The 60,267-nt window shown below is 45.4% G+C and overlaps 2 protein-coding genes and 1 pseudogene across 6 annotated transcripts; 2 read left to right on the top strand and 1 right to left on the bottom strand.

Moving 5' to 3' along the window:
• Nucleotides 1-12,770: 12,770 nt before the first annotated feature.
• On the bottom strand, nt 12,771-22,630 carry TUG1 (taurine up-regulated 1). The gene is made up of 5 exons (XM_059677123.1): nt 22,453-22,630; nt 22,212-22,394; nt 19,685-22,003; nt 19,369-19,490; nt 12,771-18,656 (listed from the first exon to the last, which is right to left on the bottom strand). Exons 1-3 carry the CDS (start codon nt 22,628-22,630, stop codon nt 21,540-21,542), a joined length of 825 nt encoding a protein of 274 aa, XP_059533106.1. The 3' UTR covers nt 12,771-18,656; nt 19,369-19,490; nt 19,685-21,539.
• Nucleotides 22,271-60,061, top strand: MORC2 (MORC family CW-type zinc finger 2). 5 transcript variants are annotated; one of them, XM_059676011.1, is made up of 28 exons: nt 22,271-23,171; nt 23,380-23,480; nt 30,896-30,949; nt 33,465-33,499; nt 37,790-37,858; nt 38,353-38,443; nt 41,355-41,463; nt 45,152-45,311; nt 45,421-45,532; nt 46,039-46,164; nt 46,714-46,793; nt 47,451-47,533; nt 48,010-48,095; nt 49,408-49,548; nt 49,639-49,793; nt 49,909-50,037; nt 50,448-50,553; nt 50,862-50,994; nt 52,081-52,155; nt 52,242-52,613; nt 53,104-53,235; nt 53,637-53,688; nt 54,097-54,238; nt 54,346-54,582; nt 54,670-54,763; nt 58,380-58,568; nt 59,279-59,341; nt 59,793-60,061. In XM_059676011.1, the coding sequence occupies exons 2-28, from the start codon at nt 23,413-23,415 to the stop codon at nt 59,859-59,861; spliced, it is 3,162 nt and encodes a 1,053-aa protein (XP_059531994.1). In that variant the 5' UTR covers nt 22,271-23,171; nt 23,380-23,412; the 3' UTR covers nt 59,862-60,061. The 5 variants fall into 5 exon arrangements, with proteins under 5 accessions (XP_059531994.1, XP_059531995.1, XP_059531993.1 ...); XM_059676012.1 differs by having other exon boundaries at nt 22,271-23,480; nt 58,380-58,559; XM_059676010.1 differs by having other exon boundaries at nt 22,271-23,480.
• LOC132222344 (U2 spliceosomal RNA) lies at nt 31,938-32,036 on the top strand (annotated as a pseudogene).
• Nucleotides 60,062-60,267: the final 206 nt, after the last annotated feature.

Genomic DNA, 60,267 nt, shown 5'->3' with positions numbered 1-60,267 from the left:
GGCCGTCGCTCTATCCACTGAGCCAAACCAGCCAGGGCAAGAAATTAAAATCTTTTATAAAAGCAGGCAACTTGGCACAGGCCCTTTGTCATGCTCAGTAAGTATACACAACTGGCTTCTAGGTTGAAGTAAAAAAGAGAGTCATCATCCATGCAGTCCTGTCAGCAGAGCTTGTGGGCTTTCTAATGTATTAGTTTTCCACTGTTTTGCAACAAATGACCAGTGACTTAGTGGCTTAGGGCAGCAGACATTATCTCACAGTTCCCATGGGCTGGGAGTCCAGGCGTGGCTTAAACTGAGTCCTCTTCTCAGGGACTCACAAGGCTACAGTCAAGGGGTTGGCCAGGTCGTGTTCTCATCCGGAGGCACAAATGGGGAAGAACCAGTTTCCAAGGTCTCTCAGGTTATTGGCAGAATTCAGCGCCTTGTGGCTGAAGGACTGAGGGCCCCAGCTTTTTTTCTGACCTTTGTTTGGAAGCCACCCTCAGCTCTTGGCAGCCACTCACAGTTCCTTGCTATGTGGGCTTTCCCAACATGGCCACTTCAACAAACCATCAAGGGGAACCTCTAGAGCAAGTTTTCGAGCAAGATGGCGTCTTATATAATTAATGTAATATAATGACAGAGTGTCATCCCATCACCTTTGCTAGATGCTATTGGTTAGAAGCAAATCACATGTCCCACCGCAGGATGAAGTCCAACTCAAGGAGAAGGAGTTACGCAAAGGTGTGATGGACTCAACGTTTATGCCCCCACCCCTGAATTCATGTTGAAGCCCTAACTTCTAGTGTGGCTGTATTTGAAGATAGGTGTCTAAGGAAGTAATTCAGGTTAAATGAGGTCACAAAGATGGGGCTCTGATCAGATAGGATTAGTGTTCTTATAAAAATAAAGATCAAAGAGATCACTCTCTCTCTTCCCTCACATACACACTGAGAAAAGGCCATATAAGACAGAGCAAGAAGGTAGCCATCTGCAAGCCAGGAAGAGAGCCCTCATTAGAAGCCAACTGGACTGATCATTTTGATCTCAGACTTCCAGCCTCCAGAACTGTGAGAGAATAAATTGGCGGTGTTTGAGCCCCCCAGGCTGTGTATTCTGTTATGGAAGCCCGAGCTAAGATAGGTGGGAATGCCAGGAGGCACTGATCCCGGTAAGGGCACCTTAGAACTTATCTGCCATACTTAGTATTGTGAGGTTGGCAGGAATTCCACATAGAAATTCCACACAGGAACTCCAGAAGTGTCTAGGTAACATGTGGAATATTAAGCCAATGCCGATTCTCCCCAGAGATTTTCATTCTGTCAGCCAGTGTGGGGTCTGGGAAGTCTCAATGAACTTTCCTGAGATGATTCCAGTGTTGGAGCAGGTGGCCCACATGGGAGGGTTTAAAGTCCAACAGCTTCAAATTCCAACCACTTCTTACCTAGAAGACCTTAGATCAGTGACTCCTCCTTCCAGCCAAAGTTTCTTCATCTGATGCAACATGGCAAATTATTTAAAGAAAATAAAAAACACCCTCTGTTGTTAGCGGCTCCTCTCCCCGGCCCAGCCCCAGCAGGAGGAGACTGGAACTGCTTGCTGCCTCATGTCCCCATCCCCATGCCCTTAGCGTTTGGTATTTCAAGGCCATGGAACAGTTTGAAATCAGAAAGGGATCTGGGAGATATTTAAGCATGGAGGTGACCTGGGTCTTGCTTATACTTATGGATCCTTCAGGGGAGGGGGTGCTGAAATATACCACTGAGGGCTGGAGACAGTGAGGGTCCAGGTGTAGCTCTGAGGTCCCTGGAAACCAGTAAAAAAACAGCAGACCTTGGCCATGGTGTCCATGAGCAGGTGGATCAGCCTCCATGTGGTGACCATCATGGGGTGCTCAGTTTTCTGGAATCACAGAGTCCATGTTTGGGCATGTTGACTCAGAGCAGCATTAAATGACCTATAAAGTATGGGATACTTAAGGCTATGGAATCAAGTTCACACCAGAAATGTGTCAAATGATGCATGTAAATCATAGAGCACAGTGTCTGACACATGCTAAGTGTTTGATAAATAAAAGTTATTATGCCCTAGCCGGTTTGGCTCAGTGGCTAGAGCATCGGCCTGGGGACTGAAGGGTTCCGAGTTCGGTTCTGGCCAAGGGCACGTACCTTGGTTGCAGGCTCCTCACTGGCCCGGGGCCCTGGTCGGTGCGAGTGGGGGAGGCAACCAATCGATGTATAACCAACTGATGCAGTTCTCTCACATCGATATTTCTCTGTCTTTCCCTTTCTCTCCCACTCTCTTTAAGAATCAATGAAAAAATACCCTCGGGTGAGGATTAAAAAAAAAAAGATATTATTCAATTATGTCAAAATCTCCTAGTTTGAGTGCATATAATGCTTCTTTTATTTATCCACTATCACGGTTCCCATTGTTTTTCAAGTTGAAAGAGATCCATGGTTTGGAGCAGGGGTGGGGAACATCAGCCCAAGGGCCATATCAGGCCCGCTAAATCATCTAGTCTGGCCCTGCCAAGGAATTAGGGGCGAGTTAATTAATTTCTCGACCAAATATGGCAGGCTAATTTTTCAGTTGATAATTATGTATGGCCTGCGAATGACGTTATAAATATCCAAATGGCCCTTGGCAGGAAAAAGGTTCCCCACCCCTGGTTTAGAGGCGGGAGCTTTGGTGAGAAATGTGGGTAGAAAATCACCTACAAGCTGAGAGACCCTGGTTTTCCTCCTCTGTAATGACTGGGGTGTAATGAGTAGTAACTGAGTTAGTCAAGGCAGAGTGCTAATTCTACTAAAGTGACAGTTATTACCACTTATTATAATGATGCCAAATGCTGGCCAGAACTGGGAGACTGGGCGTCACGGAAGTTTCAGACTGTTAAACAAAGGATATTTGGATGAAATAGACCACCAGGGCCAGATCCCTGGGCATGAGATCTGTGTAGTCACACAGATCTTAGAAGCGTCACGTGATTAGGAGACCTGTTGCTGTATTGAAATTCTTGGTAACCTTTGAATCTTTTCATTTTGCACTGGACTCTACAAATTTTGTAGCTGGTTCTATAATTGTAAAAACATCTTGACTGTTTTTAGTAGCAAGCTACACATCAAGTTTCCAAGTATGTCACAGCCCTTTATCTTGTACGAGTCTTGATATATCTTTCTTTTTTTAAAAAAAAATATATTTTATTGATTTTTTACAGAGAGGAAGGGAGAGAGATAGTTAGAAACATCGATGAGAGAGAAACATCGATCAGCTGCCTCCTGCACACTCCCCACTGGGGATGTGCCCGCAACCCAGGTACATGCCCTTGACCGGAATCGAACCTGGGACCCCCCAGTCCGCAAGCCAACGCTCTATCCACTGAGCCAAACCGGTTTCGGCAGAGTCTTGATATATCTTGATCACCTTCCTCCATATGAAATTCTACAAGGTAGGGGAAAGAGAAGGCGGACCCTATCCAGTTAGAAAAAGGGGGAGTCAGGGCTGGAGAGAGGTGCACGAGGACCCTCTCCTATAGACCTGGCGCCCACAGATGTGTAAAAGGAAGTGGTTTCCTGTAAGGCGCATGTGTGAGGCACATGGAAGTTTGACTCAAGTTTTCTTAGTGGGAAAAAAAAAAAAGACCAGGGAATGAGAGAAGCAAGGAACAGCAGGTTCTGCCTCTTCTTAGGCTGTTAGGCCCAAGGACAAGTACAGAAAGTGAAGCCAAGAGTATCTAGTTACCATAAAACTGGTCCACATAGGCAAGCCCAGGCTCTGCGAGGCAGAATGCCGCTAGAGCAGGGCTCTTTGCCTTAAAAGAGGAAACTAGGAGAGGTATCCAGGCAAAGAGCCATAAGCACAGCCTGAGCACTTGTTCCCTTTTTGGGTGCCCTGGGCACGAGGAAACAGCAATCCATCTGGCCAAGTGCTAAGAACAACTTGGTATCAATTTGCTCTTCGGCCAAAGTCAAGGGTGCCTGCTATTATAGACCTGAGGTTTCTTGAAACTTTTCTACATTCACTTCTGATTACCGCAACTTTTCCCATCGTTAGAGAGGGAACTGTCTCAAAATGGTGGTGGGGGCTTGCGCTGGGCCAGGAAGTGATGGGAAGAATTCCTGTAACTACTCGTTTTCTCTCTATGACCCTCGAGGAAGTCTGATCCTCTTCTGCCACAGGCGGTTTCATGAAGATCCCAGGTAGGCCCTGCCTCTGAGGCCGGCTTCCTGGGCTGTCTCCGCTCAGTGGTAGTAGAGACAGATGTGTGATTGTGTGTGTGGCCCTGGACTCTGATTTCATGCTTGCTTTGTCATATACTCTTCATACTTCGTGGTATAACTTCAATGATTACATTGGAAAATGGATATTGTAAAATACACAGAGAATATACTTTAGTATAATTGTGCTGGTCAGAAGAGAACGAGAAGATTTATATTATTATTTTTTTATAATTAAAAATTGTAAATTTTTTATTGATTCATAAAGTATACAGTATAGGGAGATTTATTTTTTAATGTTAATTCATAGTGCACTTACTACAAGAGATGTGTTCTGAAGATGGGATGTAAGTTGAATGCCATCTTTAAAAATATATTTTTATTGATTTCAGACAGGAAGAGAGAGGGGGAGAGAGAAACATCAATGATGAGAGAGAATCATGGACCGGCTGCCTCCTGCATGCCCCACCCCTGGGGATCCAGCCTGCAACTCTGGCTTGTGCCCTGACTGAGAATCGAACCGTGACCTCCTGGTTCATAGTTCAATGCTCAACCCCGGAGCTTGAATGCCATTTTGAGGACTGTCATCGTCGTCTTCTGAGCATGTCAGCAAATCTTTGTGACTGGAGTGAAGTCTGGGCTTATTGGCCCCCCATCCTCTCCCCACCCCAACCCTGAAGGCTTTGAAGCCGTGATCTGTGTATGTGTGTGTCTTCTGGAGTTCTGGACCGCCTACAACAGCGTCTGCATTTGAATACTTTCTCTTGGCAAACTCCCTTATCCTCAACTGGAAGCAGTCTCAAGCATCTTCCGAACTGAGACATCAAGAACTTGTCCAAAGAGACTAGCCATCGAATGTTGCAAAAGTGACCCGGATGTTTCTGTTCTGCTGCTATTGCCTCAGTAGAATGACAAGCAGGAGCAGGGGCCTCCCTAAGGTACCGCCCCCCCCCCCCCCCCCCCCGCCCGCCCCCGTGCTTGCCATTTACTGAAATCTGGCTTCAGTTCATTCCCCTGACCTAATGACTGGGTCTGATTTCAGCTATTCTCCCTCCCTAAGCCTTGAAGGTCAGGCAGGTCAGGATGGCAACCTGGGGAAAAGCCCTAAGGTCCTCCGGGATATTTGGAATTCTATGAACAGAAGAAACCATCTTTTGTTCTTGTTGGTGTGAAGGATCAGGATTCTTTTTTTTTTTTTTTTTAATATATTCCATTGACTATTCACAGAGAGGAAGGGACTGGGACAGAAAGCTAGATACATCGATGAGAGAGAAACATCGATCAGCTCTCCTGAACACCCCCAACTGGGGATGTGACCACAACCAAGGGACATGCCCTTGACCGGAATCGAACCTGGGACCCTTCAGTCCACAGGCCGACGCTCTATCCACTGAGCCAAACCAGTTAGGGCAGGACCAGGATTCTTAACTCTGTGACTTAAACCTGTACTTAAAAAAAAAAAAAAAAATCTTGTCATGGCAAGATGGTTGCCAGCAGTGCCAGGCTTACAACCTTACAGGGTCTATAGTCAGTGGATTAAAAACCAAAGAAAATGCCCTTTTCAGTTGTTTAAAACTCCCTGCCCTCCAACCTCTCTGAATTAGCTGTTTGTAGAAGATCGGTTTGCTTTAGATCACATACTCCTGCTACCCTGACCAAGGGGCTGCAGGGCTCTGGTAGGTCAGTCTGGGGTATAGGCTCAGCCTGGAGCTAGGGGTGTTAGCATATGGACAAAAGTGGAGGATGGCTGGAAACCCAGAGGGCAATTGATGTGCAGTTATCAAGATGTGGGGATGGATACTGGGAGGACAAAAACAACAGATGTCGATAGCAGCGGGGGTTCTAGGAGGATACAGGAAGGGCCCCTAGCTAGTAACGCAAGGGGCCAATTTACTAATTTATGATGGGAGAGATATGCTTGATCATGACCCAACCAGTCATCCACCTAGGGCACTGCCCTCCTGCCAGTGAGTCTAGCTAGGGGCACGTTGCTTCAATCATATAAAATCAGAACAGGTGGAATTAGACGTTCCTCAGAAATATTTTCATCAAGCTATTTGTGGGCGAATTAAGTTCCGTTGTGAGGGAGAAAGAAAAAACTTCATGTACCAACTATATAAAGAGGATAGATGTTTATTCGTCTTGTAAATGAAGTCCAGAGGCAAACACTTCAGGCCCGTCTGGTGGCTCAATATTCATCATGGACCTAGGCTCCTCCTCACTGTTGCTCCATCACCATTCACACGCAGCTCCTTCTCTTTCATGGTCCAACTGACATGCTCAAGTTCCAGCCACCAAGCCCATGTTCTGTCAGTGGCAGGAGATGGGCACACACTCTTTTAAGGACAGGTCCCAGAATTTGCTCATGCCCCACTGGCTAAAATTTAGTTTATCTTCAATGGAGGCTGGGAAATGTGGTCTTTATCTTGGGAAGAACAGGTACAGGGAGACAACCAGTCTTTGCCAGAATGTGGCGCCCTAATGGACAGCCCTTTCTCGGCCTTAGAAAGTGGTCTATCTACAGGTTGAGGACCAGTCACCTGGGAATCAATCTTCTTCAAAAGGCAACCCCAGCCCTTTTGGGTTGTGGAGAGAACCAAAGGGTCCCAGGTTCGATTCTGGTCAAGGGCACATACTTCGGTTGCAGGCTTCTCCCAGGCCTTGGTCGGTCGGTTGGGGCATGTGCAGGAGGCAACCAATCGATGTGTTCGTCTCACATCGATATTTCTCTCTGTATGTCCCTCTCTCTTCCACTCTCTCTGAAAACCAATGGAAAAATATTCTTGGGTGGATTAAAAAAATAAAAAAAAAAAAGGCAGCCCTAAATCTGTAAGATGTGTTATTCTTTGTTGCCCTCTGTTTGGATCATCACTCTTCTATTAGCATATTCTAATTTAAAAATGTCTAGTTGTAATTTAATTGCCTCTTAAAAACTTTTCCTTATAAGTAAAATTTCTCTTGAAAAAAAAAGGGGGGGGGCATGTATGTGCTTCCCACAAGCAGTGAGACAGTGCCACTGTATATAAAGTGCTAAGTTCCTCCAAACTCATTTTCCATCGTAACAGCCTGCTGTGTGTCCTTCCATCTTTTTTTCATGATCATTCATTTTGGCACATTTGTAGGTTTCATTTTCACAAAAACGGGTTCTTATGATGTACATTACTTTGTCACTTTTTGTTTTTGCTTAAATACATCACAGGTTCAGAGCTAGAGAGCTGACACACTCTTTTTAGCAGTTGTGGCATACTCGGGAGTATAGCTGTTCTGTAACTCGTCCAACCAATTCCTTTTGATGGACTATCAAGTCATTTCCATTTTCCTGCTATCACAGGCCATGCTGCAGCAAATTTCTTGTACTGATGATTTCGTGTACTTAGTGCTTTTAGTTCTTTGAGAGAGTCTTCGATGTAGACTGCTGGGTTAAAAGGAGCATTTAAAAGTTTTTATTGATACAGCCAGATTACATTCTAAAAAAGATTGGAACAACCCACATTACCACTAACAATGTACTCAATGTTTCATTTACCTTAATTCTTGTCAGCAGTGGAGGTCACTGCTTTTTGAAATTTTGCCATCTGATAGGTATTTTATTGCTTTGAATTACATCTCACTGACCGTGTGTACACTAGATCCTCTTTCATATGTTTATTGAAATGCAGAACATCATAATGGTTCAAAGCAGACTCTGGAGTCAGACCAGCTGAATTTGAGTCATAGCTCAAGATGTGTGACCCCCTATTACATGACGTGGGCAAGTTACTTTCTCTGAGCCTGTTTCCTTAGCTGTAAAATAGGGATATTACCTTTCTCAGAGGGTAAGTTGTGAGGATTAAATGAGATAAAACTTACAAAGTACCTGAAACAATGTCTAGTATGTAGCAAACAAGTGAATGATTAGTGGCTAATACTGCTGCTCTTTTAGATTTCTCCTGAGTTACCTATTGGATGTTCTCTATTAGGGTGGTTGTTTTGGAGTGATCATTTGTAGGAACTCTTTGTATATTAGGAACATTAATCCTCAATCTGTCACTTGAGTTAGAAAAAATGTCCCCAGTCTATCATGTGTCTCTTATGGAACCGACTTCTGTTTTCCCGAATTTTCTGCTTATATAGTCAAATATGTCTATAATTTCCTTTAGGCTACATAGGCTTCTTGTTTTGCTTATGCTCTCCCATCACGATTATAAAGTCTCCTAAAAATCTTCAAATATTTCATTTTAACATTTAAATTTGTAGTTCTGGTATTTGAGTGTGTATGTGACCTTACTGTAGCTCCATTTATATAGTTATATAGTTACACATATCATTTAATTTAGGAACTTCATGGAAAGAAATTTGGAAGAAAATACAAATTACAGTATGCATAGTAACAGGTAATAACGGGGTAGTTCTGAACATCAATGGGTTTGGATTTTTCATAATTGACTTGAGAGTGAAGGAGGGAGGGAAGGGAAGAGAGAGACAGAGAGAGAACATAGATTTGTTTTCCTACTTAAGCATTCTTTGGTTGATTCTTGTATGCACACTGAGCGGGGATTAAACCGGCGACCTTGGCGTATTGGGATGATGTTCTAACCAACTAAGTTACCTGGTCAGGGCCTGAGTTTCAATTTTTTAAAATGGAAACTTCTTTTTAAAACTGTGAAATTCTTTTTTCCAAATGAAATATTACAGAAAACTCCAATATACAAAACTGAGTTATTATGTTTAAAGTGGTGAAAGACGGGGGCTTGAGGAGTAAGATAACAAAGAGTCCTGTAAACAAATTTCGGAATAAAAATTTAGATTATATTCTGAACTGATGGGGGAACTACTAAAAGATCTTAGGCAGGGGAGTGACACAATTAGATCTGTGTAGCAAAGACTATGCTGCTCTGCCAAGAATAGTAAGACAACAGTAGAGGCAGTGAAACCACTAGAGGGGCATCACAATAGTCCTAGCAAGACACTGTTCTCTTGGACAAGGGTGATAAACGTGAAGAAGTATGTCTACATGATACACCAAGAAAATTCAGTGATTATTAGGAATGTCTGGGGTGAGAGAGAAGAAAGGGGAGCATCAAGAATAATGGCAATGTCCTGGTTTGAGAAACAGTGAAGGGCGGTGCCACTTATCAAGAAGAGGGAACACTGGAAGCAGAGCAGATTTTGAGGAGAAAATGATGGGGTCCGTGTGAAGCATTTGTGTTTATCAAATGGGCGGGTAGCCAGTGAAAGGTGGACATTCAGATCTGAAACTCAGAAAATCTATTTGGGCCGAAGATAGGAATCTGGGTGTTATCAACATACAGTTGGAAACTAAAGGCATGGGAATGAAGTTTTGAGTCCATGAGGCAAGAAGGCCAAAGGCATAGAAGAAGACTGATTCCGTTGGGGCTGACTGTAAGCAACAAAAATCAACCCTTGCCACGCGATCTGTGTATGACTGTATGGGGATACCCTCTGCAGCCATATGTAGAAGCCAGCTCAGCCATTGTAATTTATTGGAAGAATATGAGGCAGTTCACAAAAAGTAGAGAAGCTTAACCAGGAACCTGGGCAACTGAAGAAATCTCAGTAAACAGGAACTCCTATGCCTCTTACATATTATCTTCTGGTAGAATCGGAGAGGGGTAACTTCCCAAAGGAAAGGTGAGGAGCTATTCTCAAAGGAGGTGGGGGAAAGATACTAGGTAGGCAAATGCAGCCGTCCATTAGGTTCTATCCCTTGGCTGCCCAGTACATGCATTCTTCATCATGAACAATTTTATAAATGCTTCCATTCAACATCCTGTAGAAAATGGACTCATCTTCTCCCCAAGGGGGATAACCTAATTTCCAGTTATCACACCAAGTGTCAACTCTAAGATTTCCGGGTGACATTCATTCTCCTCTCATTTTTAACCTCATCTTGATAATCTACAATTTGTGGTCTTACTGATATATTTAACCATCACCAACACACCCATATACATGTGAGGTGGACACTGCCAGCAGAATGACTCAGGTCCAATAGAGGGGAAATCTGATTGGTCTAACTTGGATCATGCTCGCATTTCAGCCAGATGTGAGGGGCAAAGTACTGAAATGGAGAAAGAGGAGAGTGGGATAAAAAGACCAGGCAAAGCTAAGAGGGATGGATACAGGCTATTGATTTTATTTCTGCAATACATTACAGGGCTGTAGTTGGTACTTACTGCCTCTTTCACTATAAGCTCTATATATTTTTCTTCAGCTAAAGTGGTTTTTATTTTATTTTACCAATTGGAAGACCCAAACTTTCATTTCTGAGATATACAGGGGTTGGGATTTTCCAAGTCTTTTGATTCCTCCAGATATCAAAACTCTGCAAGTCTCTTTTCCGGTTAATGCCTTAATTCTCACAAAAGAGATCTTAGTAAAGTTGCAAATCCAACATTGTGATTTTGCAATTTGTGGAATCAATCTCCAATTTGTAGTTTTGGAATTAAGCAGAGATTCATTCATTTGGAAACAGAAGGGCCTTGGCTTTTATTCGATGCCTACAGGTAAGTTTCTGGGTTTGAGCTTGTCATCTTAAATTACCCAATGTAATCCAAGTAGCTAACCATCCTAACTCAATGGTCTTGGCCTTCCTTATCGACTTCCAATTGTCTGTCAACAGCTACCTAGTTGTCCAAACACTGCCTGCAATAGACATATGGTTCCAAATGACAAGGGGAAGTATCTTTACTTGCTGTTTTGTCACTATAAATTGCTCACCACCTCCTTCTCCATCCAGGGACACAGAACAAGAACTACTGCCTTTAATTCAGTCTCAGTGCAATAATCAATTCCAGGTCCTTCGTGTTCCTGAGGTTCTGAAGCTTACTATTTAATGGTTATCAATTTCCATAATAGTTGTTATTTGGTTGCAAGCAACAGCAACCCTCTTTGGCTTACAACTAAAAAGGAAACACGCTATGAAGAGGATATATGGTACTCTACACGAGCGGTTCTCAACCTGTGGGTCGCAACCCCTTTGGGGGTCACCTAAATACATCCTGCATATCAGATATTTACATTACGATTCAGAACAGTAGCAAAATTAGTTATGAAGCAGCAACGAAAATAATTTTATGGTTGGGGGTCACCACAACATGAGGAACTGTATTAAAGGGTTGTGGCATTAGGAAGGTTGAGAATCACTGCTCTACACAAAGGAAAATCTGGATAACTAGGCCTCAACAACAGGAATCGGCACCTGTGGGGATGTCTTTGCATGAACCCCAATATGCTTTCCTCGGGACGCTACTATCAGAATGACTCAAGTCCTATCATTTTGTCACTTATCTTAAGACTCAAAGTCCTGGTGGGAGGGGTATTTTGATTGGACAAGTTTGGGGCGCAGGATCTAACCTCAGCCAGGGGTACAAGGCCAGAAAACTGTAATTTATAGTTCCATTAAGGAGTAGCAGTCCAGAGGAAAAGTGTGGATCTATCTCTAAAAGAAAGGGAAAATGATTTGGGGGAGGCAAAAAAAGAAAAATGTCTACTAATATAGGAGAAGAACCTATAGTGGATTAATAGCCAGGAAGAAAATGGAGTCTTCACACCTAAAGGAGGTATGTCAAGATGCTGGGGGAAATTGTGCTGCTGAAAGTTCAGATATGATGTATATGCAACAGACTTAGCAATAAAAAGGTTATTAACCTTGATTGCAATGAGATCAGAATAATCAGATTTCAAAGAAAATGGGACTTTTCCCTCTCTGTTTGGTGTGAAAACTGTGATAGAGGTCTTCATAAGTTAACATTAGTTGAGAACTAAAACAATCTTTTGATGACTGAAACGATGAAGTTCTGATATTCTGAATACACTTGGACATTTAAAGTGATGCGCTGAAAAATTAAGGAACAATAACTGAGCTCAATTTCTCAAACAAGTAAAGATGCAGCAATCTGTCAGTGTGAATAATGGATGATGAATGTTTATCAAAACACTCACGAAGATAAAGGAGGGTTATTTTAAATTATTTGATGAAACAGGCTCAGTTTAAGTAACTTGCCAAGGTCAAACAGTAAGCACTAAGCTTAGTTTTAAAAATGCTTTACTTTTAAATAAAGTTTACAAGTAACCAGAGTAGTGAAAAATACTCAAATATAGAAATGTATCAAGTTTAAAGTCTCATGTAATCTACACTGTTCAAAGAAAGCCATTAATAGACTTTTCTATGTATTATAAACAAAGACAAATTTTAAAATGAGTTCATACTACGTTTTTCTACCAATAGTTTGTTTCACTTAATATAACATGGCCATTTTTCCATGTCCATACACAGTAAGTGTACCTTGCTCATTTTAATCCACATGTAAATTTTCTTAATATGGTTAAATCATGTTATTTAAGCAATCCCTTACTGATAACATTTAGGTTTTCTCCTATATTTTTCTATCATGTAATTTTTTGCTTCTGTCTTAAGCACTGTCAGTTCCTTTTTCACTGACTTCCAGTTTGTAAAGTAACTTCACTGTAACCATGACCAATAGTTTCATACTTGGATCTGTCATTTCAATATTGGTAGGAAGAATATTTGGACTCAATTTCAAGCAATAAAAACCAAACTCAAAGTAACTTAAACAAAAGGGTATTTATTGGTTCACAAAACTGAAAAATCCAGAGGATATACTCGCTTCAGGCACGGATGGATCTAGGAGCACATTGTCATCAGGACTCAAGTCTCTCCATCATTTGGCTCCGCTTTCCTCTGCACTGGCTTCATTCTCTCACTGGCTCATTTTATATGGTGGACCTTGCTGGTTTGAGCTTGTTCATCCTACAAAGGTAAGCAACCTCAGTAAATACAGAGTTTCTGAGCTTTTCCTCTTCCACTGTTCAGTAAACTCCTAGGGTTGAGTATCACTGGATCAACTTGAATCACATGACCATTCCTGAATCGAATCAATCACTATGATCAAGGAGATGAACTATGCCGATTGATCAGGTCTGAACTTCATGTCCACACATGAACCCTAAGGTTAGGTCAGACTGTCTGGACTATGTGGACTGAAAATAGGGAGATATGGTTCCAAGAAACATCAGGGAGTTGTTAGGAAGAGATGGAATAAATGCTGGCCAATTAAAAATAACTGATATCAGTGATAACATTGGATATTGAAAAAGCTTAATCTCTGCTCATAAAGTTGAATTGTAACAGCTGGCGTTATTCTTTCTTGATAAAAGTATTCTGAAAAACACACACATCATGAGTATGTCCTGTCGTCAGGAAGCTTATAATCCATTTGTATGGAATAATCATGTCCAGTAACATACTCTGGATGATACCATAGGGTTCCAATATAAGTATTAAGAGTCCGAGAGCTCAATGATCTAGTTGACATAATGCAAGACGACTAGTCTCCCAATGGAAAGTAGTTCTGTGAGGCTATTCAAGTCAGTGGTAAATTTGAAATTCCTGGAAATCTTTTGTGTTCAAGTCTTTTGCCAAGTTGAACATTTCTCATTTCTGTGCTGTTGATTCAGACTCAATTTCTGTATTACTGCAGGAGAGAAATTGACAGTGCTTTTTATCTGCTATACTCCTTCAGATCTGGTAGAAGGAGCTCCAGGTGCTGAAAATGATCAAATATAGGCTGAGGCTTACTCTGCACTTAAAAAAAAGGACTGATGCTGGTCAAAAAGTATACAGCACGGTCCTTCCTGTTGAGAACATGAACTCCTGGTGGAGTGAGGTGCAGGCTGCTTCAGTTCAAAACTCCTTGGTGGAATTAGGTATAAGGTAGGCTGAGATCAGTTGTAGTCTGTTCCAGGACAGCAAGTTTGATTGCAGCAATGTGTCAAAAAAGGCAGGCAAGGGCTGAGAAAGATAAATAAGTAAGTAGGGTACCTTCAGCAGGGCCAGCTATACCAATGACAAGGGTATAAGGAAGAACATGTAGTTTAATATTGAAGTTCTGTAAATTAGTTTTTACCTGGATTACTCCAGGCTTAATCCATAGTGTTTATTCTGGATACACTTTTCAGATCTTAAATAGCCAGTCGGGTACAGCAGCTTTCACCTTCCTGCTCATTTGCCCAATAAGAATTTTCAGCTCAGGCTATATTCTCAGTCCAGACGTGAGGTTGTTCAGGTGTCTGTTCCTACACCTGGGAATAATAGCGTTCATCAAGATTGGCACTACTTTCTTTGGTAATCAAAATCTCCATCTTCTATAATTCAGCACATCTCTGGCAATCAAACACAAGTCAAGGCCTCAAACTAGTTGAATGGTGCTGCTAGACTTAGATGAGATCTGAGGCATGGAGATAGTAGGTAAGAGCTTAGGTTTGAATTTTAGGTTTTTTTGCTTTTTCAAACATCGATTCTCAAACAATGTTCATTAGACTCTTGAAAGATGATCATCCTCACCTTAAGCCCCTCATTTTGACTGAGTCTGACAGGAATAACGGGAATAACTGGCAGTGTAGATCAATGTCTTTTCCTGTACAGAAGAAAAACCTAGCTATTTGGAAGGTACTAAAAAACGCTGGGTTTGCAGATTTCTTCTTTACAAATAATAGTTGTATATACAAGCAGGATGGTCATTATTTTATCTTTATTTGTTGACGGTAAGCAGTCTAGAGTAACCAGGCTTAGGCCTAGATTGATGATTTGAAGACTGAGTCATGTTCTCATAATTAGTCTAGTGGATAAGAGACATATAAAGAAACCATTCCCAACATTTAACCAGTGCATTCGTTAAAGTAGTTGAGGACATCTGGCCCTTAAGTCAACTGTGAAGTAAATAAGATTTCAAAGTCTACTTGTTTAACATGATTTGGTCTGAAAGTTCACAAACTGAATCCTTCCTGCAGAAACAGGTAAGTTGTCTCAATGCCTGAGGAATGAAGTTGGCCACTCTGAATCAGTGTTTTTAAAACAGTACTGAGACAGGTAAAACTCCATGAACATATCCACAAGGACAAGGGACTGTGGTCTTGTGACATTAGGAAGCACAACAGGAAGCTTGAGTCTACTGACAAAATCCTTAGCTGAAGGATTTGTAGATTTTTTTTCAAGTCAGTCTACATTTCCAGCAAAAAAGATTATACACAATTTGAGATTCTCAGCAAGTGCCTACCTCAAAATATCCCTAATATCTACAGTTGATGGTACTAGACATCAAGACCCATCTTAAAGGAAAAACATTCACTGGCTAAAAGAAAACTTCCCAAATGGCCACATTTTAAATCACATCAGAAAAGATGTTCAAAGATGGTCTCCTGTGGATCAGGTCTTACATGTAGTTAGAGCAGAGTATTTATAATTCTAGAGCAGAATATGCCGAGCAGATATGCCGATGGTGGAGGAATTGTTTTAGCTTATTAAATGTTATTAGCTCCTTTATCCAGGAAACAGCAGTTAAAAGTAAATAAAAACCAAGCAGTAGTATTACTGCCACTGATTGAGTCATAGTGACTTGTAGTTTGAGAATAAGATGAATGATAAGACCAGGTACCCTTTTAGTTAATGTTGCCAGAATTTGAATTCTGCTTTCATAGTTAATTGTTATCCCTTGCACATGAAGTAGAGTACCATGGTTGATGATGGGAGGTCCGATGAACAAGTTGGTCTACTATGGCCTCAGTGAGGCATCAGTTTCAATACCTGGCAATTCAGGTATCCAAGGAGGATCAAGACTTCAGATTCACATATTTCAAGTACCACTAGAGCATCTGGTGTTTGTGAAAGAAGTTGGGTAACGGGGTTTGTCAGTGTAGAGTACATATGGTTTATTGTCTATATCCAAACCCAGGAATTACTGTAAGTCCATATGGGGGTAGAGCATGATTAATTTAGGTTCATTTGATACACTTTTGGCCCATATAACTACTTAGGGGCAAAGTTCTTGCACTTTTCTGAGTTTGTCCATAGTAAGTATTCCTAAGAATGTTCAGCACCAACTGAACATGGACTGCGTTGGGTAGAGGTACAGATCAGAATATCATTCAGGTCGAACATATTGTTGTCTAGGGCACTGTTTTTTCAAAATGTGCTCTGAAGAATTCTAGGTGCTGTAAAGAAGTCTCTCCTTAGTCACCATGGCGATAAAGGAAGATGCTTGTGGCAGATTTCAGGACCCCCACTCTGCTTCGTCCAGAGCAAGTTCACTTTTACTTTGGGCTTCCACAGCTTTCGTCCAAAGGGCTTCATGGCCACAAAGCCTTTGGAAAACCAATGATCTAAGAATAAGTTGTTCACAAAATGCTGAAATACAAAAAACAGGTCACAGAAACCAGAAACTGCGTAAGCAAAGTCTTTGGTAAGCCAAGGTGTTTTCCCATTCATTCTTCCCCTAAGGTGGGCCACATTATAGAATTATGAAAATTAACATTCAAGTCTGTTATAAATTCTCATTTCCTGAAATTGGGCTTATGACTATCAGAGAACAAGGTCTTAAATGACAGCAGTAGCATTTTTGCAGTCAGAATACAGCTGCAAAATGCACTGATTTCTTTGTAAATATTATTCCAAGAAGTCCATGCTAGATGACTTCTTTTCAAGCACTGATAAGATCTCAGTGGGCCACAACTCAGAAATTCTAAGAAAATATCTCCTCATCCCTCCTCTCCATTTTTTCCACCCACTTCCTCTTTTCCCTTCCCAATCTTCTCACCCATGAGATGCAATGACCTTGAACTAGGTTTATAGCACAATTCTAGGGACAGAGAAATACAACACTGTATGTCATAGAACCCATCCAAATTTGGATGAATTAACTTTCCCCCAACCCCTTCCCCAGTATTCCCACAAATCTTCTAGAGGTTTCTTTGACAGAAAATCAAGGTAATGGTCAAGATAAAGAATTCTCAGATGATGGAAACATACTAATTCAAAGCTGTTATTGATAAGAAAAAAGGGATGTGTGTGTCAAAGATGCAGTTTATTCCTGGGTCTCCAGGGCAATCTGTTGGCATTCAAGAAGCACTGGCTATGCCACTCTTAAGCAGTTGCCTCATTCCATTGAAAGGAATGCTGCAAGATGACATTCTGTGTTTGATTAAACTTAGAACATACCAGACTAAACAGCTAAATGATAGTTGTGTGTTTTTTTTTTGCTGCCTCATGATATCCTTTAATACACTACACTGCATTATCAATTAGAGAGGGGACACAGTTTATAGTATTTTTACCACCTTACTGGACTACAAAGCTCTGTATGTATGACATATATGTTGTGTATGCAAATACACATACACGAACAGTATTGATTGAAATGGATGGTACAAATATTAGTTAGGGGATAAAAGAACCATCGATAAGATCTTAAGACTTAACAAAACAAAGGCATGATTTGCACAGGGATTCCCCAATCAATTAGGCCATCTTTGTGAAGACTACAAAGACAGACAAAAAAATCTAACAGTAGCTTTGTTTCATGTTGAGTAGTGTTGTCAGATGAACATGTGTCTTGTTGACTGGACAATCTACCATCATAGAGAGTCTGCTCCTTAACCTCAGGAGTTTCCATGGAATTCTGGTCTAGGACAGCTAGTACAGTATTACATTTATGACATCCTGTTGATGTCACCAGATCAGGAAGCTAGAACACTTTTCTGGGGTTCCCAACCTGCAGTCATTTTAACACTGTGGGTCGAGGCTAAATTAATTCCAAGGAAAGAACTGGACCAGGAGTCAGAAGGTTTGGCCTCTACCACTTGATACCCTTGGATAATCTTTCAAATCCCATTTCCTCATTTACAAAACAGGATTATAGTCTAGTTGTGATTCTGATATTAACACATGTAAAAGTGCTTTGAGACTGTAAAGTGCGATAAAAACATAAGGGATTACCATATAGGTTCTACCTGGATGTCTCAAGTGGCCTTTTCTGGAATCTGATTGAAGCTTTGTGAGATGCTGGGTAAAGGATTCCTTTGTAAAATTCCTTACATTTGTGTGAAAAGTTCTGGTTCCTGAATAATCCCAAAGATGCTATGAGGACTTCACTAGGCCTTTGTTTTAATCTCAATGGGTCAGAATATCTGCTTTCTCATTCAGTAGGATACTACAGATTTGACGTGGAAAAAGAATAGCATCCAGTGACCTGCATGGGATCCTCAAAACTTCATAAACATTTGAGATTGTGGGTTGTGGTCCAATGTTGTTCTCAAGATGTTACCATTCTCCAGACAATGTTGAGAACTAAGAATCCCCTGGGTCCAAATTTATTATGTGTCTCTGAAGGCTTTAACTGAAGAAACAAAATACACACTCATGGAACAAACTGAGCCTCTGTTGTGATGAAACAGTTCCAGCTATTTGGCTTGAGGAGTTTGACTTCACATAAAGGATGGTGCTCAATCTGGGTAGAGAAGGACAGGAATGGAGGTGAAGACCACATCGTGATGGTTGAATGTCCCTTGGGTCACAGTGGTCCACTGGAATGGTATCTTCTTCAGTAGTAAGGTGACAGAAATCACCACGGACAGACATCCAGGTACCAAATCTGTAGGCTGAGTGAACAACACAAGGAAGATGGTCAGAAAGTCCAGGGACAAAATAGTTAAGATAACAAACGCATGGAATTACAAACACAGGACTAACACCGGAGTGGCTCTGCAGTCAGCACATCAGCTGCCGGATGTGTACTAATTCTTGATAAGCCTGACTGAGAAGCTCACAGATAAATGAAAAAAATGAGCTTTATAATCAACAATCAGTGATGAGAAGAACAGAGAGTTCTCTGGCAAAGATTGTTTCCAGACTCTTGAAAATAACCATCTTAGAAACTGCCCTCAGTCTTATACTTTAGGGGAGTAATTTGATTGTATTCAGGCTGCTGGGCAGTGGTTGGTGGGGAGTAAAGAAGGGCTCCACAGGAGCCACAAGAAGAATTGAATTGAAGTTTACATACTAACACCAAGACAAAGGAGATATTGCCCTTCTCCCTTTCCAATGCCTTTCCTAATAAATTGTCTTATTCATTTTGACAAAATCTCGAATGGGAAAGAATAATGTACCTAGGTAATAAGGCCCTAATGCATGCACCCTTCTGTAATGCTCTATGCAATATATTAATTTCTCTCCGTTTGAAGTCTCCTAAAATCTTTTTAAATTCAGAATTTAAAAACATGAAACCAAGGAAGAAACATGGCCCATAACTAGTGATCTTTTTCCTAATCAAGAGTAATCAGGTTGTCACACGATGATTAAGCAAACACTTACTGAACGCTCATTCTGGGATAGCCTGCTCTCTAAATTCCTCTTTTCTATTAAAAGCTTCATCACATGTGGTAGTATGTGTGGGCAAAGATTCGAAGACCCTTTTTATCCAAGGGGCTTGCTATCTGCAAGAAAGCAAACAAAAAAAGCATGCAAATAACTACTTTACAGGGCATCAGATACAAGGATAAAAGATACTGAGAAAATGGCCGAGTTTTGGCAGGTGAAGAACCAGAGGAAGACATTTCAGGGTAGAGAAGAGTATGAACAAAGGTGCAAAGATGGTCAAGAACGAGTCATTTGGGAAAATGGCAAGTACCGTAGTTCACTTGGGATGCAGTGTCATCAGAGTCTGCACTGAGATCTGGCAGAAACTCAGGTCTTCAAATTCCCAGTAACAGCGCTAGTGGCATTGCTTGGTTAGTTGTCGTCTCTCTTCTGAAAGCGAGGTCAATAGTCTCCAAAGTAAACATATCCAGCTCCAGAGTTCCTGTCACATCCTCATAAACGCATCCAGGTCCCAGGTCTTGCAAATCTGGAGTCCATGCCGTGGCTAGTAATGGGCATCGGCTCCAGCTAGTGCGAAACACTGTAGTGAAACCCTTTCAACCCTCTATCCTGGACATCTCGTGTTTTGTCACAGAATTTCAAGCTTTGAGTTCCAGATGTTTGTGTCCCTCTTTTCTGCTGAGAAAAGCATCTTCTCACCACAATCAAGATTCGTTTGCAGTACATCCAGGTTTTATTACAAAAGACCAACACATTTCCCCCCAAATAAGTTATTTCTCTGGAAGTGAGATCATCTGTCTCTGCCCTTTAGGTAAAGGGAACAGTCAACTGATTTTTTTTTCAGACATTTGTATGCAATAGCAGAACCGGGTAACACCTAACCAGACAAAATACACTTAATCGTGTGTGTTCGTTTGCTTAGAGTTGCACCACTCCACAAAACAAAAATGTTTGAAATCCAACTGTTCAAACATTTCTATAGTGTTTGCTGGGTAAAAGCAGCTGATAATTAACAAAGAAGCAAAAAACTGGCATTTTTGGCCACCTTAGCAACACACTTGCAAGCAAATAGAATACAAAGCAGTCCAGGAAAAAGTTAAGCTTGGGGAAACTTCCAAATCTACTGATTCTGAGGTTCAGCACAGGTTCAAACTCAATTTTTCAGAAAATGTTAACCTTCAATTAATAAAGATAACCCCCCAACATCTTCAGGAATTCCATGCCTGGATCAGTCTGTTCCTTAGCCAGCTTCCGAAAAATCCACCTGCACCATTAATTAGCTAGACTTGGCAGCACCATTTAAAAATAAGCCTGCTCACTACCAACCACATAGACTAGGGGTATAAAATAGGAGCAAGTAACAGATGGCAAACGTGGTCGTGAAAAATGGTCAATGAGAGTCAGAAGGGTAGTCAGGCACCAGTATAAGCAGCAACAAAGTTAATGGGCCAAAGATTAAATAGGTTTCTTGATATCAGAGAACACATCCACTCCTAGTTTCAGCTGCTGTATACTGGATGCCACTGTACCATATGCATTAGCCACCCTTCAGGCACCCCCCCACGGGGAAAGGAAAGGACTCAGGAAAAAAGCCAAGCAGTGGAGTGTTGTTACCCCAATATCCATTATGCACAGAAAAGCTCACATATCCCAGGGATTCAAACAGGGGCTTCAAATTGGTTGTGAAGGATCTCAAATGACATCTAGGCCTCAGTTTCCTCCCTGTGGCATAGAGAGATTGTGGTTAACTCTTTGGGGGTGACATCTCCCATTGAAACCTTGTTGGCGATGGATCCTCATCCCCCTAAAATGCACATTCCCACTAATTTCTGCATACAATTTCAGGGAGTTTGGGGATTTCCAACTCCAATCCAAGGTTCCTAGGTTCAAAAAAAATCGATGGATTGGGCAATGGCTGTTTTCTTACAAATCAGAAAATTTTACAAATAATAATGATCCCTTATGTACACTGACGCTTTGTGGTTTTACAAAGCACTTTTAATCCCACAAACATCGACAGAGGAGGAAACTGAGGCGCAGATTACAGAGGGACTTGCCTAAGGTCACTCGGCCAGCTGGTGGCTAGGCCCGGAAGCAAACCCAGCTCTTCCGACTCCGGAGCCCGTTTCCCGGCCCGGAGCTGCCGCCAGGGCTCCCGCCTCTCACTAAGGCGGCATAAGGAGGAAAAGGCAAAGTAGAAAGCCCACCACCAACCATCCCCCAGCCCCTTCCTGTCCCTCCAACTGGGTCCTTGCAGGCCCCGAAGGGTGGCGCCAGGCCTCCAGGCCGGCCCCGGCCGCCCCCGCTTCCCCGGCCGCGCCAAGTCCCGCCGCCGCCTCCCCGGGAGCGGGGCGGAGCAGCTGCCCGCCACCGCCAACCACCCGGACGACTCCTCGTCGGATCGCAAACGCATAGGCCGCCGCCCGAGTTCTGCGGACGAGAAGAAAGACTCGGCGCGAGCGCCAACGGCCACCGGGCGCGCGCCGCGGCGGCCGGGCCTGCGCCCCAAGAGCTGGATGCCAGAGCAGGAGAAAGAGCCGCCAACCGATCGCTCGATCGACCGCGCGCCCGCTCCGTCGCCCTACCAGACCGGGGAGGGGGGGAGGGCGCGCCAGGGCTTCTTCGAGTTAGGGGCCTGACTCCCCGGCGACGAGACAAGATGGCTCCTCCGGTCCGCACCGCAGCTACCGTCCCGGCTGCGTCGCTCGGCCCGCCCCCGGTACTGTTTCTTTAAATGGCGGAGAGGGTCACGAAAGCAGGAAGAGAGGCGCGTTCTGTCACGTGACAGGGGCGGGCCCAGCGTAGAAGATCCGGTCACGTGGACTCATTTTGCCTACCAATCAGGACGCGTCGTTTCAGGGCGGGGGCGGGAGGAGCTGCGGCTCTGTGATTGGCTGAACGCGCCGCGGAGGCCTCGGGGGTTCGGGGCGTCGGGGAGTGCGCGAGGGAGCCCGATTCGTGTGCATAGGCGGAGACAAAGCGGTGGCTGTGGTGGCCGCAGGGGCGGCTGTGAGGCAACCCTGAGGGCCGAATTTCGCGGTGCTGAGTCCGGTCATCATCTCATTCTGCGCGGCGCACGGAAGGCTCGTGTCTGGGCGGTGGCGGCGGCGGCGGCAGCGGCGGCGGACGCGGCGGCAGCACATGGTTCCAAGAACAAGCTGCGGTTGTTGGGTTCCAATTCCGTGGGGAGGGACAAAGGCAGCCGCGAGCGCTGGGCAACGCCCCGTCGGGTGGTGCGCTTGCCATTGCCCTTCATTCGGGCTCTGAAAGCTGGGCCCAACTCCTCTCCTGGAGCAGAGGCCCGGGAAGGGCCTGAGTGGCCGAGGCCGCATTCCGAGGAGAGTGGGGGAGGGGCGTGCCCGTCTGAGGTGACTTGGGCGGCTTCGCTGTGAGGCGCTTTCGCGGGTCATTGTGAGGTAATCGAACTCACTACCCTTAGGAGAGCGGGGTGGGGCTCTGTACGCGGGAGTCCGCCGTCTGCGGTTGAGAGAGATTTCAGTTGGGAGTTCGTGAAGCCCTTACCACACTTTCGCCATCTAAACCCGAATCATGCCCACCAGGCTGGGGCCCATGTAAGGATCCTGGAATCATTGGTGGCGAAGACATGGGCGATTGTCCGGTTTTATAACAGAAGTTGTACATTTCCGGAGTGGGAAGCTCCCCTGGAAGAACACAAAGAAAACGAAGAAGGAGCAGTAATAAAAGCGCCCACTCCAGTACCATTACTTCAAGATTATCCACATCTCGACTCATTGAACTATCTCGCAACTTAACGGGAAAAGCTCCGAAGACTACAGGTGTAGGACAATTCTATTCAAAATATTATGTCATAGTCTGAGAAGATAAAAAAAAAATACTTAAAGGAGGAATCAATTGTAGTTTTAGACATCTCTGGCTATACTTTGGATAGGGTCGCAGTAAACTTGTTTAAGGAGCACAGACTTACCAAACCTTCCTGGAAGAAATCCTGGAAAACCTATTTCATTGTAAGGCTGTGTTTCCCAGTTCGTAGGTAAAGGCCCGAACCTCACCGCAATCATGGCTTTCACAAATTACAGCAGTCTGAATCGAGCTCAGCTAACCTTTGAATATCTGCACACAAATTCGTAAGTATCCTGTAGGTGCCACTATCATCACCGATAACTCATTTCTTGATATTAGTATGGAAACCCTCCCAGGAAATTTCGCTTTTTCACTTTTGGGGATGAGCCTTGAGCTCTATATGGAAGAACAGAGATCAGTGAAACATTTCTTGCTAATCCAGAAGAATATGACCATTTATTGGATCAAAACTTATTTGTTCAAATGCAAACTAGTTATTTGAGGTCACTATATCGAGTTGTTTCTGAAGTGTTTGATAGGAATCCAAGTACTGTTCTTTGGATCACCAAAAGTTGGACTATTCTAGCATATTCGCTTTAGTGACAACAGCAAAAACTGTTGGGCTATAACAAGTTTTTTTTCTTTCTAACAAGGGGGGAAAAAAGAAGACATTCAAGTGACAGCTTGTGAGAAGAAAGTATTAATTTTTTTCCTCCAGCAAACAGTTGGCTTTATATTCCTTGGGCAATTTGTCCCCACAGCCGACATTGTTTTCATATGCTAAGCAGGAAATAGCAACTTGTTTAAACCCATGATTTAAATAGCCACTCTCCAAAATGTGTGCAAATCTCAGAACACATGGTGTTCGATGTTCTTGGGTTCATGAAGAGATTACCATCACTCCAAATTGGTCTGGAATGTTTCAGGGTTAATCCTTATGTTCACTCTCTTGGAAGTGATTCATTAGGCTCATAACTACTTTGTGTTTTAATATGGTAATTTGTCACTTTTGAGATAAAGGTAAGTATTCTAACATTTTAGTATGTGGAGAGGTGATGAGCAGCTAAATGATGGCCCAGAGATCTGAAGAATCACCTTCAAGGCTGAGAATATAGACTTCAGTTATCCATTAATGGTATAATTTTACCCTTTTATGGGAAAGGACTTAGAAACAAAACCAAAACCCTAAATTCCAGAGTCGTCTTTGTGATCATGTCTGTAATTTTTTTGATTGCTATTTTTCCTATCAAAATTTTTCTAAGTGGAGTGAATTGTCAAACTATGAGAAGTTGGTTTTGTTCTATTTAGGAAGCTTATTGAACTAGAGTGTTTTAGAATAGGTACTGTAAAGGTTACCTACGTGAATTCTTATGGTTGGTGAACTTGAAATCCAGTTAGGTAAGGTTGCTGACTAGTTTATAACATAGCCTTGCTGTCCTTTATGTTTGAACTGTCACATTCGGAACCAGCAGTTGAAGGCCACTAGATGTTCACAGATGATCAGGCTTTGCAATGAGGGGCCAAATTTGGAATAGCAGACTGTTTGATAATCTTGGAAGAACATGAATGGGACTTCTAAACTGGGTTCTTGTTCCAGCTTCCCCAGACTTTATTTGATTATAAAATAATAGTAATAATAATTAATTGCTTCATGCCACTACTATTTTAAACATGGCTGAAAGTAATCTTTATAGCAACACTGCTGGGATTATTCCTATTTTGCATCTGAGGAAGCAGGTTAAGTTTCATGCCAAAGGTTACACAGCTGCTAAGTGGCAGATTTTAGGCACTAAGATTTATCTGGCAACAGTGGGTTAGTGCTTTTAACCATTAGGCAATACTGGCTCTAGTCAATTTTACCATTTTTATAAAAAAATATGTTTTTATTTATTTCAGAGAGGCAAGGGGAGAGAGAGAGACAGAGAGAGACAGAGAGAGAGAGAGAAACATCAATGTGAGAGAATTATTGATTGGCTGTCTCCTGCATGCCTCCCACTGGGGTCTGAGTCCACAACCCAGGCATGTGCCCTTGACCGGAATCAAACCCGGACCCTTCCCTCCGCAGGCCAACGCTCTATCCACTGAGCCAAACCGGCTAGGACCAATTTTACCTTTAAGGTCTTCTTTCCTTGTCTATATAGGAAAGGGTTTACTTCTCACTTTAAAAGTCTTCAGTTTTATCTCAGCCTCTAATTTGGAGGATCTGGGATATTTGTCTCTGCTTATTTGGTTTGCTATATTATAACTTAATAACAATAGGTGGACAGAGCCAAAGCAAAGAACTGAACCTCAGTTAAATCACCAAAGCGATATTGGAGAATTTTCTGTGAATTTGATTTACCAGCGTTGAACTGGAACCACCTGCTTGCATGGACATTTGAGGTTGGATGTATCATTTTGGAAGCTCTGGGATATCTGGATTACATTGAATTTGTCTACTTTTGAATATGTCCACTTGTGCCAGAAGAAAATATGAACCTAGAATAACAAGATAAGTTTCTGGTTTGTAACTAATTTAAAGAGATTTCTTTAATGTGGTGACCTGACTGGAAGTTCACTTCTAGAGGAAACAAAATTTTAAAGTAAAAAATTTTGTATTGTTTTACAGAGAGAGAAACAGAGACACAGATATCGATTTGTTCCACTTATTTTATGCATTCATTGGTTGCTGCAGGGATAGAACCCACAACGCTGGCATATTGGGACAACGCTTCTAACCAGCTGAAATACCCAGCCAGAGCTTTAAATTTTCTTAAGCTGTGACTTGATATGTTTTTTTTAAAATATGTATTTATTGATTTCTGAGTGGAAGGGAAAGAGAGATAGAAACATCAGTGATGAGAGAGAATCATTGATTGGCTGTCTCCTGGACACCCCACACTGGGAATTGAGCCCTCAACCCAGGCATGTGTCCTGACTGGGCATGTGTCCTAACCGTGACCTCCTGGTTCATAGGCCGATACTCAACCACTGAGTCAAACTGGCTGGCCTTGATACTCTTAATGGTAGATGTATCTCTGTGTTAAGTGGTGCAGTGTCACCTTCAGATAAGGCGAAATTTGTCCTACCAGTATCGTTTTCTTTGTTTTGTTATAATGTTAAAAAGATCTTAGGTTGCCTGACATCTACATCTACAATACAGTGGGGCCTTGACTTACTCCTTCCGAGACCGAGCTCGTTAAGGAGCCCGTTAACTCAAATTACTCTATCAACTCAATGCAAAAAATCGGCTGAGAGACAGCTGGTATCTTAAAAAACTCGTTAGTCGGGACACGCGTAAGTCAAGGTCCCACTGTATAGCCATATTGTGAATTATGAAATGGCCCTTTCCCTACCTCCTATTTAATGTAGATTTGCAAGCAGAACCCCAACTGGAAGGATGGAAAATCATTGTGATGCAGTGGAAAGATCATGGGCTTGAGAGCCTGCCAAGCCTGGATTTGATTGCTTCTTGGCTATGTCCTTGGGCAGAGGTCAAATTCTCTGAGTCTTCAACTGTAAAATGGGGCTAGTTTGACAGTGTTTTTGAGTATTATGTAAAGTAATGGTTATAAAATAGTTAGTTTATACATGATACATGGTAAACATTGAATGGGTGATTATTATTCTACTTATAGTAGCTTATATAACACCAAAGTTGGTAAGTATGGTAGCAGTTTGCTGTTTGGTACTAGTCATTATGCAGTTAAGTTTTCAGTAAATTCTGGACCATCTGTTAAAGATAGTAAGCATCTGTCTTGATTTTTAATTTTTTTTTAGATCTACGGTAACTACTGATGGTTATTCTCTTGGTTACATTAGCATGAAGGTTTAAGCAGGCATGGAAAATTCTTAGGATACGTGAAAGTCAGGATAATTTGTTTTAATACTGGATATTGCTAGTATGAGATGATAAAAGTTAGGGTTTTTAGATTAAAGGAGTTTCATGCCGTTACTGCTCTTGGTGGTGGTGACTTTGTGACTGATAGTAAAAAGTTCATGAGCAATCTAGGTGTACTGGTTGTAGTAATGTTCCTTTGGCATAAGATGCATAGCTTAAGTCACTGCAGTCCTGCTAAGTGGTCTGATAGAGCAGAATGCTTAAATATAAGATGCCTGCTTTCTGTGTTCCTGTTGGCGCATTTTATAACTTTTTATATTGCCTATATGATATTTTTGGGTTGTTCTATCTATATTGGAAGTGAATATAGAGTAAACTGTCAATTCTAGAATATTTCTTATGATTTATAATTCTGTAAAATGTAGAGTTCTTACTCTAAATATATTAAAGCAATATGAATGTAAAATGGTTGCTCTAGAATTTCTCTAGATTATTTTCTTTCGATTTGGGCAATTAACTATTGTCAACATATCCAAGTATTTACATAGTTTAAATGCAGGACGAATGTGAATAGGCAGAACATTTTCTTACATAATGAGTAGATTTTCCTATGAATTTGTCACTGGAAATGCTGAGCTGCAGAACAATTTCCTTCACAGCACAAATGGTATAAAAGCCTAGATCAGTGAAAGTGAGAGCTTGTTAAAAATCTTTCTTTTTCTAGATGGTTGATTTTTCTTGAATCATATGTAAGGAATTGTTAGGTCTGTGAAGAAAAGGATTTCCTTTGATAGTTAGGTCTGTGAAGAAAAGGATTTTCAAATATCTCTATCTCAGATACTAACTAGAAACTAGTGTATCTCTTTGAATATTTGAAAAAAGGAGAACTTGTGCAGTTGGTATGTTCTTGGTTCTTACCATTTTAAGAGATATTTTGAACTCTGGCTTTAGTATTTGATAGTAGGATCCATCATTAATCAGTTGGAAGGCTGGAGAAAATGCAAGTGTTGTCTCTGAATTTATCAACAACTAGAGGCTCGCTGCATGAAATTCATGCAAGGGGCTTGGCCAGCCGTGGACAAACTACGGCCCGTGGGCCGGATCCGGCCCGTTTGAAATGAATAAAACTAAAAAAAAAAAAAGACTGTACCCTTTTATGTAATGATGTTTACTTTGAATTTATATTAGTTCACACAAACACTCCATCCATGCTTTTGTTCCTGCCCTCCGGTCCAGTTTAAGAACCCATTGTGGCCCTCGAGTCAAAAAGTTTGCCCACCCCTGGGCTTGGCCCTCGCAGCCCCGGCTTCATCCAGAAAGACGTCCAGAAGGTTGTCCAGAAGGTTGTCCGGCTCTCCGGTCTAATTAGCATATTATGCTTTTATTATAGATTGTCACAAAAGGCACCTTTTTTGATGTATCAGTACACATCACAAAAGTATTCCTTAGTTACATTTTAAAGATACTTGTTAACTTACCTGAAATATGGAAGTGTGGAACAGCATTGATAAGTGTGGAACAGCATTGATAAGTGTGGAACAAGGAAGACCATTGGAATGATTTTTTAAAATTCTAAATGTACAAGGCACATTTCTAAACAATATAAAGAAAACAGTGAAAACAGCCAGAGACAGTTTGTGTTTGCTCTTTTGAGATCTTACTATTGAATTCTAAACCTCTCTCATTTTCATGTGAATTGATCAGAAATATGTATTGCTGCCCTAGCCTGTCTGGCTCAGTGGATAGAGCGTTGGACTGTGGACTGAAGGGTCCCAAGTTGGATTTCTGTCAAGGGCATATTTCCCAGGTTGCAGGCTCGATCCCCAGTGTGGGGTGTGCAGGAGGCAGCTGATCAATGATTCTCATCATTGATGTTTCTATTATATCTCTCTTCCTGTCCCTCCCTCTCTGAAATCAACAAAAATATATTAAAAAAAGAAAAAGAAATATGTATTGCTGAGAAGGCAAAAGGGTATTAGAATAAGTTTTCCAGACTATTCATATTCAACATTTTCCCTAAAAGACCAGATACTTCATTCTTTAACTTACAGTACAGAACACTAATTCACTTTGTAAATTCTAAGTTAGGAAAATGACTGTTTGAAAGCTTAAGAGCAAATGTTAGGTTTATTTTTAACTTACGTTACCTTCAACAAATCACTTTAATTTTCTAGCTTATTTTTATCTCTCTTTTTTTAGTGGAGTAATATACAGAATACTTAAAAAAAAAAATTCAGCTGGTAATTTGAAGAATTTAGCCCAACTGGTGTGGGTCAGTTGGTTGAGCATAATCCCGTGTGCCAGGAATGTCACCAGTTCGATTCCCAGTCAGGGCACATGCCCAGGTTGGGGGCTCGATCCTCAGTATGGGGTGTGCAGGAGACAGCTGATTGATGTTTCTCTCATCGATGTTTCTATCTCTCCCTCTTCCTTCCTTTCTCTGAAATCAATAAAAACAGAGAATATTTGAAGAATTTAATATGATTTTAAAGACTTAAGAGTTTTTAATAAAGGTATGGATGTTTTATACATGTTTTTCTCTTAGAAAATGTTTTTTTATGTAAAATAAGAATTGGCTTTTAGAACAATTTGAGCCCTACTTTCTACTTGAATTGGAGATAAATTTTCTACTTTTTGTTAAAACTTATTAACTGCTGTCACTTTTGGATTAGCAGCATATATTCACTGATCTCATGGGGGAAAGTTCTTCCTAAAATTCTCAGAACTGGTAGTTTTAATTCAAAATTTGCATTTGTAAAAATTTGAATATTTACCTGAGGAGGAAAAAAATCAGTGTTTTTAGCAGTTCAGTTTTGGGTATTTATTTTATAAACATTTTAAAATTTGTTTAAACAATATAGTTAGTGATCAGAGATCCTAGATGCTGGTTATTTAATAATGGTTTATTTCATCCTGAAATATTTGAAAATTTTAGTATATCTACTGGCTGAAACTTTGTATACAAAACAAAAAATTAGCTGGGATAATTTGGTTATTTTTGAAAAAAGAAAAAGTGTCTAGGTGGTTCTGAGTGGATATGTCCTACTTTTATATCTAATATCTAATGAATACTATTATGGGAAATTATAGAGAGTGTATTTGGAGGAATAAGTTTAAGGATAAATCTTATCTTTTTTCCCCCATAAATATAATCTCTATTCAGTTTTGAATAACATGGTAATTGTATGCTTACCAGCCCAAACTTTGAGCAGCCTCCAAGGAGTAGACCGTAAACTTCTCTCCTCTGAAGGGGTTAACTTTAATAAGGGCCCTAAGAAACCATACCATGCTTTTGTCCTAGAAGGAATTGTCCTTAGAGGGTCTTGCATTCCTTTAATGTGTAGAAAGTTCTGTTTTTTTTAGCCAGAGTAAGAGAAAGGAAGTGGATTTTTCTCTTCTTTCTCCTCCACTTTCAAATGGAATATTTGTGCTCATAAATTGCACAACATTGAATGGATTTTCTTCTTTCACTAGTAGATCATACACAAGTATTAGTAAAAGCAAAATGCTAACAAGATGTCCATTGAGCATGCTTAGAGATATGCAGAAACAGCTGGTTAAAGCAATGAAAAATAAATTACATGTATTTTTCTAGGCGGAATATGAGTAGTAAAAACACTGCTTTTAGCAATAGTATACATAGGAATATTTTAATGCTTTGGGGTGGGTTTCTCAACATAGTAAGAATAAACATTTCTGTGTAGATATCAGGACTTGATTAATACTTGAAGGAGATTAGGGAGATAATGATGAAGTTTAAATTTCAGGAGTATAAATTGACAATGCTCATCGTGATTTTAGATTGTTTCCTACAAACTTAATATTTTTAACCTTGATTTTTTTCCACAATTCTTTTGCTAATTCTGTTTATCATTTTAGAACTACTCATGAATTCTTGTTCGGTGCTCTTGCTGAACTGGTTGATAATGCAAGGTACGTAGTCTTCTGCAGGCATGTAGTATGTGCTTGAAAACATTTGGGGCCATTGTGACCTTTGCTCTCTGAAGACATTGGAGGAAGGCAATTCTGTAACAGCCATGACTCACTCCTAAGAGGCTTGCTACCCAAAAAGAGTATTTTTAATTGCACATTAGTGATAACTCCACTTTATTTGATTAACTTTAATCCATTCATTCCTCGGTGTTCTAGCATAAAAATAATGAACTTCTAACCTCCAAAGCTACCTTCCCATGTGTGTTAGAGCAAGATAATTGTAGTGAAACACAGGGAATTAAGATTGAAATTTAGGAATCAAATTAATGAGACAGATAAGCTTTGATTTAATTGGTGCTATCAGGAGAGTACACTATCTAATGTCTTTAAAATTATTCCAGAGCTTTGTGTCTTCCCAAAGTGTTTATTTTATTGTCAGATGACTCCAGTTGATCAAAGCATCTTTCAATTGTGAGCAGCTGTGCTTGGAAGAAATTATTCTTTAGCACTGTGTTATATGGACTTCTTAGTGATGAAAGCCTATCAATGTTACTGTATAAGACTGAAAAGTTTTAAGTTGGTTCAAAGATAAGCAAATAAAAATGCAAAACAGCATTCTGTTTCTATTATGAATATATTGTTTCAGTCTTGTTTCTGAATGCAAATATAAAATTCAGACATTTTTTATTGACTAGGTGTTGATGACTAACAAAGGAAGAAGAGGATAAGAGTTAATAAATAGTAGAAGTACTAGTACTTTTAAACAGATCCCCAGTTAATGAGCTTGCTGATAATCTTCTATGTCTACCTATGTCTATACTATAAACCTATACTATTATTACTTTCATTGTTATTTTCCACCGGACTATTCATAGAAGTGTGCCAGCTAACAAGTTATTTTACAAAAAACAAAACAAAACACCAAACTCCTATTTTGTTTCAATCCTGGTTGACTCATAATTTTTATGTTCTTTTTAAAAATATTGTAATCGCTTCTTGGCCTTTTGGCTAAGAAAAAGTGTAGTATCTGTTCTTATCAGTTTAAAAATATTGTAGTTTAATGGAACTATGCTTGAATTTACCACTTGTTAGCTTAGTGAGACCATGGTGTGTTGTGGCTAACTTTTTTTATATATCATGGTGAACTGGAGATTCTTGGGGGTATGTGTTCTTGCTTATACATTTTGCCAATTTCTCTCATATTTGAAAATGTTTTTATGTATTTGGGAATAGGTACGTGTGGAGTTATATGGTTTTGAGTTGAATTTTTGCATTTAAAATCAATGAGACTGCATGATTTCCTTGCTTGCAGTTGCCAAATTGGGCTAGATTACTTCCAAACCTTTATGGAAGCCTTCATTGATGACTGAACTTGCATATCAGCTGATGGATAGAATATAGTGGGTACCTCAACTTCCTTTACTAGTTAGGGAGGATAAGGTTATGGGCTTGTGACTCAGTCTGCTGCCTGTAGTGTGTATACCATAGGACTTGATTTTTTTCATAGGCCTTACAGCAGCTTATTTTCTTTTTTTTTCTCAATGTCTTGGTGAGAAGGGGAAATGCACAAGTTATTGGCACATTTTTAGTTTTAGTTTTTAGAGATTTTAGAGAGGGAGGGAGAAGGAAAGAGAGAGAAACATTGATGTGAGAGAGAAACATCGATTGGTTGCCTCCCACATGCACCTCAACTTGGAATCGAACCCGAAACCTGGGCATGTGCCATGACCGGGAATTTAACTGGTGACCTCTTTGGTGCACAGGACCATGCTCAACCAACAGCCACACCAGACAGGGCTGGAACGTTGTTGTTGTTAATCGTCACCTGAGGACATTTTCCCATTGATTTTTTTAAAAGTTTTATTTTATTGTTTAAAGTATTACATATGTCTCCTTTTCCCCCTATTGACCTCCCCTCAGCCAACCTCCCTTCCCTGTTGATTTTTAGAGAGAGTTGGGAGGGAGAGGGAGAAACAGAGAGAGAGAAACATCGATGTGAGAGAGGCACACATCAATTGGTTGCCTCCTGCATGCTGGGGCTGGGGATCAAGACTGAAACTGAGGTACATGCCCTTGACAGGAATCGAACCTGTGACCCTTCAGTGTTCAGGCTGACACCTTGTGGACTGAGCCAAACCAGCTAGGACTGGAACATTTTTTATGATTGTAATTGATTGAGAGAAACACGGATTTGTGTCAGTTCTTAGTATCTAAAGGGGAATGTTTTTACTTCTAGATGTTTTCACTATGAAATTTGTATTTAAAATATATATCCAGGCTCTGTCTGTCATGTGATTATTTAAAATAATTTGGAGCTGCTCTAGGTGTTTTACAGTCAGAAAAGGAAAATAGTGTTATCAGGTATAAAAAGTATAGCTTTAATGTATGTAGAATGACCGTATGAATTCCTGAAAATAGATTCAAAATAGTACCCATTTCATAATATTATGCATAGGTGGCATTTCAAATTCTCACTTGAATCTTGATTTTTTTTTCCTTCCTTTTAATTTTGCAGAGATGCTGATGCCACCAGAATGGATATTTATGCAGGTAAGACACACATCAGTCTTTTCTTCTAATGCCCAGTTCCTTTTAAATCACTTATTGTTATGCCTAAGAAGAAATGAGTGTGAAATAACTGATTTCTGCAGCCCGAGGATATGGCACAATTACTCTAGGTCTTAGGTAGAAACAGGCACCCTGGTTAGGCATGTAATAGAAACCAAGAATTAGTTTACACTAAGAAACTATAACACAGGGTGACCAGATCTAGATCTATTCAAAAAGCCACCAGGAGGTTTATAGGGCTGATGGAACAGGGTAGTGGGGTGTGTAATAACAACCACTAGTGGTTTTATTGGTTGGAGTTAGCAGGTGACCAGGTTTATAGCACACCTGGGAGCATGCTAGAAATGCAGATTCTCAGGTACCACTTTAGACCCACACAATTAGACACTCTAGGGCAGAGCCCAGAATCTTTATTTTCACAAGTTATTCATGTGATTTGTATACACACTACATTTTGCTCTAGCTGATACTTTCCTTAGTCTCCTGCTTACCTGATCTGCTACAGAGTAGAGTCCATCTACACTAATAAAAGAGAAACATGGTAATTAGTGTCACTCTGCTACCCTTCCCATTGGCTAATCCCCCTGTCACTCGCAGAGTAGGGCCGAGATATGCAAATTAACTGGCAGCCAAGATGGCGGCCGGCAGCCAGGCAGCTGATGCGAACAGGGAGGCTTGCTTGCTTCAGTGACGGAGAACTCCAACGTTCCCCGCCTGACTTGCTGGCCTCTCAGCTGCAACTCTAAGCAACTATGTTGCGAATAAAGAAGCTAAAAAAACCCCAGAAACCTGCTTTACTCAGCGGAGCTTCAGCCAGCCGGACTGCAACATTGTATCAAATACAGACGGTAAACAAAGGCCAGCAACCTGTTTTCAGCAGCCGAGGCCTCAGAGCTAAAGCTGGCCCAGAATAAAAAAGAAAAAAAGGAGCGGTTGAGAGCTTCAGTCCCAGCCTGAAAACAGCCCTCAGTCCCTCAGCCATACTGGCCAGGCACCCCAGTGGGGACCCCCCCACCCTGAAGGGTGTGTGACCAGCTGCAAACAGCCATCATCCCCTCACCCAGACTGGCCAGGCACCCCAGTGGGGACCTCCACACTGATCCAGGACACCCTTCAGGGCAAACCAGCCAGCCCCACCCATGCACCAGGCCTTTACCCTATATAGTAAAAGGGTAATATGCCTCCCAGCTCCGGGATCAGCGGAGCTGAGAGGCCTCCCGGAACCGGGATCAGCCTGACAGGGGGCAGCGCCCAAACCCCCTGATTGCACTGCAGCTCTGTGTGTGACAGGGTGTGGCGCCCCAACCTCCCCACCCCCCACGGGCCCTGCTCTGTGTGTGACAGGGTAGAGCCATAACCTCCCCATTGGCCCTGCCCTGAGTGTGACAGTGGCGGCGCCCTAACCACCTGATCGGCCCTGCTCTGTGGGTGATAGAGGGCAGCGTGCCAACCCCCCCTCCCCCCCCCCCCCACACACACACACGGGCCCTGCTCTGTGTGTGATGGGGTAGAGTCATAACCTCCCCATCTGCCCTGCCCTGAGTGTGATAGTGGCGGCGCCCCAACCCCCTGATCCACCCTGCCCTGAGTGTGACAGGGGGTGGTGCCCCAACTCCCCTATCGGCCCTACTCTGTGAGTGTCAGGGGGGAGCTCCTCAACCCCCTGATCAGCCCTGCTCTGTGCATGACAGCGGGGAGCTCCCCAACTCCCTGATTGACCCTGCTCTGTGCATGACAGGGTATGGAGCCCCAACCCCCCTGATGGGCCCTGCTCTGTGCGTGACCGGGTGGCGCCGCAACCTCCCCATCGACCCTGCCTTGAGTGTGACAGGGGGCGGTGCCCAAACCCCCCAATCGGCCCTACCCTGAGCGTGACTGAGGGTGGCATCGCAACCTCCCAATCTGCCCTGCTCTGTGCATGACAGGGGAAGGCGCCCCAACTCCCCAATCAGCCCTGCTCTGAGCCCGACCAGGGGCTGCACCTAGGGATTGGGCCTGCCCTCTGCCACCCGGGAGTAGGCCTAAGCCAGCAGGTCGTTATCTCCTGAGGGGTCCCACACTGCAAGAGGGCACAGGCTGGTCTGAGGGACCCCCCCTTCCTCTGAGTGCACGAATTTTTGTGCACCGGGCCTCTAGTTGGACTATAAGCTTCATGGAGGCAGTGATCACATCTGCATTGTTCACTGCAGTTATCTCCATCACAGAGTCAGGCACAAAGGAAGTGCTCAGTAAATATTCACCGAGTAAACAAACGATTGGGATAAGCATTGTAGCTAGGTAAAGATGCCACACTGCCTGCTTACAGGGTTGAAGAGGTTACTGCTGTGTTGGCTAGTCTCTTGGCCCTGAAGTAGTGTTGCACAGGACCATGGTTCTGGACACTATGAGCTGCTTACACAGTGTCGGTCACTGTGTGGCCAGGAGGACCCTCCACATGTGGGTTTCTTACCCTCATAAATCAAATGAAAAATCTTTGAAATGAAGTCCTTGAGCCAGAAAGGGATCTCAGACCCACTGTTAAGGGTTGATTGTGTGTTAAAACAGCCTGCAAGTCCTATTGTAAGAAACACAAGGGCCTAAAAGTAACTTCCTAGGTAGCATTCGAGAAATGCCACCAGTGACCTTTGGGGACTTTTGGAATGCACTTGGCTCCAGCCAGGTTCTAGGTCCCAAAGCAGTCTTCACGTGCAGCTCATGGCCGAAGTGCACAGCCAATGGCCCGTGGCCACTTTTAGCACATTGTTACCATGGTCTGTACCTGGCCTGTTCGCGTCTTCATGACACTTGTCTCCTAGAATAAACTTGGAAGCCTTTTTGCACGTTACCTGCACTTGCTCCTGCTTGCTAGGTCTCATTTGGATTCTCTAGAGACCTTGATGAGAGGCTCTGCCACGAGGAGAAATTTTCTTATCTACCAATAGTACTTCCAGGAAGGTCCTTGCTCTTGAACTTTCAAGAAGCACTTGTTATTAATGTTTCAGCAAAGTTTAGCTTCCTGAACACTGAGTGATACTTGACAATCTGTGGTTTATAGTACTTCTGAAATAGCATTTTAAATTGCACTAACTAGTCCATTTAATGGAAGGCGGTCATGACTCACTTGAATCTTTAGCCTGAGGGGAGGACACGCATTTTAAACAGATTCCTCAGCTTAGATCATTTTATAAAGTTGGTGAACTGCAGCTTAGGGGAGAAAAAGATGTATTCACTTAGAACTAAGCTCAGCAGTGCTGGGCTTGTTCCTGTGGTGCCTTACATAGACCTTCCTTTTAGTAGAAGTTCTCTCCTGATTCAGTGCCTGAACTGGTCCTCCTTTGCCCACCTCGTCCTTGCTGGGTCAGAGGGCAAACTCTTGGAAATTCTAGAATGGGCCCTTTCCCTATTTGGGGATTCCTTCTCCAGTGTTTACTAGTATCACATGACCCAGACTCAGTAACCACTTGCCACTGCAGAAGACAGCTCCCGAAAGAAGAGCGTCTTCTACTCACTGGAATGGCAGTCATAGTCTGTTGCATTCCCTTCCTGTTAGCCGAGAGGCTCTCCCATGGCTGCTCTGTCACTTACCCTCAAAGGACTCTTCCTCCTTGCAGTCAGGCCTATCCAGCTGGGAACCAGGCACTTTCGCGGCACCTGTACTATTTCGCTCTTGGGTTGAGGAGTCATTTCAAGGACCCACAGCAAACAGAGGATGCGATGGTGAATACAGATAGCCCAGAAACTGGAGTTAGCCTGGGGATAGTCGCATAGAGACGTAGGAATTCACCTTCTAGATAGCAGCTGCCACCACTATACCCACAGCATGACTGGCTTGATCACTTTGAACTTAACCCACAAAGGATGTGCCGTGTTGGGTTTGAGCAGTGTTGATAAGGTTTAGCATGCCGTAATGGGAGTACTTCAGTGTCTTGAGATTCACAGCAGAAGGTAGCGTGGAAATAATCCAGATGGAGACAAGCAAAGGGATGATTGAGCTATGTGTGAAATACATGTGTAGTCAGTGGTCCTGGGTTTGGTTGGATACTGGGCCAGGTATTCTGTGTCCTCCATTTCGAGTCTCTCAAGCTTTGTCATGAACTAGAAGGAATTGGAGAAGCTTTGGGATTTCCACTCCCAAGGGCCCTAACTTATACTAGCTAGGTCTGTTACAAGGAGAAGCTAGGTTTGACCTGACCTTTTTGGATTAACCTTCACATTGATCCCCCTTCTTACCCTACCCATGTTGCCGTTCTTTGGAGGGTAATCACCCAGTAATGACGGCCTCTGCTTTTACAGAAAGGCGAGAGGATCTTCGAGGGGGATTTATGCTTTGCTTTTTGGATGATGGAGCAGGAATGGATCCAAGTAAGTAACCATTTTTATAAATACCGGCTGTGTTAACTTGTTTTTTTATGGCCTCACTTTTGTGACTCAAAAATCCAGCAGGAGAGAGAGGAGTGTGTTGCAACATCTCAGGCATAATTCCACATGTGGATTTGCTGGGTCTTGTCCTAGCATGGGAGATAGCATCTGAATGGCAGCCTGAAGTCAGTCAGATTACCTGTCTCTTGACATTATATTTATCAGCTTGCACAATATCCCAGAGCTGAAACTAAAGGACACACACACACACACCTTATTACCATGTTTGGGTAACAAAACAAGGTCATAGTGTGGCTAAACTGAAACTGACAGGCCAGTTAGGTGTTGTGTCCAATTGCCTTATGGTTGTGAATTTCCTTGGACAGAGGTTTTCAGTAGACACACAGCCCTACTTGGGGTTAGCAAGGCTCAAACCTTTGATTTTTGAGGAGCCTGGAAAAGAAATGCAGACTTTTCACTTATGCTTGCCATTTCAGACGATGCTGCCAGTGTGATCCAGTTTGGGAAGTCAGCCAAACGAACGCCTGAGTCCACCCAGATTGGGCAGTATGGGAATGGGTTAAAATCGTAAGTATCCTGGAAGCCTGTCACAGGACTCAAAACAAAATCAAGCAATGCTCCTGCTTCTGTCTCATGAGAGCTTTCTTGTCTCCATCACTGTAACTCTGTAACAGAAGGAAAGTCAGAAAGGAGTGGATTGGGGACTTACTGTTGTTCAGCCTTGTGTACTTTACAGAGCAAAAGTATGGATGCCCAAAACCAGTTGCAGGAGAAGCTGTAGGTTTCTCTTGGCACTGTGCTCTGGTACTGTACCTCTCTTCCTGTAGTTGAGGTACGGCGTGATAGTTTTGTGGGATTGGGATATATCTGAGATAGGGAGGAAGTTGCTTCATGGCGCAGCAGTAGTCCCTGAGCACCTGCCATATGTCATGCGTTGTGCTAGGCATTGGGGATCCAGGGTGAGTCACATCCAGATCTCCATCCTAAAGGACATGGCCTCCACTTGCATGCCCCGCTAGGTCCTGTGGCAGGGACCTACCTAATGTCTTCAGATCCCTTGGGACTTCTTTCTCAGACCTTGGTTCCCACTTGTTTGGTGTTTGGAATGTGTTGTTCTGGCTTTGAGTGAAGCCCCAAGAGAAAGGTTTCTATTTCTGAAGTGCTCACTACCAGCTGTACGTATCCTTGGATCGAATAAGACGCAGTGGAATTGGAGTTTGTACAAATGGAATTCTGTGTCATGTTTTCAGTCTTGCTGTGGAGACGTGTTGTTTTCTTTGAGAGAGTGGTGGTTTGGCCAGTCAACAGCATTAGTTGTCCCTCACATGCAGTGTGCTTTGGGTGTGTGGGGAAGAACGAAAGTGCTTCCAAAGACATGGTACCTGGACTTTTTGATTTGTCTCTTAGGACAGGAACCAGATGGTATCCACAGGCACTTACCATGTGCCAGCACTGTGCTAAAAGCTTAACTGATCTTGTTCAACCCTCCCTATAGTCCTGTGAGGTGTCGGTACTGTTATGCTCATTTTCAGATGCGGAAATTGAGGTTTATAGGGGTGAAATGATTTGCCCAAAAATATAAAGGTGCCCAAGTGTAGAGCAAAGACATAAGCCAGAATTTCTGACTGCAAATTGTGCCTGTTTCACTTAAGTCAGACAAACTAAAATCCAAATCTTACCTCACTTAATTAGTTATTTGAGCCTCAAATAATCACCATACATACCAGTGTGACCGTCAGTGTGATGGTAACGAAACCCTGACTTGCCCCCTGGATTGGAGGCCCGGTTTCTCCTACCTGTTTTATCAGTTCCCTGGCCTCAGATAAACACTTCACCGCTCTGAATATCTATTTCCTAATCTAGGATATAGGATTCTAATCTCTGACATTCTCCCTTATGGAGCAAGTTTTAGGAGCAAATGAAATATGACTCTAAAAGCGCCTAGAAGACCGGAAAGGAGAGAGTACCGAAGTTGAGGGATGTCGTTAGCATATTTTTAGTAGAACAATTGTAAAGGACCCATTGAGATGGAGCCATCTAGTGTTCAGAGTGAATTCATTCTGATACCAATTCAGAAGTTGAAAAGGTTTTCGGAGGAAGTGATTTGTGGTGAGAATAGGGCTGAGAAGCAGGGAAGCCGAGAGGAAGTGGCATTTTGGGATTATTGCTATCCGGTTCAAAGACAGCGGGAAGAACGAGGCACAAATTGGGAGTTTTTGCCAATTTAGGGCAAGAATAAGTTCTGACAGAGGCAAGGTACTGTGCCTCATTTTGCCACCCAAAAGCTTTAGGGAAGGAGGACTGTGAAATTGCCGGGGAAGGAGCATTGCCAGAACTTCGGGAACTGGAACAGGAGAAACAGAACTTGGCATCCCCCAGGGTGTCCTGGGAGTTGTCCGGAGCATTTAGGATAATGGGACATGGCATTCATTTGGGTGTTTAGCATACCAGTCTGGTTTGTATTTGTACATAGATGAGAGTAATAAGGCTCCTTATTGCCATCACTTCCCTCGGGCATGACGAGGACTAATGAGATAATAGCCATAAAGTCCCAGAAGCTGCTCAGAAGAAAGGAACTAAATAGCCCCATTGTTCAGTGGGGAGTCCTCCCATGGGTGCTCATGCTTCTGCTGGACAACTGTTCCATGCTGCCTGGGAAGGCCTGTCCTGGCCTGTTCCTCAGATGGTTTCACATGGCCAGACAGGAAGGAAGCAGTCGATTCCTGGAGGCACATTGCCCAGGAACTAGTTGCATCCAGAAGCAGGGACCTGCCTGTGTCATAATGAGCTTGAGGTGGTCAAACAGTTCTGAGACAGAAGATGGCTGTACTTACCGGACCTGAGTCAATTATAGGCCCCCTCGACAACTGTGATCAAGAATTATATTTTACATGGTTAACCTTGGGATTGTACTGTTTTTTGTTTGTTTTTTTATTTTTATTTTCATTTTTTGAGGACTTGTGAGCGTAGGTAGTGGGCTGTTCCCTAGATGGTGCTGCGATTCGATGAGTAGATGCTAGGGGAGTTTGTGTCAATGAAGGAAGGACAGGATGGGAATTGGTTGTGGTTAGCATGGACGCTGATGTGTTAAAGGTATCTGTTACTGGAGTGAAATCTGGAGGGGATAGCAGCCCTTATGTGGCTGGGATGAACCTGGCGCATGGGCAGCAGGGTTACATTGTGGCAACACCTGGGGGTGAGACTAACTAGAACTGATGATCAGCAGTGAATGTGCCCTCGAAGGGTGGTGAGAGAGCCCTGCACGACGGGTAAGTGTGGTCAAGGTTATAATGGAAGAGCAGAGGGAGGAGTGTCAGGTGGGAGGAGTGGGGACGAGGCCTGTGGAACTCGGCTCAGGGTCCTGAGACCGCAGGAGGCCTGTAGGAGAGCGCTCCAAGGCAGTTCGGGTAGACTTGCTCCTTTCTCAGATGAGCTTTCGAGTCCCTGGAAGAATGACCCAGTTCTGCTTCCCTTTCAGAGGCTCCATGCGCATCGGGAAGGATTTTATCCTCTTCACCAAGAAGGACGACACCATGACCTGCCTCTTCCTGTCTCGCACCTTTCATGAGGAGGAAGGCATTGATGAAGTGGGTCCCCTCCACTCCACATTTCCTGGGTCTGCCCAGGCTGTTCTCATAGGACAGTGATGGTGAACCTTCTGAGCTCAGCGTGTCAGCATTTTGAAAAACCCTAACTTAACTCTGGTGCCTTGTCACATATAGAAATTTTTTGATATTTGCCACCATAGTAAAACAAAGACATATTTTTGATATTTATTTTATATATTTAAATGCCATTTAACAAAGGAAAATCAACCAAAAAAATGAGTTCATGTGTCACCTCTGATACGCGGGTCATAGGTTCGCCATCACTGTCATAGGTCATTTGCAATGCTGGGCTCATTGGGGTTGCAGGATTGCAGCCATGCCCCTGTTAATTGGGTTAGCTGGTTGAATGAATTGGTGGAGGGGTGAAGGCAGATATCTTAATGTGAGAGGAAGCAAAACCTCAACGCTTCAGGCTGAGTGGCCAGAACCAAGATTTGGATATGCAGCTCCCCTAGATCTGCAGCTTGAATCAATCTGGTGGGTGTCAGTATGGAAAGTTGTCGTATCAAGGAGAGGATTTGAGGCTTCCAGGACTGTGGGTGGAAACCACAGCTGCAATAATAATAGGAACAGTACTGTCTTTCCCATATTATGGTGATTTTGTGGAATGTGCTATGAGCACATTTTTTCTCCGTCTTTTGTTAATTCTCACCCGAGGACTCCCCCCCTCTTCCCCATTAATTTTTAGAGTGTAAGGGAGGGAGAGAGACAGAGAAAAACATCAATGTGAGAGAGACACATCTATTAGCTGCCTCCTGCACGTGCCCCGACTGGGGTAAGGGATTGAGCCTGCGACTGAGACCCTTCCGTCTCCTGGCTGATGCTCTAACCACTGAGAAAACCTGCTAGGGCAGCACATTTTTCTTTTGAGGAAATGTGTTTGCTCTAACCGTGTATGTCAGAAGCTACAGGTCAGATACCGATAGGGCCTCAGTAGGTACTAAAGCTGGTGAGCATACGGAAAAGATCAGTGCATGTACTTCGATAAATGGCAGCTGGCATCAGCCTCAGCTGATTATTGCTATGCTGGAAGGAAGGCCTACGGAATGGACAGTATCTGTTCTCAGCTGATCTGCAGAGCTGATCTGGTGAGGCCTTTGCCCGCTCATGGGATGGGGGTGGGGAGTGGGGGGAGACGTGGAGAGAAGGCCTTGGTCTGCTAGCCTTAGACTAGACTCTGACCTCCTTTCATATGTGAGGAATGGAGGCAGAGCTTGCAAGAAGGGGGTGAGAGTACCTGTAGAGAGAAATCTATGGCTGTCACATCAACAAGTAGGTGAATTCAGTTTCCATCTAATTTATTTCTGTTGGTGAACCGTGATTAGATTAAATTTATACTAGCCCTGTTTAGATGTGCGCCTAAATCATCACAGATTCATTCATGTTGGGAATAAAAGGCTATCTTTTTTTGCCATCTTTACTTGGTAAGCCAGCGAGTTAAGCTTGCCTTTGTGGTGAGTGTCAGCATACCTGATGTGAGGGGAGCCTGCAGCTGGAAAGAGCAGGCTCCTGGGAAAGGCAGGCAGGAGAGCTCAGCCCAGGCCGGGGTCTTCAGGAACCGTCTGCTCAAGGCCCTGAGGGCTGGGGGAAAGGGCTTGGCCGGGGGCCACCTGAAGGGAAGTGGTGGCCTCTATAGAGCAGGGAGGCCAGGGTAGGCTTGACCTCAGGGCCTTGTTGAGTATGTGGGACTTTATTAAAAGCAGCAGTAAAAGGCAGTTAAAGAAGGTGTGGCAGTGTTAGGTTTGGGGTTTTTTAAAGATCAGTTTGGTTACCGTGTAGTGATTGGCCTGGGAAGATTGGGGTGTTGGAGTGGGCCAGGTGAAAGACCTGGCTGTGTGTAACCTGAAGGGACTCAGAGCAGGGAGGGAGCGAAATAGGAGCAGTCTTCCTCTCTAGCACGTGGGGCCACAGATGTGGTGTTTGACTGATGGAGGGAGGAAAGGGGACGGAGGGGTCTGGTTGACGCAGGTTCTGGTGTGGCAGTTGGGCCTGGCAGGCTCTCTGGAGCCGAGGAAGAACGGCGGAAGGTGCAGCTGGGAAGGGAAGAGTATTTTGTCCTGGACAAAGTGAAGTCTGGTCTGGAGTCGGGGGAGGCCTGGCTCCCGGATTCTTGGCAGCAGATAAGCTCAACTAAAGGAGCTCGTAGAGTGAGAAGAGGACCTGGGATCTCAAGCACGCGGGCATTTAAAGGCTGGGAGAGGAGAAAGTGCCAGGAGACAGGAGTGGCCAGAGTGGTAGGGGGAACCAGAACAGAGGAGAAGTGTTCGGATGGTAGGGGTGGGTGCCAATGGGAATGAGTGAATGCCCACAGTTGAAATAATGCCATTGTCACCTGGGACTGCTGTGAAGAATGGGAGGTGCAGAGTGAGGTACAAACTCACAGAACACAAATGGAACTCAATTCCCTGGTGAAAAAACTAGGTTGAAATTTTTTCCTTACTTGGTGCTAGAAGGTCACTGTTTTGGATTGTTACTGCAGTGCGAACTCAGCCAAGATTTCAAAATAAACATTTTTGGCTGCATCGGAATGTGTGCAAACCAGTCCTAGGGTTGGATACTCTAGGCAGGAAGCTTCTCAGAAACCAGCAAAACGTCTCAGAACTCTAACAGTTTATCACCCTGGCACTTGTTAAAGTACAGAGCTCTTTTCCTCACGGTGGGCCATGTGATAGCCACTGTCCTGAGAAGCTGACTGGGGGTGGGGGTGAGGGGAGGAGAGCACACTGAGGCCTCTGGGGACGTTGCATTTGAGAGGGTTTTTAAAGAAAGAGTAGGATTTCCCCCCAGCTTTATTGAGGCATAATTGGCAAGGGTAGAAATTTCTAAAACATAATTTAGACATAAGATTAAATTCCATACATAAAGAAGAGTGTGTTAAAATGTATGTACAGCTTAGAGAATAAATAAAGCAAACACCCATGCAGCCACCATCATAGCTGATGCTAGAAGTCCCCAGTGCACTTCCACCAATCAGGTGCTTGTTGCACCTCTAAGGAACTGCTCTGAGGTGACTTTGTGATGACTATTTCCTTGTTTTTCTTCATAATGTTGTCACTTATGTGTGCGTTCTTGAATAGTTTAGTTTTGTGCATTTATGAGTTTTATATAAATGCACTCATCATAGGTTTTTTTTTATTTTGCTTCTATCATGTAACATTGTGGGATTCATCTGTATTGATGGTAGTAGCTGTTCCTTTGTTCATTTCCATCACTGCACAGTATTCCATTATATAAATATGCTACAGTTTAATCCACTTTGTAGTGGCTGTTTTGCTGTTCTTAGATGTTGGCTGGTACATATGTACAAAAGTTTCTCTTAGAATATGTACCTAGGAGTGGAATTGCTGAGTTGTAAGTTATGTTTATGTGTAATTTCAGTTTCACTAGATAATTGCAAATATACTTTCCTTAGTGGAAGAGTAGAGTTATTACCAAACTAGGAAAATGGCCAGAGACATCTCGAGCAGGGAGCTGCCTTGGCACAGGCCCCCAGGGCACAGCCCAGCATGCCCCAGGGGACCTAGTGATGTGAGGCTGAATCCTGGGAAGGGCCAGAAGCCACAGAGCCTCTGGTGCCAGGCTGTGGAGCTTGGGCCTCACGTGTGGGGAGGGATAAGATGAATGAACGCACACGTTAGGGGAAATGTCTGCCTGTGCTCACTCACAGGTGATAGTCCCATTGCCCACCTGGAATGCTCGGACCCGGGACCCTCTCACAGACAACTTGGAGAAGTTCTCCATAGAGACAGAGCTCATCTACAAGTATTCGCCCTTCCACAACGAGGAGGAAGTGATGACTCAGTTCATGAAGATTCCTGGGGACAGTGGTAAGTAGGCTTTGAGCCTGCATCACCTAGAAGCCTTAGCTCCAGAGCCACGGCGTTGTGGGAATGTGCAGGGGGCGCCTGGCAAAAAGGAGGGATTTCTGTTCCCCAGGAACACTGGTGATCATCTTCAATCTCAAACTCATGGATAACGGAGAACCAGAGCTAGACATAGTCTCAAATCCAAGAGATATCCAGATGGCAGAGACTTCCCCAGAGGGCACGTGAGTATGGCTGGGAAGGGAGGGAAGTCCTGGAACTGGTATCCATTTTCTCAGTTGGGAAAGCTCAGGAAGTGACTTTAGGGAGAGAGGGGGGAGCTCATTCCCTGGGTTTCCCAGTGTCAGAGTTCATGAAGCTGGGAACTCCACATCATCTTGCCATAGGCAGAGGGATGAATAGGCCAGCAGGGTCTCAGCTAAGCCAAAGGAAGAGATGATTCCTTGCTCCACCTCCTTGATTTGACAGAAGAAATGGAGGCCCTAGAGAGGCAGAGGAGTTGCTGGGTCCGTGGTGGGGCAGTGGTAGGGCTGGGGCTGGTGTCTGGGTGCCTGTGCTGGGGACGGGAGGGGGCAGGATGTGGTGCCAGCACTGTGGAAGCACACTTTCAAGGTGGCAGGAGAAGCAGAGATGCGAGTGGGGAGGTGGGAGCCTGCTGAGAGGCGGTCCTGCTGGACTCGGGGGGTTGGTGAGGGGGGTGACCACACTCCTTTGTTCCCGTCACCTCCAGGAAGCCGGAGCGGCGCTCCTTCCGTGCCTACGCTGCCGTGCTCTATATCGACCCCCGCATGAGGATCTTCATCCACGGCCACAAGGTGCAGACCAAGAGGCTCTCGTGCTGCCTGTACAAGCCCAGGTAGGGACCTGCCCGCCCTGCCACGCTTTCCCAGGACGTTTTGGAGAGATGCTAGACGACAGGTTCGGACAGTGTTGACTGTGTTGGGGCCTTTAACTGCCTGTGGTTTACTGTGGGTCCTGAGGGAGGGATAGAGGTGGCCAAGGGCTGTGGAGATGGGCTGGCAAAGCTCATTGAGTGTGAGTGCCCTCTGTGACGTGGAGGGTGCCCTGCCTGGCACAGTGAGCTGTTGGAGCCTCTTGGCTTCAAGGCCGAGGGGCCTGTAGACACTACACAGGAGAAAAGCAAAGACCCTGGCTGATTACTGAGGTTAGTTTATGCCGTGGGATTAATAACAACTGGGGAGCACTGAGCTTGCTTATCAAAGTGCATCCGGAGGCAAGCGGCAAGTAGAGTACGGAATTGCGTCTCTTTGCTGAAATAAGCTTGGCTCTGGTTCACCATGAGGGGCCAGGACAGTGCAGCTTGGGAGGAAGCAGGAAGTCAGGGCGCTTCCTGAGCTGCTCGGGTTGCCACCCTGCCCTCTTAAGCTGCCTTTTCCCCATTCAGGATGTACAAGTACACATCAAGCCGCTTCAAGACCCGGGCAGAGCAGGAAGTGAAGAAAGCTGAGCACGTAGCCCGGATTGGTAATGTCCTCCTGTGCGGGAGGGGTTAGGTGGGAGTCGCCTGGGACACGGCTTATCGCCAAAGCGAGATCTAGGAGAAAGCTCCATCCAACACTCTGGGGCAGCTCCTCCTGCAGCCCTCCCCGTGCTGGCCAGTCCTCTCAGCAGTTTTCCTCACACTCTCTTCTTCATCTAAAACAATGTCAACTGCTGGGCTTGCCCAGAGTGAAGAATCCCACAGTGCCCTCTGGCCCGAATATTTGTGAAATTGGTGTTTATGACTCCAGGGCAAAAATGTCAAGGTCTCTCCTGATTACAGGGCTTCCTGGCTCTTAATGGAGAATGATTGGCTGAGGACTCAGCTTCTAGCTTCTGCTGAGGGTTTAACTTGGGTTGCCTTGGGCAGTTTTTGACCCGTTTTGATTCACTTGGAATGTTGAAAAGCATGTTTCAGATGTAAATAGTACCAGTTTCCTTGAGTCGTTGATTTTCCTTTTTGAACTGACCTTGCAGTCCAAGCGGGGCAGTTGCTCACCAGCTCACTTGTTCCTCAGCAGTGCACACACACACACATCACCACCATCCTTGTGCAGTGGGAACTTCACTGTGTGATCCAAGAGTGATTACTGAGAGTTTTAAGCCTTTGAATTCCTTATCATGGTTTCTTCTGTGTTTCAGCTGAAGATAAGGCCCGGGAGGCGGAGAGCAAAGCACGGGCATTAGAACTACGCTTGGGTGGAGACCTCACACGGGACTCCAGGGTAAGCCTCAGCCCCGTGCAGCTGTTCGCTAGCATTTCTGGCCATAGGATCCCACAGCTGGGAGTCAAGAACCCCTTGCCTTAAAGCTGAAAAATGGAATGATGTTTGCATAACCTCTATTGAACACACTGTATGGTAAAATCTTGGCTAATCATTTCAACATCCCAAAACCGCATGAGGTATGGACACTTAGTATCCTCAGTTTATGGAAAGAGAAATTGAAATGAAAACAGCACTTGTCCCAGGTCACACAGCAATACGGATCTGAGCAGTTCTCTGATCTCCCAGTCTGGCACACACCTCTGTAGACTTTCAGTTGTCAGTAAGCCCGGCGAAGGGAAACATAGCTTTTGAGTTTGTCCCCATTGTCTGTAGAAAATAATAAGTCTCCAGGGGTGGTGTTGCATCCATGTGATTGGAAGTGGGAAGTTTTAGATGTGTTACCGTGCTCCCTGCTGTGCTACGCTTGTTCCCAGGTGATGTTGCGGCAGGTGCAGAACACGGCCATCACCATGCGCAGAGAAGCCGATGTCAAGAAGCGGATCAAGGATGCCAAGCAGCGGTGAGTGCCAGGACTGGCCTTCGAACTTTTAAAATTAGGGAGCTTTTATACTGATTGTTGACAGCTTGGGGAGTCCCTCCCCACCCCGTAAGGTTGCTATTCTGTCACCAAGATTGCTTTGAGAAAACCATCGATGTTGTAATCTTAATGCTGGTCACATGTCCACTGTAGGAGAACAGTTTTTTCCTCGTTCAGTTCTTTTTGAGCTAGGAAAAGGCAGGGCAGTGCCAACACCTTGAATTGAACACCAAACCTTTCTCACTGGCACCTGTCTGTCTGTGTCTCTCTCCTCCCCTCTCTTTCCCCCTTCCCCTCCCTCTCTCTTCTTTTTATCTCCCTTTCCTATTCCCTCTCTTCCTTTCCTTTCCCCCCCCTCTTCATTTAAAGAGTATATAAAATGCTAATTGTATAAAACTTATAATACATAGGACATTAAACAAATGTTTTAAACGTGCTTATACTTTTACCACCTGGTGCTATCGGAATAACGCTGTAGATTGAGTTTTGGATCTTTTTCATTTTGAATGGGCATTTGTCCTGGCTCAGTAAACTTTCTCTCTGTCCCACCTCTGTGGCTGGAGCCTCTCTGGGCTCTGGGCCTTGAGTTCATTCCTGGCTTGTTCCTTGGCTCCTTGACACAGGCCTAGGTTTCAGGTTTCTTCCTGAGGGAGCCCACTGCTCTTCCATTTGCTTTGCAGCTTCTGTGATACTGTTGACATTTATCACATGATGGTCTCTTCTGTCACATGCCTCTTCATTGTGAGTTTTTGCCTTTTCAAAGTTATTACTGTCACATTAGTGGCGTAGGTATGCAGAAAACCTGTGTTTATTCACCATGGAGCAGCAGCTTCACAGTATCCCATTCACACCTAAATGCAACTCTGTTTTGTTACCAAAGGCCAAAGTCGTATGCTTTTAGTAAGGGATGCTCAGAGTCACTGCGCACTGTCGGTCCCTATCAAGTCTAACAGGTTACACATTGAATGAAAACACAGCCCGGCCAGCATGGCTCAGTGGTTGAGCATTGACCCATGAACCAGGAGGCCATGCTTTGAGTCTGGGTCAGGGCACATGCCCGGGTTGTGGGCTCCATCCCCAGTAGGGGGCATGTAGGAGGCAGCTGATTGATGATTCTCTCTCATTGATGTTTCTATCTCTCTCTCCCTCTCTCTGAAATCAATAAAAACATATTTGTCAAAAAGAATGAAAATACAAAGCTTTTTGTTAAACATGTCTCAAGTTGAAGCTTAACACCTCTTAAACACCATGGTGTTTGGGTTGGTCTACTAGAATTTACCTTTCTTCTTCTCAGAGCCCTTAAGGAACCTAAGGAACTGAATTTTGTTTTTGGGGTCAACATTGAACACCGGTATCTGGACGGCATGTTCATATACAACTGCAGCCGCCTGATCAAGATGTACGAGAAAGTGGGACCACAGCTGGAAGGGGGCATGTGAGTACTGCCGCAGGGGAGCTTCCAAGGCCGGAGCTGGGAGGGTTTCAGCCATGGGGTGACGGGGCTTTGTCTTCTTTCTCCCTGCAGGGCGTGTGGCGGGGTTGTTGGAGTTGTTGATGTGCCCTACCTGGTCCTGGAGCCTACACACAACAAGCAGGACTTCGCTGATGCCAAGGAGTACCGGCACCTGCTGCGGGCGATGGGGGACCACCTGGCGCAGTACTGGAAGGACGTCGCCATCGGTAATGCTGCTGCTCTTCACCTCCAGCCGCAGGGTGCTGTCACTGCCTGAGGGCGTGAAATTAGGAAGAGGGAGAGGCTGCCTTCTGACAAGATGTGTGGGTGTCTGCCTTCCAGCCCAGCGGGGAATCGTCAAGTTCTGGGATGAATATGGCTACCTCTCTGCCAACTGGAACCAGCCCCCATCTAGTGATGTGCGCTACAAGCGCCGGAGGTCTATGGAAATCCCAACCACCATCCAGTGTGGTGAGTCGGTGGTCAGAACTTCCTCCTGACTCCTTCCCGTCATAGTCCATGACCCTCTGTCCCCATGCTGGCCTGGCTGGACTGACATTCATGGTCTTATAGTCCCACTGGGGATAGGAGTCTGTTCAGTGATGGCCTTGGGAGCTAAGTCTTAGGCTGTGCTGAGGGAGAGGGGCTGGGGGCGTGGAGAGTCCATGATATGAAGTTCCCGTCCTTGCTGGTGTCACTGTCCCTGAGAAGAGTTACTGTTCTGTAAGAAAGGCACAGTTGGAGCCAGAATGAAACACTGAATGGCAAGTCAGGGTCATCTGTGCCTTGGGCCTGGCTTGGGAGGCCCAGGATGCTGACCACAGATACTGTTGGTAGGCGTGGCTGACTTTGGGGTTGAGGGTGTGATTTCTGTGTCACAGATTTGTGTCTGAAGTGGCGGACCCTCCCCTTCCAGCTGCATTCTGTGGAAAAAGAGTATCCCGACACCTGGGTTTGCTCCATGAACCCTGATCCTGAGCAGGACCGGTGAGCACTTTTCTCTAACGCGATTGTGGGTATCTCCATCCTCGCACCATGTTTTTTCCACTCTTTGGGTAAATAACTTGCTATGCTTCTTGAGATCAGTGCTCACATCTTTACATCTGTCTTGCTGCACGTAGTAAGTGTCCAGAAATAAGAATATATGTGTGCCCTGCAGTGAGTATTAATCCCTTGAACTTGGGAATTCTGAGGTGGTTGCTCTGATGAAAGGCGTCTGAGTTGGCTGAGGAGGAAGGGCCCTGCCTACGTGGAGCCTGTTTTCCCACGGCCTCCTTAGCACCTTCTCTGTACAGGTGTGAAGCTTCTGAGCAGAAGCAGAAGTTTCCCCTGGGGACATTAAAAAAGGACCCGAAGACACATGAAGAGAAGCAGAAGGAGCTGACAGAGAAAATTCGCCAAAATCAGGAGAAGCTGGAGGCCATGCAGGTGCGTGGTCCTGGGCGGAGCAAGGCCGTGTCATGTCTGTCTGGGATGGGACGGGGCCTCTCAGTGGCTCCCCTGCTCCCTCGGGCTCAGTTTCACTCTCCACGCGCCCAGGAGAACTGTCGGGCTTTCAGCCCCAATCTCCAGGCACACTGGTCTCAGGTTGGCCCTGATCATTATTTTAGACAGGCAGACTTTTATTTATATATTACAAAGTGGTCCCATTCATTTATGAATGTTTTAAAACTTCAGAAAATGAATAGCTTACCTTAGAGGTAACAACCATTAACTGCATGTCCTTCCAGCTTTTTTTGACTGCCTGCATACACATAGATACATATGCTGTATATTTTTAATAGAAATAGATTATGATGTCATATGATGTATACACACACACACATATTTTCAGTGGATAATTAAATTCTGTGGCTTTAAAAAACTATTTCTAAGTTATTCTTCTGAAGATCTATTAATTTTTACCAGCAGTATATTTATTTTTAAATATTTCTGCAAATTTGGCAAAGTATACATTTTATAATTTGAAATTTTTTCATGTTTTTAAAATTGGGCAGTTTTCCCAGGTGCCTGTGTTTCTTTTAGATTTGCTTATTCTCTCATATTTCTGTGTTTTTCCCCCATTGATTTGCCAGGGTGTCTTAGGTGTATTTGTGGCATCAGCCCTTTACTGTATGTGTTACAGAAGCTTCTTGCTTTCTGGCTTCTGTGTCTGTGCAGATGCTCTCACTAACTCACGTCCTAGGCCCTTTCCCTTTTTGCTGGATCCCCTGTCCTTTCTTGGCCTCATTCATCAGGCCTTTCCCACCTTTTTTTTTCCTTTTTTTTTTTTTGGCTGCTTTAGTGAGAATTTAGTCCAGTCTCTGAGTTGCTGGGTTAATCATATAGAATCCTGCCATTGCGGATGGTTGGTGTCTGTGTTTTTTGGGTCTTCCCAGTGAGAATGGGAGGCTTGTAATAGTAGGGCTGGGCCCCGGTTTTCTTCCCCACTGGCCTGGACGGTGCGGATTCAAAGAGCGTCTGCCTGAGTGTACCAAGCTAGGTAAACACCTGATCATCGCATTTGTCCTGCAGAAGACCACACCCATCCGCTCCCAGGCTGACCTGAAGAAGCTGCCGCTGGAAGTAACCACTAGACCTTCCTCTGAGGTGAAGTAAAGCCCAGGCAGGCGAGGGGCTTTTCCTCAGGTGTCGTGTGCTAGGACCAGTGTTCTCACTCTTTGGGCTTCTTGTAGGAACCTGCACGCAGACCTCAGCGTCCTCGCTCACCTCCTTTACCTGCTGTGATCAAGAATGCTCCCAGCAGACCCCCTGCCCTTCACACTCCCAGGCCAACCAGAAAGGCTCCTGCCATCAGCAGCACCCCAAAGCCGCCTGCCCTGGCAGCCCGGGAGGAGGCCTGTACATCCAGGCTCCTCCAGCCGCCCGAGGCACCCCGAAAGCCTGCTAACACTGCAGTCAAGACTGTGCCTCGGCCTACCCCTCCAGTGCAGCCGCTGTCACCATCTCTACTGCCCAACTCCAAGAGCCCGCGGGAGGTCCCCGCCCCCAGAGCCGTCAAGATGCCAGTGGTCAAGAAGCCAGAGCCCCCTAGTAAACCTCCCCCGGTGAGGTGCTTTTCCCCTCGGTGGGGTGGGAGTGGAGCTGGGCAGTCAGTGTCCAGAGCTGAAGGGACTTAACTTGCTCAGGGGCTCAGAGCAAGTGGCTCTATTGAGGCAGCTTTTCCCTGCTCCTTCCGAGGTGTGGGCTGTCACAGACTTGAACTGCCCCCACAGGCTCCTCATGCTGTAGCATGTGTTTGTGGTCCGGTGACACACAGCCTTGCTCAGCTCAGTAGTGGGTGCTGTGTCTCAGGGAGGTCACAGCTGGCCCGTATGGAGTGAACTAAGAGTCTTCCCCGGGGACAGCTCTGAGCACAGGTCCTCAGGGGCACGGGGCCAGGAGTTGCTATACACTGAGCAATGTCAGGTGTCCTGAGCCCTGGTGGAGAGTGAGACACATACAAGCTTCTCTCTGAAGCTCCTTCAGGCCGGATAGAAGCTTCCTGCACCTCAAGGATTGACGTGGCTCCTTCTCTTCCCTCTCGCCTCGCTCTAGGCTACCCCTGGTCGGAAGCGGGCTCTTGATGCCTCTGACGAGGAAGAAGTGGAGGAAGAGGCTGAGAGGAGGAAGGAGAGACCCAAGCGGGGCAGAATTACTGTGAAGGAGGAAAAGAAGGACTTGAGTGAGGTAGGTGGTCGAGGGGAAGTTCTCCGCAGTCTGCACGGCTCCGTTTGCGCTGTGACGTGAGCCTTCCAGAGCTCAGTTTACAAAGATGACGGAAACGTGGTGCCAGGTAGGACCCTGCGGGAGACTGGGTCCCAGGTCGGAGGTCACATTGACGCAGAATCAGGGAGGTTTAAACCCTTGTGTTCTGTGTCCATGACATTCTGTCCCTTGCCCGCTATCTTGTTTATAAAGGTGACAGAAGCGTAGACACCTAAGATAGTGGTTTAATAAGTGGCACTTGGCAAGTCCTGGTGATTTAAACCGCCATGTAATCAGCAAGGCGGTGACGGCTGATGGCCCTGGGCGGGCAGCCATGCAGAAGTCTGCTCTTCAGGGCCTCTAACCCTCTGTTCCCCTCACAGCTGTCAGACAGTGCTGAGGAGGACTCACCTGACCTCAGGAAGGCGCAGAAAGGTGAGTGGAGGGAGGTACCTGGCTGCTGGTGGGGGGGGCGGGAAGTGGGGTTTCAGCCAGCAGCCGCTGACCCTCAGTGCTCACGGAGGCTCTCCGGGCTCTGGGCTCTGGTGCTCCAGTGGTTTCAAGTCTAATTCCAAGAATTCTGAAGAAAGCCCACCCTTGTGTGCATTTTTAGCACTAAATTCTCAGCACTGAAACCTCTGGCACTCTTCCTGCTGCTCTTTAGAGCTCTTATGACAGATGGGGGAGGAGACCAGGGTCACTGGGCCCCATGTCCCCGGCATAGTGGGGACAAGCACCCAGCAGTTCTTGTCCCTGCAAACCCTGGGATGGCCTTTCTCGAGGTGTGTGACTGAGTGGGGGACTCCAGTCAGTTTTCTGACTTCTGTTCCATCCCATTCTCAGATAAAGGTCTGCACGTGGAGGTGCGTGTGAACAGGGAGTGGTACACCGGCCGCGTCACAGCTGTGGAGGCAGGCAAGCATGCGGTGCGGTGGAAGGTGAAGTTTGACTACGTGCCCACAGACACAACACCAAGAGACCGCTGGTAATGCCCCTCGAAGAGGCTGGGTGGACTGAATTGGCCAGGGCAGGGGGAGGCTGTGTCCCATCCTGGGAGCTGGGGATACACAACAGAAACACTGTCCTCTCCAGGGTGGAGAAAGACAGTGACGATGTGCGGCTGATGAAGCCCCCTTCCCCGGAGTATCAGAGCCCTGACACCCAGCAGGGCGGTGGCGAGGAGGAGTCCACAAGGGCCCCGCCGGTTGAGGCCCAGCCGGCTGTGGCCGTGACAGACCCCTCCACTTCTGACTGCAGCCGCATTGAGCCTGACACCACCGCCCCGAGCTCCAACCACGAGACCATCGACCTGCTCGTCCAGATCCTCCGGTGCGTGTCGTGCTGCTCCAGGGCCAGCGGTGGCTTTCTCCTCTCCTGCCATTCTGACATCTTGCCCCCACCTGCTTTCTCGTTTAGGAATTGTTTACGGTACTTCCTGCCTCCAAGTTTCCCCATCTCCAAAAAGGAGCTGAGTGCTATGAGTTCAGATGAGCTGATATCCTTTCCTCTGGTGAGTCTCCCTGACCTTGGATCTTGCACGCTGTGTGCCCCCCTTGGTGCTGCTTGTGGTGCCAGCTCTCAGCTGTGTGCCTCCCAGCCAGCTTCCCCCTCTTATGCTAAGAGAATGGAGAGGAGACGACATGGTGGGAAAAGAAGTGGCTTAGCTGCACAGGACTCTAGTGTCATGAGACCCTGGCCTGAGTCCTCACTGACAGACAGTAGCCTGGTTTGACATTTTATGATGAATACATCTCTTCCTCTACCTGGGCAGAGGGGGTAAACCTGTCACAGGCAACAGTGAAGAACTTGAGCTCAAAGTGCCTAAAACTTGACTCTCAGAGAGAGAAGCTTGTGATGTGGAAATGAGCACCGAGTCGTATTTGACGCAGCAAATGCTGATGGGGCGCCTCCCCTGAGGGGCCCTGTGCTGGGAGGAGCAGCAAGAGCCCTGCTTCCAGGGGCTTAAGAGTCGGTGGAGACTTGAGTTTTTGCCGGGCAGCTGGCTATGAGGCAGAGAGCGGTACATGCTGTGGAAGTGGGCAGTCTGGAGGAGGCGAGAGAGTGGCAGGGGGTCTCAGGGATGAAAGGGCATGTGGGGGAGGTCAAGGCAGCAGATGGGGGAGGGTGAGTATTTAGGAAGGAAGGGGGCCTGAGAGCAAGGATGGCCTGCGGGCCATATGCGGCCCGCTGAAAACATTTATCCGGCCCACTGGGTGTTTTTGCCGCTGCAGTGTGTGTAGGAATTTGTTCATAATTTTTTTTTTAAACTATAGTCCGGCCCTCCAGTGGTCTGAGGGACAGTGAACTGGCCCCCTGTTTAAAAAGTTTGAGGACCCCTGACCTAAACTATGTCTAGGGCAGCGGTCAACCCACTTTCTGCAGAGGCCAGTTAGCAAGTACTTTCACCTTTGTAGGCTACACAGTGTCTCGCAGCTACTCAACTCCACTATTGTAGCCTGAAAGCCACCATAGACAATACGTAAAGGAAAGGATGTGGCTGTGGTCCAGTAAAGCTTTATTTACAAAAACAGGTAACAAGCTAATTTAGCCCATGGGCCGTAGTGTGCTGCCCCTGCCCCTAAGAGCATAGCAGCATGTTGGGTAGGATGGTTGGGTGGGAGATGCAGGGCAAGGAGGCTGATCCAGTTGTAAAGATCAGACGTGAGAGAAGGGAACGCTAGCCAGAGTGGTGGGAGTGGACCAGCAGGTGAAAGCCATGTCAGAGGCCGTGGACAGACTGGTCATTGCCTGAGGCAAGTATGGGAGAGAAGTCCACATGCCTCCTGTGTCTCAAGCCTGAGGGAATTGGAGGTTTATGACAAAGCTGTTACCTGGGAGAGAAAGCAGGGCTTTCATCAGAGTAAGGTGATGAGTTGAGATTTAATTGTGTTGGGCCGAAGTACTGGCACTAAAATTTCTGGTGATGGCCAGTGGGCAGGTGGAGACTGGGGACTAGCATTTGGGTCAGGGCTGGAGATGGGGACCTGGGAGTCACCCTTATCAAGTGGGCTGTTTCATGGTGGAACTGGACTTGGAACTGCAAGATGAGTATATTCAACATGTTGGGCCCTCATGTGGCAGCTGTGTTCTTGATAAGCTTTTCCAAAGTTAAAAATATGGGGCTTAATCTCCATCCCACTTTAAAAAAGGAAATGAGGTGAGGACTTGAAGACACTAAGCCTTCAAGAGGTGCAGTCTGTCGTGATAGAGCCCAGATTTGAACCAGGTGCTCCTGGGGACACGGGTCTTCCTCTTCACGGTGCCGTCCAGCTTCCCTGTGAGATGAGAGGGGTGGTGCCCAGCGAGGAGGCTAGAAGATGCTGGCACTTTTGAAAGCCTCATGGGAGGCTCCATGCCCTAACTCTACAGACAGCCCATAGGACTGGCTGGGTTGGCCTGACATCTTGTCAGTCAGATTTGTTGCTCTAGCTTAAAGTTGTTGCCAAACTCAGAGCAAAGCCGGGTGCAGTGGTGGGAGCTCCACAGGGGGCTCATCTGCTCCAACCGAGCAGTCAGCAGGAGCGGATGAGCCTGCAATACTCTGTGAGCTTATTCTGTACAAGGAGGTGTGTCACTTCATGTCCTCCTGATTATAATGCCTGAAATAGCTCAAACTTTAATTTTTTAAGTATCAGGGACATAACAGAGTCCGGTGTTCATTATGTCCTTGTCAGTCTAAGTGGTGGTCGTTTTCCCCACCATGCTGGGCCGGGAGTTCCATAAGGCCACGGGGTCCTGCAGATAATTAGAGTCCAGTACATACACATTCAGTAATAGAACAACTGCTTGGAAATCTATAATTACTTTAAAATAAACGTTTAAGAAAACTAATATAAATCCCAGTCAGACTCGAGGTATTATATCCTGGGCTTTAATACTTTGGAACAGGCATTTTGTGCTGCCAGTGTAATTATCATGCAGAGCGTGGGGCTTCTTTTGCCATCTTGGTTTAATAGAATAATATTCTAGATTGTCAGGTGAATAACACAGTTAGATACTTGCCAGTAACACTTTAAAGACAGTAGTCAGGCCCTGGCCAGTGTGGCTTAGCCGGTTGGAGCGTAATCTGGTGCACCAAAGGGCTGGTTGTGTGTGTGATTCCCAGTCAGGGCACCTACCCAGGTTGTGGGTTTAATCCCTGGTCGGGGTACATGTGCGAGGCACCTGATCAATGTTTCTCACATCAGTATGTCTCTCTCTCTCCCTCTCTCCCACGCTCCCTTTCTCCCTCTTTCCCTCCCTCCCTTCTCTCCCTCCACCTTTTCTTCCCTCTCCTTTCCTCTCTCTCTAAAATCAATAGAGGATTAAAAAACAAACAAATGAACAGTAGACAGGAGCCACCCAATGGTGCTAGGTACTTCATACATCTTCCTGGAAAGAAAGAAAGGTTAGAGTGGGTAAGATTGTATTGGTCGGGCAGGACCTGTTGGTTATGACTTCGTGTTCATTAAAATGGCTTTATCTTTCTTATTGGTGACTTATGAGTAAATCAATTGAACTTAGAAAAGGAATAAAGCCCAAAGACATACGACCTAAATAACTTCACTGGGATTCCAGGTGACGTTTCATTTGAAACAAGTACTCTGCTACCATGTCCACCAAAACGACTATTAACATTCCCACCCCAACCTTTGGAAGTGCCAGGGGCTCGGGGAAGATGGGAAAAACGGATGCTGCCTAAATATGCTACACACACCCGGAGCTGCCGCTGCTGCTTGTTGGAATGGGTAGAAGAGAATTTTGGTCCGACGTTGTGGGTGTGGCTTGGCGCGGATTGCTGACAGGGCTTTTGTGAAGTTGGAAAAGCACGATTGAGCGGGGACTGTGTCCTTTCTGCCCCCGGGAATGGGCACAGTCATCCTCACATTCACTCCTGGCATGCTGTGGGCGAAAGCACTTCACTAAGTGCTTCCCTGTGTGATCCCGACCTTGTCCTCGTGGCAGCCCCACGAGATGGCATCGCAGTCTCTCTGCTCCGGAGCCAGAGGCTGCTGGCCCTTGTGTCTGACACCCCTCCCGGTTCAGAGCCCTGTGCTGAGCCAGTTGGGGAAACCAGCGCTCATTTAGATGGGCCCTGGGGACTCCTGTGAGCTCATGCACCCCCTCTGCTCCCCCCCCCCCCACAGAAAGAGTACTTCCGGCAGTACGAAGTGGGGCTGCAGAACCTGTGCCACTCCTACCAGAGCCGCGCCGACTCGCGGGCCAAGGCCTCCGAGGAGAGCCTGCGCACCTCCGAGAAGAAGCTCCGCGAGACCGAGGAGAAGCTTCAGAAGCTGAGGACCAACATCGTGGCTCTCCTGCAAAAGGTGCAGGAGGTGAGCCAGGCAGCTCTCCCTCTGCAGCTGGACCACCTGGTCTCTTGAGGAAGGGGGGGCGGGGCTTGGGCACCTCTTTCTGCCTTTTCCCCACTCACAGGAATCTGTGGTTTCAACCCTGGCTGCACAGCATCCTGACCAGGAGGGCTGAGGTGGTGCGGCTGCCTGGGCCTCCTCCCAGCCAGGCCCACGGTATCATACTCTGCCCTTGTTTAGACATTTCAGTGGACAACCTGGTTTGAGATGCCTCCCAGCCATGAAATAGAAGTCCTCACTTTTCCAGATGACGCCCAGATGGGATTGGGTGGCCCCATAGTGGAGAATGCCCCGTAGGTCTCCATCTTTCACCCGGCAGTGAACACTGAGGGAGGGCCTGCTCCACCCGTCCTGTGGGTACTGGGGCCACCGACAGGCAAGATCAGGTCCCTCCCTCACAGCCCGACACTCCAGGGCAGGAAGTGCCATGCAGGAAACAGAGGGCAGACGGGAGGCCACTTCCCAGGGCTTGAGGGGTGATCTCTCTGAGGAGGTATTTGAGCTGAGAGTGGAACCAGTCATGCAGGAGTGAGCGTGAGTGCTGCTGGCAGGACGGACCAGGGCCCAGACCTCAGGCAGGAGTGTGGGCTGTGGAAGCGGGGGGCCTGTAGAGGTGGGAAGTCACTGGCGTCATCCAGTTTGCACTCTAAGACACTTACTCTGGTTGGTTGTAGGAGGGCCTGGCATGGCTAGAGGTTAGAATCCGGGACTCCAGTGAGGTTCCCGCAGTTGTCTGGGTGAGAGATGCTGGCGGCCTTAACCTTGGATGATGACAGTGAGGAGGGAGGGAGTGGGCAGATCTCTAATATCTGAGGGAAAGGGAGGAAACAAGGGTGATTCCTGTGGTTTGTCTGGAGCCCGTGGGCGGAGGGAAGGCGGTGGCCTGTACTGAGGTGGGAACAACTTGGGGTGGGGGGCCTGGCTGTGTTGTTTTGGATTTATTGAGCCCGAGAAGCCTGCAACACGTCTACGGCAACCTGGAACTTGGGGTGGAGTGGGGCAGAGGGAAGGAATCTGGCATCATCTGTGCACAGATGATCGGGGTGGGCGGGATGGTCAAGAGGGGACAGGGGTAACGGCTGGGGGATGGGGGAGAGGAGGGGACTCCTTAGGCCCCACAGAAGGGTGGGGGGGCAGGCCCCCCACCACCTTATGGCCCCCAGCTGACCCTGCCCTGCTCTGTTTCAGGACATTGACATCAATACAGATGACGAGCTGGATGCCTACATCGAAGACCTGATCACCAAGGGGGATTAAGGGGCTCAGAGCCAGAGACCAGCTCCCTGCTCCTGCCTCAGGGAGAGTTCCCGGGGGTGGGGGCTGTTGCGTTAGTGGGTCGGTGGACTTAACATTGGTTTGACTCACATGGGACATTGTGCTTTTGGAGGGAAAATGCTCTGATTCTTTGAATCTTCCTCCCTAAGTTTATAAATATTTATTTTTTGAAAGAAACGAGATGCTGCGCCTGCTGTGAGACTGTGCTTTCTCTGTGTGGCTCGGGGGCAAGGAGAAGCAGAACGTGCAGCCTGAGCTGCTTCTCGGCTCCTGGCTCCTGAGGTGCAAGTCCAGCATCTGGAAGCCGGAGAGGCTCCAGCAGGGCTGGCTTCTCTCCTAGAAGATGAGCCATGTGGGATCTGAGGGATAGAAAAGGGAGGGAGCCGCC

The sequence above is a fragment of the Myotis daubentonii genome, chromosome 19 (assembly GCF_963259705.1).
Source record: "Myotis daubentonii chromosome 19, mMyoDau2.1, whole genome shotgun sequence".
NCBI lineage: Eukaryota > Metazoa > Chordata > Mammalia > Chiroptera > Vespertilionidae > Myotis > Myotis daubentonii.
Note: the sequence above shows the minus strand (reverse complement) of the source record. Positions and strands in the feature narration are given on the sequence as shown.

Coding starts and splice junctions, on each gene's coding strand:
- TUG1 (XM_059677123.1), bottom strand. CDS start 22,630: ATGAAGGGCAATGGCAAGCGCACCACCCGACGGGGCGTTGCCCAGCGC. Junction 22,395..22,452: donor CGCCCAGACACGAGCCTTCC/GTGCGCCGCGCA, acceptor TTCGGCCCTCAG/GGTTGCCTCACAGCCGCCCC. Junction 22,004..22,211: donor GAAACGACGCGTCCTGATTG/GTAGGCAAAATG, acceptor AGTCAGGCCCCT/AACTCGAAGAAGCCCTGGCG.
- MORC2 (XM_059676011.1), top strand. CDS start 23,413: ATGGCTTTCACAAATTACAGCAGTCTGAATCGAGCTCAGCTAACCTTT. Junction 49,794..49,908: donor CTGGAAGGACGTCGCCATCG/GTAATGCTGCTG, acceptor TCTGCCTTCCAG/CCCAGCGGGGAATCGTCAAG. Junction 50,995..52,080: donor AGAAGCTGGAGGCCATGCAG/GTGCGTGGTCCT, acceptor TTTGTCCTGCAG/AAGACCACACCCATCCGCTC.